The sequence below is a fragment of the Lissotriton helveticus genome, chromosome 9 (assembly GCF_964261635.1).
Source record: "Lissotriton helveticus chromosome 9, aLisHel1.1, whole genome shotgun sequence".
NCBI lineage: Eukaryota > Metazoa > Chordata > Amphibia > Caudata > Salamandridae > Lissotriton > Lissotriton helveticus.
In genome coordinates, this window is record NC_136070.1 from 95,623,235 (window position 1) to 95,695,323 (window position 72,089).

Consider the following 72,089-nt stretch of genomic DNA (forward strand, 5'->3'; position numbering starts at 1 on the left):
CCATTTATTGCAGTATTATACTTGTATTGTGTACTCTGTAACATGCACACGTCACTTTCCCTCTTGTAATGTATCGTTTGCTACCTCTTGTATTTTGTTTGCTTTTGATACATGCACAATTGCCACCATTGCCTCATGTAACGTAACGTTTGTCTTGTGTTTGAGTATCTGCCATTTAGTGCAGTATTATACCTCTATTTGTACTTTGTACGCTTTTGTAACATACACACGTCACTTGTTGTCCTCTTGTAACGTATCGTTTGCTACCTCTTGTATTTTATTTGCTCTTGATGCATGCACAATTGCCACTATTGCCTTATGTAACGTAACGTTTGCTTTTGTAACATGCTCACTTGTAATTTTTCCTCATGTTTCACTACTGTTCCTATTGTGAAGCGCTCTGACACCTTCGGGTAAAGTCCGCGCTATATAAAAACGCATAAAATAAAAATAAATGAAAATACACTCTCCCCACATGCATCGTCAACAGACGTCTCCAGTCAAGTGACCCTGATTATAAAGGAGGAGTCGGGCAAAAGTGCCCTCCCTCCAGCTTACATCCAGCTCGCTGTCTCTGTGTCTGTCCTTTACACCAGTGAGGGCTTAGGGTCTTCCGACACAACACAGCCCTTGACTCCGGTCCAGCCAGATAATTAAATGAAGTCCAGCTGTTATAAATTGAAAAGATAACCTACAGAGGAGATTCAAGCCCGTCAGAACCAAGTGTCAATGTTACACTAGATATGGAAAACAGAGCAGCCATCTTTGAGTTCCCTTTTTCAAATTAACGGGATATTAAAAACAATAAATGTTTGCATGTGTGCTCGAAATTCCTGTCTCTGCGCATGTTTACATTGAATATTTCATACATTTAAAAAAACATACGTTTTTGGTGCCAAATCGAAGAGTATCTGTATCTTATTATCTTTTTAGAAATACATCTCCTTTAACTGAAATTGGTTTGCAAGGTCGTCAGGAACACTAAAATATGTGCACGGCGTTCGTTTTCAGGGTCAATAAGTCCCTTTCTAGCGTCGCATTGAAGGATACGTCATATCCGGCGGGCTACGTCACCGCTAGCTACTGCTATCCTACCCCCTCTCTGTGCAGCAGTCGCCATTTTGTGAGCTGAAAGTGAAGGAAGGAGTTGTTCGAGAAGAGCAGTGCAGCGAGAACTGCCTAAGCGGCGGCCAAGGTGCGGTAAGCGGGGCGTCCGCTACCGATGGGGGGGGGGGGCTCGAAGATGTATGCTCATGCAGGAAAGAAGGGGCGGGGAGCAAGTAGAAGTACGCGGAAATTATAGGTGAACTGTTACCGAGTGCGAGGGTAATGGTAAGATAAGATGGTGGAAACGGTGTTACGTGACTATCATGTAGTAGAGCTGAGAAATAAGGACTCTCGGAGGTTGAGATCGCAGACGTTTGCGAGAAGGCGATGGGTGGAGGTTGACATACGGCCCAGTTAATGTGATTAGTAAGGTGTTGGTTATACTGAAGGCTGACCAGCACAGAAATGCTTCTCATCCTCGGGTAGTTTTTTGGGTGGGGGCGAGCGAATTACCTGGGAAGAAGACAAAGCACATACAGGGGCGGAGGGGAGATATCCGAGGAGACAGATCCAGGGTGGAGGGGCGAAATGAGAGGCCTGAGGATGCAATTTGAGGTGGGGTGGAGGACAAAGAAGGCGAAATGGAGGGGACATGGGAGTGGAAATGGAGGCACTGAGCTAATGATCCAAGGACGTCGAGGGATGGAATAAGGGGTTTATTTAAGGAGTCGAATGTGTAAAGAGGGGATTACCTGGCTACTTTAGGGAGAGAATATGGTTGACTGGGCAAGGGTAATGTTGGAAGGAGGAGAAGGGTGGCATGAGAAGCTTATGATCCCATCTCCCATAGAGTGTGGGGCTAAGATCGCCTGAATCTGTATGTTGAATCGGTTCTTGATCTAGTTTCTGTGGGTCCTCGTAGAATCACTATTGGTATCCTGGGGCACTAGCAGTTTCTTCAGTTTGAACTGGAAAACAAGTATAAAAGTGTACAATTCGTGATCTTTTATTTTTAAAGATGCTACGTTCATATTTTTGCTCTTTATGTCGGCGCATACCATTGCTTTAGTTGAGGCCGCCCTTCGTCCATACTATATTGTTTGCTATTTTTAGCCTTCATGTCAAAAATCTTTACGTTAACACGGTATCTCAAATATTTAAATGCAACATTTGCCTTTATGTATGTATAGTCGGTTAGCCTGATAATTTTATTTAATCGTTTAAACACACAGAACCCCTGAATAGGCGTGGTGGGGCCCCTGGATAAGAACAGCTGGTGCAGTGGAAAGGTGAGGCTGGTTGTTTACGTGCAGCACTATTGCTAATTTTTTACGTGGTTCTTTGCGATGGCTGTGATGCCATATGTTCGGTTGCCCCATGTATCATGCACTCTGTTTATGCGCATGTTTAGGTGTCCTATGTCTCTTACGTACACCTTGCTGTCAGTTTAGTATAAAAATGTTTCACAATTTGCTCAGTAGTATAAAGGTGGGTGTGGAGTAGGTGGTCTGTAAACCCAAAGCTAAAATGTTTAGTTTCTGCGAGTTTACTATTTTCCTTGGTTTGTAACCAGTATCCACATATAAATTGCCTCTGATTCACTCGTTTAACCTATCGCCATAAGTTGCACGCCTTGAACGGCCCACACCCCTTCTGATGCCCCGCCATTGATTAAGGGTAAAACAATTTAAATGTTGCCAAAACGATGATCGTTAATACGCCAGTCTGCTTACCCATTGGTGTGTGAGTGATTGGATTCGTGTATCTTAATATCCTGTTTATGGGTGGGAAATTATCGGGAGGATGCAGATTTTTTCATAGGTTTTATGGCGTAGCTTTTACAACAATATGCAATTAGATCTGTAGACCTTTTGATTACAAAAAAATATTAAACATAGATAACCAATAGTCCTTATTTAACGGGCTTTCGGCCAGTTCTCTTCATCCATTTCATTCTCACTTTGCAGGGGCACCAAAGCACTTCACTTTGAGTGACTGCCTTTTGCTCTTTCACACGGAGCCCACACGCAACCGAGCCAATGTGCCACTTGTTTCCCTTTTGTTTATCCCCCTGTTGCCTTTGTGTTTAGTCTCATTTGACAGCAATGCACTTTATACCAGATGTGAGCAGAGGCCACGTTCCCCACTTTGTCTGTTCCAGTCTCCTGCAAGTGCTGTTGTGACTGCTTCAGCTGGCAATTCTTAACATGTTTATTATGTAATCAATTTCACCAGTGGTTCTTTAATAAACTTTGCCCAGGAAGAAAACCAGGCGTTATCATGTTTAATGTGGAGCTCTTGTAATACTTTGTTATTGCCTTCTTTCCTTATTTTTTTCCCTGTCTTTCTTACTCAAATTACTCTTTACCTTTCATTCCCTCCTTTCCTTTTCATAAAGACAAATACTGGCAGCCAGTGGCACAACCATTGCCGCCTTTGTGTATGTGGTAGAAAAAAATTACTAAAATTGTGTTTGGCATCAGTTACTTACAGGGGTTTTTAGCCACACTTCATCCATTTGTCTGCGGTTGTCGTTCCCCCGTTTCCTCAACCCTCTTGTGGTATATAATACAATTAACGTTGCTACTTTTGTACAATACGGTGAGCAAAAAACTCGTGGGTAAACAGTTAATATAATCCTTGTGTGGGTACAGTTAATATATTTTGAGTGCATTTAGGTGGATTTGTATTGATTTTCTCAGCTTGGAAAGTGTGGATTTGAAAAACTTGTTAGCAACACTAGCGGCATGGGGTGTGGTGTTGGTGCCAACACCTCTGGGTCTCTGGGCCTCCGACATGAAACACATGCAGTGCTACTGAGGCAACGTTTTCCAAAGCAGTTTAGTAGACACCAGTAGATTCATTTTCTCCAGAAGTTGAAGCTTGCAAAATTGTAGAAGTAGTCCTCCTCAGCTCACAGCCAATCCACTCACTGCATTGTCTTTTTCAAAGGACTCTCTGCGCCGCATCTAGTGCTTTCCCTGGAGCATTGTCTAATTGCCTGTACCGGTTTATTGTCCCATGACTGTAGATCTTCAGCTCAAAGTGCTGCCCGCAGATTCAAAGTCCAGTTTTGGAAACATGCCCCGTTTTCATACATTGTATTGGCATCGAGGTAACGGGACACCCCCCAGGTGATCTCCCCGTTCCTGAGCACTTCTGGAAAAAGCCATGTTGTACTCAAGCACATCACCCCAAACAAGTATGAAGAAGCGTGCTTACCAAACTGGCTAGCGCCCAATCCAACTGACCTTATGTACTGTGTGCGCACACGGTAATTAACAAGCCTATCCTGTTTTTTTATTTTTTTTAATTTGTCCTGCCTTGCCCCGGGCGATCCGATGTAGTTTTTTTTTACGCAAACTCTAACTTCCTACTCCGGTGTCAACATTTAAAGGCGTGCTTCTTATGCAACTGTTGTCTACCTGTCTGAGTTTCACTCTAGGTTCTTTTAACACACGTCTTTAACAGACTTTTTTTTTGTCACGCGATTGGTTCGCTAATTTTTTTTAAACCAAACTTCTGAAAATGTCCTTTTGGAATCTAATTTCTTTTGGGAGAAAATGACACATATTTGCAGAATACAGATATCTGGGTTTTTTCTAAGCAAAAATACCAGCTTTGGTAATGTTAGCGCCGCTGCGGAGAGCTTGTTAGAGGCAGAAGATCTCACCCCCGCCCATGCACCTAGGAAACTGAAAACCAGAATGCGCTTTATAACTAGTCTCCCGTGGAACATTTACTTCTTGTTAATGAGCTTGATTTCATAGCCCAACTCCCGCTTATCCATAGACTTGGACTCGGTTCTCCTGCTCTTGACGTCCAGTTTGTTAACAGCTGCGATATTGGACTTTCCTTACTGTCGGTTTTAACTCCCCGGATCCTTGTTTCAGGGATTTAGTGATGTGCGTTAGCAAGATCTTTTTGATTTTACTCCAGCATACAATTACACACACTTATAGGGACTTAACGCCATTGGCGTTTTCTTCTGTCCACTACAGAAAGCAGCGTGGCGAGGTTGGTCAGCCCACATTAGTCATTGGTTCACTTCACTCTGCGAGCATCTAGTTCTTTCAAAAGACACACAACATGCACAGTGCTGTGGACTACAATTTTAACCCAGATGTTGCTTCTAGCCACTTGTGTTTGGTCTAGCGTTACCCAATCCTCTTGACTTTATTAAAATGATATTAAAAAATAACGTAATTAATTAGTTGTACATGCATAGTCACTTGGAAATCAGTCTCTTAAAAAGGCCTTGGCAATATCCTGGACCTCTATCCAGGACTGTGGTGTCCGATACATCACATTTTTCCTCTGTATTTGTCTAGCCAGCTTAAATTCAAAGGATTCCTTTCCAGCAATGCCATTTCCATGTGTATCCAATATTTGAGTATCTCCGTAAACATTACAAGATTATTCTAAATTGAGTAGGTTGTTTAATTTTAGAGATCTGTAAGCCCTATCCTCGATATGAACAGTGGCACCAAGCACTACAGGTCTCCTGATTTCTTAAACTAGCTCAGGAGAGTCCAGGCCGTGTAGGTTTTGCAGTGTAGACAGAATATTTCCAGATAATTAAAATCGCTAAATTTTAAAATGATTTGAAACCATTTTACTATTGTGCACATTATCTTGTTTTGATTTCAAAATATTTTTATTAAATTTTACAGGGAAGTACATTTGCTTTATAGTTACGGGGCACCAGCCAAGCTTGGTTGGTGATGCCTCTTTCCTGAATCTGTCCTAATCTTCTAGCAAGACATTGTAAAGGGATGCAGTCAAACAAGTGCACAGCATTATCAATTTTTTTACTGGGTCTACTTAGCATTGGCAACCTAGGTGATTGGCTTTGCCAATGCTTATTAGCAAATGAGACACTGTAAACATTGGTGGCTCTCTCCCTTGAAAGCATTGGTACTGTAAAAACTACATGGCACTTTAGATCTTAGGGGACTGATAATAGCTATGGAGAATGCTATTCCCACAAGCACTCCCCTCAGTCATTTACCATAGCATTTTCTGGCACCATGGGTTTACTCGCGTCAACGACCCGTAATTTGTTTTGAACATGTTAAAACTAGAAAGTGCCGCTATGGGCCAAGCTCACCTTGTAGTAATGTGTTAAATGGAAAGGGTGTTTAAAAACGTGCATACGTTATGGGGGGTCTTTTACCGTTTCCTATGGTCATTTTGTGCAACGCATTGCAGGTGGAAGAATGTGACATGAAAAGCAGATAAGTGACTTTGGGTCTACATATCGGCACCTTTATATTAATTTGTGATGCTTGTGTTCATGGTGGTCTATTTTGTCGCTTATCCTCGCTGGAGAGTATGGCGGTTACCTTTAACCAGACTCTTGATTTTTAGCTTGCCATATGAAAATTTAAGATGTTGACAAACATCGGAGTGAGATGCTTGTAGCGTCTTTATTTTATTTATTTATTTATTTATTTATTTATTTATATGCTTCTATAGCGCCTGAATAGACCCCCGAAGGGGTATCTCCGCGCTTTGCCATACAAAGGAGACCAGCTACTCTGCCCATAGACATTTATAGTGAGTGGTGGGAGGGGAGTGAATTAGATGCTGGAAAAAAGGTACGTTTTCAGGGTTTTTCGGAAAGACAGGTGATCAGTACTAAGTTTTAATGCGAGGGGCAGGGTGTTCCAAAGAACAGGCCCTGTGTATGCTAAGGCCCTGCCTCCTTGCCGAGTTTTTTTAATTTTTGGAACCTTAAGGAGCTGGAGGTTGCTTGATCGTAATGAACGTCCAGGAACATAAGGGAGGAAGGCTGAGGTGAGAAATTTCGGTCCTTTCCCCATCAGGCACTTGTGAATTGTACACAGGATTTTGAATTTGGTCCGTAGTCGCACTGGCAACCAGTGAAGTTCTGTCAGTAGTGGCCGGGAGGGGGTCCTAGATGGAGCATTCATGACCAACCTCGCGGCCGTATTCTGGACCACCTGAAGTTTGTTAAATTGGCCTTCATTAGCTGACAAAAGAAGGCCATTACAGTAGTCCAGTCTACTAACGATCAGAGCCTGGACCAAGGTCTTTCTGTGGTGATCTGGGAGAAAAGGAAACACCCTTCTCAGCAAAGAAATGACCCCGAAACAGGTGCCAGCAACCTGGTTGACGTGTTCTTTAAAGGTCAGAGACTGATCAAACAGCACTCCCAGATTTCTTATGGTCTGTTTGGGAATAGGGGCAGGTCCTAGTTCAAGCGGCCACCACTCATTGGACCATAGTGTTACTGCTTCCCCATAGAGTACAACCTCTGTTTTGGTCACGTTGCACTGCAAGCAGTTATTTGCCATCCATCTGGAGACTGCCCTCATGCCTTCTGCGAAAGTTCTTTGTAAAGCAGGAGAGAAGGTCTTGAAAGGGAACAGAAGTTGGGTGTCGTCGGCGTAGGACACCGGTATAAACCCAAAGGATCTCACCAAGTCAGCCAGGGGGGCCACGTACACATTAAACAATGTGGGGCTTAGGCATGAGCCCTGTGGCACACCCCTGGTGAGCTCCCTAGCGATGGATTTATGGGAGCCCAATCGGACTTCCTGAGAGCGACCCGAAAGAAAGCTCGCCATCCAGGACAGGGCTGTACCTCCCAGTCCTATCTCTTTCAGCCGACAGAGAAGCAAATCGTGAGACACCGTATCGAAGGCAGCGGATAAGTCCAATAGCACCAGAATCATTGACCCTCCACTATCCAGCGTCATCCTGATGTTATTGGTGACGGCCAGTAGGGCGGATTCGGTGCTATGGTTGGGCCTAAACCCAGATTGTGAGGGGTCTAGGCCGCCCGCTGTCTCGATATAGTTGGAAAGGTGGGTGTTCACGTGCTTCTCTGTTAACTTGCCGATGTAGGGCAGGAGAGAGATAGGTCGGAGGTTCGATAAGTCCGTCCAGGGTAGGGTCGCCTTCTTCCGGATAGGGTTTACTACCGCAGTCTTCCATTCCATGGGGACTTGGCCTTTAGCCAGGGAGGTGTTAATGACTGCCTGGATCGAGGGGCCTAAGATGGAAATCAAAGGGGCCACCATTTTGGCAGGAAGGAGGTCGCTGGGGGAACCAGTTTTCATATGGCCAATAAGTGTTGCCAGATTTAGATCTGTGACGGGGGGGATGACAGACAGGGAATTTGTGACCTGAGTGCCGATTTTAGCTTCAAGAGAGGGTGTAGTAGCCCCACCCTTAGAGGTTAAAATTTTGTTATAAATCAAATTTATTTTTTCCTCAAAAAACTCAGAGATTTCGTCACAGAGTGGTTGAGAAGCATCATCGGTACTTTCAGTGGCTGTGGGTTTAATAAAATTTTTTAAAATTTTAAATAGTTCGCGCGGGCAGTTCCCTGCCTCCTCCAGTTGCGCGGAGAGGTGGACTTTCCTGGCTAGTTTTATATTTTTATAGTATGCTGACTGAGCCACGTGAAAGGCTTCCCTGGCCTCTTCATTTTTTGAAGTTCTCCAGAATTTTTCTAAACGTCTGCATTTTTGCTTTTCTTTCCTAAGATCAGCTGTATACCATTTCTCCTGTTTGGTATGGAGAAATTGTTTATGTAGTTTAAGGGGGGCAATGGTGTCAATAGCAGACTTTAGAGATTGATTAAATTTCTCTAATGCAGACTCAGCAGAGTCTGTCTCTGTGATAGCCGGTTGCACCCAATATTTGTGCAAGTTGGTTGCTGAGATTTTGTGCCATTCTCGACGAAGAATAGGCGGGGGCAAGGCTTTCTGAGGTCGATTGATTGGTCCAGCCAGATGAAATTGTATCAAAAAGTGATCTGACCAAAGGATGTTTTTAGCAGGAAAACAACGTATTTTGGAACAGTTTGAAAATATAAGGTCGAGGGTGTGCCCACCTATATGTGTGGCACCGCTGTTGCTTAAATTGAGCCCCAAGTGGGATAGGTCAGTGGTCAGATGAGTGGCTTCCGGCAATTCTGGGACGTCCATATGTATGTTAAAGTCCCCGAGGAGGATAAAATCCTCCTTGGCTTTTATATGGGGAGCAAGTGTTTCCAGAAGCAGCAGGGCGAAGTCTGGATTGGGAGTGGGTGGACGATACAGAAGGGCTCCTCTCCAGGAAATGTTACCTAATGTGATTTTAAAAATCATAATTTCCAAAAATGGACTACATATTTTGTCTAAAATAGTTGTTTTAAACATGTCTTTACATATAATCGCTAAGCCACCTCCTGTTTTAATAGGCCTATCAGCATGCATGATTCTGTATCCTGAGGGAACACCCAACACAACAGCAGGTGTAGTGTGGGGTTTCATCCACGTCTCAGTAAAGAAACAGAGATCAGGTTGTTCTGCGTGAATGAGGTCCCAAATCTGTAGTTGGTGCTTAGGCATGGAACGCACATTTAGAAGGAGACACTTTAGTTCCAGGGGAGTAGTGGATATGTTATCTTTCTCGCCAAAGCTATTTCCTGTCGAATCTGACTGAAAACGGCATTGGAGGCAAGAAAAGCTTCCTTCAAGCTGTTTATATAGTAACCGAGTATCACACTTCACCCTTGGCTGTAACTGTCGGAGGGTGCGGGGTGAGTAGGAAACAAGGTTAATACCTTCACTGTCGGGGGGCATCATGGAGTCGCCTTATAGCCTCTCTGCCTCTGTTCTGCCTCGTCCTGTCGCGGACGGGCGCAGACGGGCAGCTCTTTGGCTGGTCTTCGGCGTGGCTTCGGCGACGCTGCGCGCGAACGCTGCGCGCTCACAAGGGGCGATGGCTAAATAGGCCCTCCAGATAGGTGCAACTAGAGCGCTAACCGCTCGTGGAGTGTCCCGGCAGGAAGTGACTGGCTCTCCCTGGCCCGCCCTCCGCGCAACGGTACTGGTTACCGCGTCGGAACGGGGCGGGTCAGGAGGAAAGACGAGCACAGGCTTCCTTGGGTGAGTAAATATCGTTCCCCTTCTCCTAGTATTCAAGAAAAGGGCTATGGGGTTTTTAATCTCCCCAGTGTCAAAATATGTGCGAGGTGTAACTGAAATGCGAGTCAAGTGTCAGTGCTCATTTAAAAGACATCGTTAGTGAGTCAACAGATGTGTATTTAAAACGAGTTATTAAAAGACAGGCAATAGCGTTTTACACCCACCACAAAGAGGAAACATACACGGGCACAATTGCGGTAGCTTTGAAAGGCTGAGCGGCGTAGAGACTCTCTTATTTCAACATGTACTGCAGTGATGCAAGATAAATCGATCTTTGTGTGACTTGAGATTCTTTTCAGTTAGCATCACTATGCTGATTGTCATTAATAATTGTCTGACCTTTATTGCAGATGTTTTGTGCGTTGTAAGCATTTATATCTTTGGAAAACGAGACCAGTGTACATCTGTCATTGAGATGAATTGTGTTTATATGAACTATGTAGCATGTAGGTATGGTGAAATCGACTTTTGTGGAAGGTAGTATGTGGTAGAGGGACAGACTCCAAAGTATATATGAAGATTTATTTTTGGGGGCAAGTGTAAACATAGCTAAATGGTTTAATGAAAATATGCTACGCCTCTTCCTCAGCAACTCTGCCTCCCTTTATATTGAGTAATTTGAAAGCATGGGGTTACGTGCGAACACCATGTCTGATTTTAGAGAAGCTCTAGATTGTAGGTGGCTAATGGGGTCAAGCAGTTGATCATAGCATTAAGTAGCTTAGTATCTGTTGGTGTTAACTTGGTTTAATTTGATTGAGTTCGTATTAAACACCTGCAGTGGTTGACAGTTAAAATCTCTTTGAAGGATAGATATTGCGGTGTGAAGTTGTGACACAGACTTATTGCGTGAGGAATGATAGACAAGTCACCAGTAACTCAATTTGGTGGGAGCAGTGTCTGCAGGGGGCGTATTTATGAGTGCATGAGCAAGCATGTGAGCCATTGTGCTGCAACTGCTTGGCAATGCTGTACTTAGTACTGGCAGCAGTTAAAGTGGGCATCATGAGGTGTGTGCAGCGTCAATGGGTGCAGGCAAGATGCATAATGAAGGAAATCAATTTCGTACAAGTTTTTTGTGATATCACACGTGAACAGCTTTAGGTTCATAGTCCATCTAGTGGCAGTTATCTGTGACTGAAATCCTACCTGAAGCTTGTGCCTAAGAGTACTAGACTCCAGATTGGCCGTGAGGTTAATTGTAATTTTGAGAGTTAGACTTGCTTGACAAATGACTGGAGTTTAGAACATTGGTGGCTCCTAATATAAACTGGCTGGGGATTTTCTTCCAAGTTCAGGAAGCTGAGAACCGCTGAAAGTCTTTTGCATCAAGCTAATGTGGTGGTTAAGATGGGGTTAGGAGCTCTGAAGTGGACACAATGCAAGCCCCACTGGAAGAGATTAAAGCAAGTTATTAGAACTAAAAAGAGGACCTACTTAGGTGTTGTGTGAAGATTTTGGAAAGGGCAAAGCTGTACTGAAGTCTGGTTGGTGGTTATATACTTCAACATCACAGAGGCTCTTTTTGTTTTCCTTGTTAATCTCATTGGGGCAGTACCCTCACACATGGAATACAGCGGTGGTCAAACTGCTACTAAAAAAGCCACTTTGGATCCCTCTGAACTAAAAGTTATCTGCCTATCTTTGCTACCAGTACCTGCAAAGATCTTGGGGAAGCATCTAAAGCTCCTATCTGGAGTAACATTGTCTGCTTGATGGCTCCCAGCATGGGTTCAGAAGTGGCCTTAGCCCGGAGACTGCCTTAACTTCTGCTATAAATGACATACGTAATCAAGTAGATGGTGGATACACCTCTTTTAATTCTCCAAGACCTAACTGCGGCTTTTGATACCATATCTCCTACGAGGCTGGTTGGTAGTCTCAAAGAAATTGGGGTCATGGGCTCCGCTTTGATGTCTCTGTCCTCATTTCTTACAGATCAGTCACAAAATTTAAAACTATCACTTCTATCTGACGCCACTCATACCTTTTGTGGAGTCCCACAGGCTTTATCGAGTCCAACCCTGTTTAACATCTTTCGCTCCTCTGGCCAAGGTTATCAGATCTTTTGGGCTGGAGGCACTTTCCTTTGCTGATGACACACATTTTTGTATATTACCAATAGCATTGAGGTGCCTGCTGCAAATTTTAAGAGCTGCATGCAGTCTTTGGCCTCCTGGATGGTAGACCACTACCTGCGACTCAATGGGGACAAAAAAGAAGTCTTGGTATTTGGCAACCAACAATCTATATGGTCCCACTCCTGGTGGCCTGAAATGCTCTGCTCATGCTCCCGTCATTGACAGCTCTTTTTTTAACCCCCAGATCAACAGAACTGTCTCTACCTGTTTTGGTGGTATCAGGATTCTGAGGAATATCTCTCCCTGTCTCTCATTTTCCTCCCGAAAGCAGGCAGTGGTGGCCATGATTTTGTCCAGATTGGTTTATTGTAATGCCCTTTACCTGAACATCAATGAGGGTTTCACCACACATTACAGCTTGTACAGAATGCAGCGACCCGACTTGTAATGGATCTTCCCGAATTCCACCCAGTCTCTGCTTCCCTTAGAAAAGAGAATTCAGTTCAATACCATATGCCTTGTCCATAAGTCTCTGCCCAAACACTGGCCCGAAAGCATTAAACGACTCTACCAACGGTATGCTCCTACCAAACCTCTGCAATCGGCCATCAAAAACTGGTTGGTAGTTCGTACGTTCAGGAGAGCCAGGCTGCGGGGTGGGGAGGGGAGGGGAGCTTTTCTGTTGCTGCCTCCAAACTCTTGAATTTTCTCCCCCTACCAATCTCTGGGCAAAACTCTCGCCCTCTGTTTCGCAAGGTATTGAAAACATGGCTTTAAACTGCTAGACCCTTTTCTGTGCTTTCCCCGACCTCCTGCTCTATCTGTAGCGCCTTGACACGCTTGGGCAAAGTTCGCACTTTATAAGACTAATCATTAATTGTTGATAACATTTACATTTAAAATTACAGTGCAATAAGCATTGTGGATGAGGTTTTAGGGTATTGGTGCAATTTGAGCAAAGCTAAATCATAACGGCCTATATGCACAGCAGCAAAATGGCACTGTGCTAATGCTTATCAAAGAACGTTGGCTTACCTAGAGTTTGCTTCTATAATAGATTGTTTAGATGCGTACTTTATGTGAAACGTAGCCCTGAATTTGTTTTCCAGTCAAACTTCATACTGCTGGCACGTTAGTGTAGTGACTATTTTTTTCAGTGCTGTGGAGTTATCATATTTTTGTATACCCTTATCTGCCCAGTGCTAATACAAGTTTTCTCTCAGACCAACAGTTATGGGTATAGTTCATTGTACTTTAATGTTTGTCGTATTGAATGTGACCTACTGTACTCTACACTAACCAGTAAACTGTTTTTACAGGTTCTTCTAGGACAAAATGAGTGGCTGCCGTGTCTTTGTTGGGCGCCTGAGTCCTCATGCCCGGGAGCGGGATGTGGAGAAATTCTTCAAGGGATATGGACGCATCAGAGAGATTAATCTTAAAAACGGTTTCGGTTTTGTGGTAAGCTGTTTGACCAATCTGAATTTTGTTTTGTGAACTATCCTGAAATTCATAGAGAAAATTCATAGAGAAAATGCAAGAACAGTCTCCTTTTGCCACAGGAGGTGCATGAACCGAGCAGATAATGACATGCTGGAGTGTCACTAGATGACCATCCAACTTATAAAATGTGACCGTTGACTTGGAGAACCACAGCCGTGTATTAAAGCCCCAAAACGAGTACAGAGCCCCTGCTGCTACTAAAAAACATAATTACTATCCTACTGAAGTGGTGCGTCTCCTTTGCCTATTTCCTGTTGGTGTCCCAGATTGTCTTGTTTGTCTCTCCTATGGAGCACTGCCTATTTACAGTTTATTTGACTGGCATATCGGCTTCTGCCTCCTGCTATTTGAACACTATTTTGTTTTTGTGAAGCAGTCCATTAGTGTGTGTTAAAGCCACCTCACAGGAGTACTTCTCTCCCTATGCACTCGTGTTGCTCGATTTCTTCTCCCCACTCCCTTCCTCTTGTTCTCGCCCGTGTGCTTCTCCAACCCCTGTGCTGCTTTCACTCACACCTTTGCTTTGGCATCCTCTCCCCCACACTGTTGTAGCTCCCCTCCTGCTTTCTTTAACATTCCCCATGCTGCTTCGCTTCCCCACCCAAATGTCGTCTCTGCCTGATGAAGAAAAAAAAGGTACAATTTTTTTTTTCAACTTTTATCCTTAACTAAAGGGAACACACCCATGTCATTTTGTAGGAAAGTGCATGTGTCATCTGCCAAACGTTCATAGCATTCCTCTAGAGCAATATTGGTTTTAAGAGAACCATTCTGTATAAACTGCTGCTTGGTTCTCTGACTATTGCCAGGACGTCCTTTGCAGTTGGAGGACAAGCTAACTGTTGCTGCTTTGTCTAGTTCTGGACTGCTTTTGACCGGGTGGACTAGAACTTTCTTTTGGGAAAAGTTATTTTACTTTAAAGCAACAGTAAATGCAAGTATAAAATATTAAAGGTATGATTTTATTTATTTTTCCCTATTCTATGGGGATGAAAAACCACTTTTTGTTTCTCTCGAATATCCTTTGAGTAAGTACTCTCGTAAATACTTTGGCATCTCTTGGCCAAGGCATATTACAACAGGAGATATTGTCCATTTTGAGTAACTTAAAAAAAGTATTCCATGCAAAAATAGCTGTCGTTAACGAACGCGAAGACAGAACGCTTCTTTACTTAAAAAAAAAAATCTGTTGCACACTCTTCTGACATGGGTCTGCAGAGTCATTCCTATACATGTCAAAACACTCTCTGAAATGGTGCTAACCAGCCTATTAATTTTACTTTCACAGAACTGGGGGAGGGGTATTGGTGGCCGGACTGGGTGGAGGATCATTCGAAGAGCCATGTTTTGAGTGGTCAACAACTAAATTGACCAACAAATTGGGTCAGCAACGCGGATTGCCCGAGGTGCAGGGTGTTCCAGGTCTTGGCTACGAGGTAGAACTTCCTTCCTCCAGTTCTGGTCTTGTGGATTCTGGAGGCAAGTTAGGAGGATCGTAGTTGTCTGGCAGGTGAGTGGAATGTGAGGCAGAGGTTCAAGTATGCTGGTTCGTCGTTTAGAGCTTTGTAGGCGTGAGGAGCTGGAAAGTGACTCTTGTTATCTGGGAGCCAGTGGAGTTGTCTGAGGTGTTGCATGATGTGGCTGCAGCGGGAGATGTTGAGGACCAGTTTGGCTGCAACGTTTCGCAGTTTTTTGAGCAGTTTCTGGGTGACGCTAGCGGAGTGCGTTGCCATAGTAGTCTGCTGGTGATGAGTGCGTGGGTGACAATCTTTCTGTGTTCTGTGGATATCCATCTGAATGTCTTTCGAAGTAGGCTGAGGAAACTGCGTTTATTTGGTGGCTCATTGTGAGCGTGGAGTCCAGTATGGTGCAGAGGTTGCATGTGTTGTCTGAGTGGAGGAGATCCCAGAGCAGCTTTCCACCAGGAGTCATCCCAGGCTGAAGGGGTGTGTCCGAGGATGAGTACTTCAGTCTTGTCCGCGTTGAGCTTGAGGCAGCTGTCTTTCATCCAGGTAGCAACGGGCTTCATTACACTGTCATTTTGAGTCTTGGCTTCTGATGATGGCTGCGAGGGGGGACATGGGGCTCAAGGATGAACCCTGGGGTACCCCATAGCTGATCTCCATGGGTTCTGAGAGGAACAGTGGTAGCCTGACTCACTGGGTCTGGCCAGTGAGTAAGGAGCGGATCCAGCCCAAAGCAATGTTGCTGATGCCGGCGTCATGGAGTCTTGTGACTAGGGTGCGGTGGGAGACTGTGTCGAAGCCGGCCGAGGAGTCTAGTAGGGTGAGGGCTGTGGTCTCGTCCCAGTTGAGGAAGGAGCAGGTGTCATCTGTGGTTGCGAGGAGTGCAGTCTGTTCTGTAGCTGCTTCAGATGCAGGATTTGAGGGTGTTAAGGATGTGGTTCACTTTGATGAACTCAGAGTTGGGCGTTGATGGCTTTCTCTGACCTTGGCTAGGAAGGGGAGGAGTGAGGTCAGTCTGAAGTTCTTGAGGTCTATTGAGTCTGAGGATAGCTTCAGCAGGGTGTTGATCTCTGCTTCCAGTCATCTGGGAAGGAGGCAGTATCGATGAAGCGGTTGATGGTGTGGCGAACCTGGGGTGCGATGGCAGCAGCTGCTCTTTGTAAGTTGTGGACGGGCAGGGATCGGTCGTGGTACCTGAGTGGATGGATGTTCTCCAATGTCTTGAGCATGTTCCCTGTTAGTGGGGTCCAGCAGAGCACGGTTTAGTTGTGTGTGTGTGTGTGTGATGGTGTTGGCTGGGGTCTAAGCTGATGCAGCTCTTATAGATCTTCCTGATGTGGTGGAAGAAGGTGCCGAGTTTGTGGCAAAGGTCTTAGGAGGGGATGGCACGTCTGTCGGGCTTGGTGAAATCCTTGACATCGGTGAAGAGTTCTTTTCTGTTGGTATGGATTCTGTTTTGGAGGGCCGTATTCTTAGTGGTTTTCAGGAGCAGGTGGTAAGCAGATTTGAAGGTGGCATGAGTTTCTGGGGTTTGTTGTGCATCTTTTCTTGAGACGTCTGCAGGTGCGTCTAGACTCTTGGAGAGTGGGAGTGAACCAGCTGGCCTTCTTAAAGTGTTTGCCTGGTCTTTTCTGGTGGGGTGCCACTGTGTTGGCGCAGTTGACGATACTTCGGTGGAGGTTGTGTGTTGCAGAGTTGGTGTCAGTAGTCTCTAACTGGTAATTAAGGCCAAGATAGTTTTGTAGATGGCTTTTAATATGCAACATGCGGTCTTCTACGTTTGTCTCAGCTTAGTTGTTTGGAGAGCAAGAGTTTTTAAAGTATTAAGTTATTTATGAAACCTTATTGCACATCTCATTGCGAATGAGCAAAAAATACTTGGTCTGTTTTATAGTCTGTTTAATTGTGTACCTTCTGCAATGTATAATGTGCATTGACTACATTGAAAGGTTTGTTTTAAATGTGCATCTTTTCTGTTTAAGCTGTATTTTGAGACGTTTGCATGAACTTTATTTCCATAAGACTATCTTAAAAATTAATGAGTGACCCAGAAGTGAGCTTGCAACAGTGAAAGCTATGCATAGTTGTCCATGTAGAATCCTATTTAGACTGACTAACGTCTGAATTTTAAGTTGAGTGAATATATTTTGTCTGACTTAATAACAAAAAGTTAATAGTGTTTCATGATAGTCACCTGGATTCACCCTGGACAACGATCAGAACTCTCTCGCCTTAAAGTGAAGTCATTTGTTTCAAGAAAACTGTTTAAGCATTCCTGCTCTGGTAACTGAACAATGGTAATGTCATGCACAATGATGTCCCAGACTCCACACCATCGTCTACTTAAGGGCATCCTACGTGGTTCAACATGACTCGGTTACGTCCTGAAAAAGAATGGCCACACCACCACCACCCTGATGGAACTCCACTAGATCCCCTTACTGGCCTGCACTATCTGCTTCATCTACAAAGCCATTTTGGTTAGGCACACACTACTCCTTTGGCTGATATGTTTACTGAAGCTAGTGACTTGTAACACCTGCAGCAAGCACACCATGAGTAGAACAGTATCTCTTATCAATTAGTAATGTCCCAAACCTCCCGTTTATGAAAAATGCAAGACTCCTCTTTAAAGAACACCACATTATGATGCAGCAACAGTCGACAACTAGCTAGCCCTCCTATCATGATGACTGTTTCTTTGCCTTTGAACCTGTACAACGTTTCTCTGCTTTTCAAAGAAGTAGGTGAGGGTCCATAGGTCCTAGAACTGGATATTGATTCCTATTTTATTGGAGAAACTGCACAAGGCTCTGGCCTTTTCCAGCCTAGTATTAAGTGAAGGTGGGGGCGTGAGCATATGTTTCTCTCTTCCACGTAATCAAATTCAGCCAAAAGGATAATTCCTTTTTTGTAACACCGGATAATCAAGAACAGTTTGAATAGAAGTAGGGGTTTATTGGCATCAGCCACTTTGTCATTTCATTGTGCAAGAACGTCACTTTTTTTTTTTAAAGAAAAAAGGAACCATCGACACGTGCTTCGCCCTTCGTGACAAATTAAGCCACTGTATTGAATTGGTAGAAAGAGAACCCAGAGAGGAACCACCAAGTCGTGCTCTAAGAGGAACAGTAAAAAAGTATTTAAAATGTTATTTAGTTAAAAAAGCAAAAAATGCTACAGTGATGCGTATGTGGTGGGGGATGAATAGGATAGTCCAGAGAAAAGTTCATAGACCATATATTGGAAAAGAAAAAGAGAAATTAGACCATGGCAGGAAAACCATAGAAAAGCCAGAAAAACACAAGAGTGATGCTGGCAAAGGCTTGTCTCCAACAAGATTAACTTAATATACTACAGAAGCATGTGGACGTCAGGTCTATAGACAGGCATATGAGTTAAATGAGGACTCTTTTTGTTAGCCACGTTAGTTTTTTAAGTGGATTCATGCAGAATGTCTTGCAACATGAAGAGTTGATCCTTAAGTGGTGATGAATTCTAGTACCTAGTTATTGTATTCAGCAGTCATAGGGTACAGATATGCATTCCTATTTGCTTCAAAAGACAAATGTCCACATCCAAGGCCTAAAGAAAGAATGAAGCGGATTGATCTATCCGCTTCATTCTTTTTCTTTAGGCCTTGGATGTTGACATTTGTCTTTTGAAGCAAATAGGAATGCATATCTGTACCATATGACTGCTGAATACAATAACTAGGTACTGCAATTCATCACTACTTAAGGATAAACTCTTCATGTTTCACGACATTATTCTGCATCAATCCACTTAAATTACATTTGAATCACGCCTGATCAACACAAAATCAAAACAACTCTAATGTGACAGCATGAGTCCTCATTTAACTCAATAATATGCCTGTCTAGAGACCTATGTCGCCCACATGCATCTGTGGTATATTAAATTAATCTTGTTGGAGACAAGCCTTTGCAAGCACCTTGTTCTGTTTTTTTTTTCTCCTTTTCCTACCTTTATCTCATTTCTCTTCTTTTCTTACATAACCTATTGTCTATGTACTTTTCTCTGGACTATCCTATTCATCACCCACCATATACGCATCCCTGTAGCATTTTTTGCTTAACTTAATAATAAAAAAAATGTTCCTCTCTTCGAGCACGACTTGATGGTTCCTCTCTGGGTTCTTTCTACCGTTTTGATACACTTTATACTTGCAATTTTTCTTTTACAGTCTTGTGAGAGCCCTGGCTTAATTTGTCACAAAGGGCGAAACGCGTGTTGGCCGTTTATTTTTCCTAAAAAAAAATGTATCATTCTAGTGCAATGAAATGACAGTGGCTGATGCCAATAAAACAACTTCTTCTATTCAAACTGTTCTTGATTTATTGTCGTGTTACAAAAAAAATTATCCTATTGGCTGAATCTGATAACGTGGAAGAGAGAAACCTATGCTCACACCCCCACCATAACAATGTGCCTCTGCCTTTCGGCTAGGTTTGTGCTATATAAATACCACAAACCTATTCAGAGATGACATGTTGATTCATCAGAATTTTATAAGTGAACTACACATGCCTTATTTGTAGGCTTATTCTATTAATATTCGAAAATATAAAAAAATGATTTGTCGATTGTCCACCAGCAGACGTGGAATAACTAACGTGATCTGTCACACATTGCTGGACAATTTGGAGGACTTTAATCTAGTCCACCACTGTGTCCAACATATCTTCTATACACTGATCGGGTCTTTATCTCACATCGACACTCGGATAATGGGACGATGTGGGGAAAAATGCCCTACCCACCAGATCTGATGACTTCTCTCCCCCACCCAGCTCCATAACTAAACACAAAACACAGTGCGTTAACCAGCTAAACAGGTTGTAATCATAAATACTATGAAGGGACTTGAAGAGCGGTTCAAAGCTGCCATCACACATAAAACCATACTACTGTCTCCTACCTAATCACCCACCACATAGTTAGCAAGTGTTATGGAAATGTTACAATACAGTTCAATGAACGTACTAAACGCCCAGTCTGTGGCTCGTGACCTGACGCAAGACCAGTGATGTCACAAATTACAGTTTGATCTTCACTGGTTTGCTGCCATTAAAAAGAGCCTTTCTTCGCGTAATCTCAGTAGGTATTTAGTGCTGCATGACTACTGCCTTACTGCTGCATTTGTGTTTATCATACATAAGTGGAAATGCAGCAGCTTTTTTCTCCAATCTATAAAAGTACTCCAAATTGCAGACAACCTCTCCAGTCGTCATCACTGAAATTTGTAATCTGTTCATCTAACCTACTACAAAAATGTTCTGGGCGCAGATGCATGGTGTAATGTATCAGTTGACCATGTGTATCGGCACACTTTTGTAGGAGGCAGCTAATTGTGCTTTGTTTTAATTTCTGCTTCGTTTTTCCTGTTGTCTTTTAGGAATTTGAAGATCACAGAGATGCAGAAGATGCAGTCTACGAACTTAATGGCAAAGAGCTATGCAGCGAAAGGTAAATTGTTCTTCTCTTGTACCACACTGATTTCCATGTTTGCCACCATCTGTTTTGTTCCTTTCCTTTTTTTTACTGTGAAACCATGGTTGTGCGGAAGTAAAAATATATTCTTACTGCAGTTTTGGGTGACGTGTCACCTTGGATCTCGTAAGATGAAGCTTACATTTCTTTTTCTTCATGATCAGGGCTCATGGATTTTTTTATCCTTTAAGTATCCTCTAACATGTATTGCCATGTGTATGGCCGATCGTTGAAAAATAAGTCTGCACTGCAGTGTATATTTGACCACCGCTTAAGTGAACGTTTTGTTTAACATTTCAGCGTAGGGTGATCTCCAAACTCAGAAATTGAAACCCTTAGAGCATCTGGGTGGATGTGAATTGCATACAGATGAAGGGCAGTGGATGGGAGTAGGGGTGCTAAGGGGGGGGGGGCACAGCAATTAAAGTTAACCCTGAAGGGACTTAAGCAAATTTCAAATAGAAATCCTCTTTGCTGTGGGACACATGTAAAGTACTGATAGAAGTACTCAAGAAAACTGTTTGCTAATACATTGAATTTGAAATATTCGTACGATTGCACTAGGAAACTGCTTAGGGGGACTAAATACGGATTTGAGGTTTAGGTGATGCTTCAGATTAGATTGGTTTTGTTTTTAGAAGATCAGCTGCATAGGAATTTATCCAATATTGAAATGGTGGGTGGGCTTTGGTGTGCAAGGAAATATGGACGAAATGTCCGCATATGAGTGCAGAGCAAACAAAGAAAATGTCCCTTTTTCATGAAGGTGATATCCATGTTGACTCATGGAAAGACTTTGCCTCTGATCTGTTAAAACTGGGCAGTGCCCTTGATTCCTCTAGCAAACGTTTCTGCTGCCTGTATGGTTTACTCATGTCGCGGTTTTATACTAAACACATTTTATGGATAACTTTTTGTATTTTTTGTTAGGGTAACGATTGAGCATGCCAGGAATCGTAGAGGGAGAGGTGGCTTCGGTGGTGGTGGAGGAGGAGGAGGTGGTGGTGGTGGCGGCGGCGGCGGTGGTGGAGGAATGGGTGGCAGGTTTCCATCAAGATTCGGCTATCGTCAGTCACGCAGTAATGCTCCCAGGTAATCTTTGTTTTCCTTTTCAATCTAAATATGGTGCAGGCATACTCTAAGCTTCAATTTTTGTTTAAACTTCAGTAGAATTGGTTCAATTAAATATTACGTAAATGTGTACAGTTAAAAGGATCTTGTCTACTCCATTTAATCTGAATGACCCTATTAAGTGCTTGCAGTGCTCCTAGAGTGGTCTCCTATTTTAGTGGCGAAAAATAGAACACTGTTGCTTTATACCCTAAGTCAGCTACGGTCTCCAAGTCTGGAAACATTCACATGAACATCGGCACTCGACAGTATCACCTCCCGCCCACAAATAGCCCATCGTCAATCAACCCACCCTCCTTATTTTAAACTTTAGCCCACCAAAACTTGCGGATCAGTGCTCAATCCAGTCATTCTGCTTTCCCCGGTTTTCACTTGCACAATTTCGCACGTAAGTCTGGTTGCTGTCATTTGCACCATTGCCACAGTTCTCCTTTAGCAGCTTTAATCCGAGTCTACTATCAAGACTCTAAACTTGGGCATGCTATGCGCGACTAAATCTCACCCACCACTTTATGGATTTAGCCTTATTCCTGTGCTCCTTTCAATCATCTCCAAGTTGAATAGGCAGACCTCCCCCACCCCTTCTTATATCAGTCATCAAACCCAGAAGACAACTCTTGGTGTCTAAATTTCATTGGACTCCTCACCCATGAACAGTGCACTCGACCAAACCCATCGCCTTGCTTGGACTGCAATGGCCATTTTGCTTTCCTCTGCAGACTTTGCAAACTAGTTCTTCTTTAACCCACAGATGTCCGTCCTTCAAATCTGCCTAACTTTTAAATCTTACTGCATGATCGGCAAAGCATTGTGGTAAAGAGATCCGTGATTTGTTAGTCATGCTGTCCTGCTCCATCTGTTTCTATAATAGAAACCTCTCAACTCAAGCAAGCCCCCCTCCATTTATGCTCCCAAACTCTGTACTCAGTCACCCCCACCACCTTTTTCAAACCACACCTATTCATTACCCTGCACTCGTCTTTGGTCTTAGTCATCCACTCTGTCAGCTTGTTCTTCCATTGCTTCTTGCTTCCTCACCCGTGCTCTACATGCCTCCCTTACTGTACCGTACTCTGATCACTGTTAAAGCAGCTTGAGCAACGTTCCAGTATCTCTGAAACTCTTGTAAGACTGAGGCCCATGAGTGGCTTTGCCTCGCCTGTTCCTTTCAGGGTGGAGAGACTCAAACGCATCCAGAACGCCTCCGCACGACTCATCCTGGACATCCCCGTCACAACCACATCTCCGGACACCTGAAAGACCTGCACTGGCTCCCTGTCGGCAAAAGAATCGCGTTCCGCCGCCTCACCCACGCACACAAAGCCCTCCACGACTTAGACCCTAGGTACCTCAACAGCCGTCTGACCTTCAACACTCCCACCCGCCAAGTACGATCGACCAGCCACGGCCTCGCCGTCGTTCCACGCATTCGAAGAGCCACCGTGGGAGGAAGATCCTTCTCCAACCTGGCAGCCAAGACCTGGAATTCCCTCCCCATCCACCTCCGTCTTACCCAAGACCACCTCTCCTTCAGGAAGCAACTCAAGACCTGGCTGTTTGAGCAGTAGCGGACCCCACCCCCCAGCGCCTTGAGACCCTCCGGGTGAGTAGCGCGCTATACAAATTTCTTGATTGATTGACTGCACAGCACTTGCAGGTGACCACGGGAGCTTGCTGGCTGTGCAGCACTAAGGATTGAGTCACAAGGGAGCCACCATTTGCGTTCCTGTGGTTGGCATTGCTGATAACGTTCACTCCAGCAGTTCCATATTGGTCTTCCTCCAGATGTGTCCCTTTTATTCCTTTCCTCCGCTCTGACTCACTCGAAGTTTTGAACACACTGCTTTCTTGCATGCACGATTTTTTTCTGTCCACCCCTATGCCACGATCTTGCTTTTCCTATTTCTTTTTTTTTTCTCCACTAGTTTTCCCCAATATTCCTTTGCTCATTTTAGTATTGCCCACCTAGCCAGTGAATTCAGCAGCAGGGTGAGACCGGAGACACCTGCGAGGTGTAGGCAGAGTTAGTTTGGCCATCTGCTGCCTCGTCAAAGTTGGTGCATTACACTCTCCCACCTCAGACGCTGTCAGCTTGTACAGATTCAGTCACAAACTAATTGTGCCAGTTTGTGAAATGTCAAGAACTGCGCACGGTACATATTTCAAAATTGTTCTCGCTCTCATGAACTTTAACATTTCTTTTTATGAATTGAACGATCTGATAGTGTTACTACAGCCAATCACTAAAATATATCTGTTTATTTAATCATGCAAATATTGAGACTGGACTCCTCATGATGGTTCTTTGCCATGGTTGTTGGCATGCTAGCTTAGAAAGCAGGTAGCACAGGGGTGGGAGCTAATTTGAGGGGAACTCACAGCAGATTACCACCTTCCACACAATTGTTCACTTGTGTGGCACATTTATTACATTGATTTTTATGTTTTCTCTCAGATATGGACCTCCAGTTCGTACAGAACACAGGATTATTGTGGAAAATCTTTCTTCTCGTGTTAGTTGGCAGGTGAGCGTTTAATCTTAGTCCTCTTGTATGACCGTATTTGCTACAGGTTCATTTACATTTGTATAAATTGCACCACTATGTATAATGCTTTGACTGAATGTGTGTGGTTTTTATAATGTTCCCTTTCCCCAAGGAAGATCATGGCGAGAGACACTGCTTTATGGGAAATACAATAACTGGAATTTTGAGTACAAATGTCGCCCAGGAGATGGCATGTAAATGTATTTCCCTGGACATCTGGCGTGCTTCCTTGAGCAGTGACCCATACACTACATACGTTGGTTTTTCAGTATTTCTATGCTTATCTTCAAGTGGGAGTTTAGAGGCAGAAAATCGTTGGGGCACATTACAACTGATTTTACCTTGCGGCCCCTTGATGTTCAATTAGTCGGTTTATATGAAGTATGTGTGACATCAGACTGCCCGATTTGTACTACTTGCTGCTCGATTTTTTTGAAGCAGGTTTTATCCTGCCTTAATATTTAAATTGTAGTGCCCAGTTTCATGTAGCAGTCTTTTTTTTGATTGACCTAATTTGCACAATTTAAATTTGCAGCTTTTGAGATTAGTGTTTTATCGCACAGTCTTTTCGTGCATTGCTTTTTGTTAAACAAAAAAAGGAAATGCAGGTAATGTCCTTGAGCAGTGGTATATTCCATTTGTGTTTTTTTTTATTTATTTTTTTGACTTTCAATGCGGTGGCATTGTGGTATTCCATAACTTACTATTTTCTGACACGTTTTGCTTTCCAGTTTGCGCTGACGTGACTGTTTCCAGCAGTACCGTTTTCATGACACCCTCAACCACCAACATCCTCAAACGTACTGGCCTAGAGCTTGTGGCTAGGGGAGAAATAGAAAGACCCTCTTGCAGTTGAACACTTCCTAGTTTAGTTCTAGGCAGTTGAGCGTGAACTGGCTCTGTAGTTAGTCCATAGATTAATTTGGTCATCTTAATCGGTACTATGCTACTTTTGACCACTGCTGTGGTAGATAAATGGGTTTCTTTGGTATTTGTTTCACCAAGATCGATCCTGGTATGTTCTCTCACATCCACTTTTAAAATTTAAATATTAACTTCAATGAATGGAAGTGTGAATAGGTGAAAGCTGTTCGATATTGTGTCAAATGTTTGAATGTACACTTTATCTGCAATTACTTCGTTCATGCAAAATGACCGAGAAACTCAAAAGAACTTGACTAGGTCTTGGAGTTTTGGACTGTAAAATAGCGGGTGTGAGGCTGTTGTCTGGTGGCTTAGAACTCTGGTTGCAGAAACTTCTGCTGCCTCGCTCCCTAACCTTTCAGTTTCAACACTACCTGGGTTATCAATTTGCTAATTTTCTGCAGTTTTTGTCATCTGCTTAGCAGGTGTCAACAGGTTAACCGATGTGTTGCATGCCCTTTCCAGAACAGCATAGCTAGCTCTTTGATTACAACTTCTGTGATTCAATTTGAAGGTAAATTGTGTCAAGTCTCTCCATAAGATTGGAAAATCTTATCGCCTGTCGAGTTGAGTCAGTGAAGCGATGTAGAGAAAAGTTTAACACCACCGTCTTTCCAGAGTTTGTGGGTCACCGTAGCATTCGCATACTCGAATGTACCACTTCAAAGTGCCCATCTAGAACTCTATATGATGGGGGTCAGTGAATGGTTGTTTAGACATGCATTAGGTAAACCTTTTGTGTATGTTTTAATTTGTTTTTAAAATAATAACGGTATTGTCATGATATTTTGCACAATTGCGGAGGATCACACCTGTTTTGATTAATGATGGATTCTCAAAGAATAAAAAAACTTGCCATTCAAATACAGTGCTAACAAAATTCAATGTGATTTTAAAACATTTTATATAATGTGAATACTCTAGTACATTTATGCATTTTCATCCTGGTGATCCTCGGCATATTGATATTGTTAAGGATGGCTCAGTTAATTAGTCTTGGTACTGGTCTGGTCCACAGAAAACAAACTCCAGTTGGGCTTTAATTTAATAATAAAAAAACCTTTCCGGAGTTTGCCTGCTCTGGGTCAAACTTTTGCTCCCAAATATTTTGTTTCCGATTTCAGAAGTAATTATCTGTGGTTTTCTTAATTTCCTATCAAATTACTTTTCTTTAAATACTTTTTATCACATTCGAGCATTTGAAACTTTACATAACGGTCTTCAATTCTTACATCATTGCACCAAAAATGTAATTAAACCAGATTATTGAAGCTGTTAATTAGAATTTGAAGTTAATCTTGCAGAAAAGTTGTCGAATGTATTTATATGTACATTTGTAAACCCGGTTTCAAAACGTTGTACATTTTAAGATGTTGATAGTGCTTGAATGCAGTGAATTTAGACATTAGTGAACTTGAGCCATCCTTTGTAGTAAATGCCTAGAAAATTTATTTTGTTTGTATTTTTTTTCCCTCAACCATATATCTAACCAAGTGCATTTTGAACCTCTTTTAACAGCCTTTCTTTGGGTTAACCCTCATTTCTCTTGTGTGGAGGAGCGCCAAGAGTATTGGGTTTCCTATTGGCTGCAATTCTAGGGCTGGGCCTGTTCTGAAGTTTCCTTTTGGTTCCTATGATCCTCCCGTTTTGGCGTTCTGTATCTTGGTTGGCCCAGGTGTGAGCAAGATTGGCTAGCACAGGTCATCCTCAGGTTCTGTAGCCACTTCCGGAGCTTGAATCACGTGGTTTCAGGGTTCCCCTCAGGCTTATACTGGGGATCTGGCACATCCCCCCTGCAGCATGTTGGTATGATTCATTCTTCTACTGTTCTCATGTAAGTGGGAATTTCTGTAAAGGAAGTGCTATTTGACCAGCTAGTATTTGGACAGGCGGCTCTTTGCGCAAGGTACCTTAAACCATCTGATCATGACGGTATCTTGCTGTAAATAGCTTGGGGCTCGTAACTGCTACAAATATGGTACATTTAAAAAATGTATATTCTAAACTAAAATTGACAGCTAATGTTTTTTTCAGCATTTATCAGTCCGTAATGAAATTCTATTTGCATATTTAACGTTGGGGCATGTTACTGGTGTGCATTCTTACTTTTTTCTAGAATATTGTCAGTCCAACATCAGTGGGTTGTCTGGAACAGCATGGTCTTCTGTTCTCCTGCTGTCACTTAAAACATTTGCTCACGCTACACCTTCCAGTTAATGAATTGCTCATGGGTTGTAATCAGTTGGGCATTCACTATGGAAACGTATCCATAAATAAAACTTCCGGTTTCAGCTTAGCTACACGAGCCCACTGTCTGTCAGTTGTAGTTTATCACGAGAGGTTGAGCTTTTAAAAGTCAATCTCAGTTTAGTTTACAATTTTTTTATCTATAATTAGGATGATGTGCTTTGTTTTTTACCGTTTTATCTAACTGTTTCCATTTTAATGCAGGACTTGAAGGATTTCATGAGAAAAGCAGGAGAAGTGACTTACGTGGATGCGCACAGGAATAACCGCAATGAAGGGTTTGTTTCAGTTTTATTTCCCCCACTGCTCTAAACTGTTGGTCTAGCTAAGGAGAGTTGGCCATTGTTGGAAGAGGACTAGATTCGATATATTTAATGTACTTTAGATCAAATGTATATAAATGCATCCCATGTAGACTTAACCGTTGATAAAGTGGTGAACCTAAAATCTATCATGATTTAACCTTCTTGGCTCATTTGAAATACGGAAAAACTTTGGTAGCGCTGCTGTTCTGCAGACAAACAAAAGTTAAACTGCGTTTTATTGTGCTGGGGACCCCTCTCCTGGAATCACCCCCGTTAGCACGCACCACCGCCGGCGGGAAAAGGAAGAACAGGACCATAACGAGTAACTGGAGTTATTTCAAGTAACTGGATTCAAAAGTAACTGGATTACTGCCGAAATACACGTACCTGCAGCAGAGAAGGTTGGACCCTCTGCAGCCTCGGCGAAACACAGGACGGGAGCCGAGCTGAGAACGCGACCGGAATATTGCTTTCTGAGGAGCTTCCAGACAGAAAACGTCATCTCAGTGCCCTCTTGACAGCGGAGCTACCCTGCTGGCCCGTGAACACCGCCGGCAACTGATCTGGGTCACTGGAGCCGCCGGGACGAGTGACAGGCGGACGGGACGGGAGCTGGCGGTGACGGCTCTGGCTGACAGATCCCAATTCATTCGGCACCCAGAGCTGCTCAGACGTGCCCCCGCAGGAGTGCTTGGGTCAGCGTCTTTTGTCTGCCAATGTATGGCGGTCTTGGAACCGTGAGTAGACGGTTGCTGCCGAAGTGACGGGGGATAGCGGCAAGAACTGGTAATATCTGACCGGCGGGAAGCGGGAGGCAAGCGGGGGGCGTGATGCGCCGCTTCAGGACCGGCAGCTGAAGTAGTGGAACCCAGAGGTCGGGAAGGATCCGGAGAAACGTTCGATCCACGACTTGAGCCTGCACCGCATGTGACTGGAGCGGGCGGCGACCGGAGCTGGGACACCACCACACAAGGAGCAACTTGAGTGGAGCCTGAAGCGAGCGGGACTCTGGGGCACAATGGACAACTAGCAAGGTGGTGACCGGAGATTGCAGCGCTGCACGGCGGAGGTGCCTGAGCCCCGAGATGGTTGGGGAAACAATTCATATCAAAACACACGACAACACGACGCTACACAGGGGATCCACAGGGAAGGAGTGGAGAAACAGGCAATCTAGTCTCATCTGGTCTCATGTTTATTATAAAAAGCGACGACTATCGGATGTGAAAGGGCTGCAACACAGCTGATCCAGGCTTGCACGCACTTCAACCTGCCAGCAAGCGCAGCACATTTTTAGCTTCGTTCCAGGTGTTATCATTGTCTACACTTCCAATAAATGCTGCACCTTTGCGCCACTTTACTGGCAACATCATAATACAGGCTGAGAAGTTCTACAAGAAGGTATTGTACACTTTTTCCTTCCTCCCTTTGTTCAAAATGGCTGGGGCCATAAAGCTGTAGTAATAAATCTCCCTCCTTTACCTTCGACGCCCACAAGGCTCCCCAGCTTGACTCCTCCACACAAGACCATCAAAAAAAACAGAGATAAGACTCCCTCCCAACAAGTCAGAGCTGGGCTTGCTCAAATAGAAACTGAAATAGCCCTTCCTTGGTCTTAAAGCAACAACAACTGACAGAGGACTATCGGATATATCCCCCCTATTTGGCGGCCATATTTGACTAATATTTCACCTTCTTCGGCGGCCTTCATGGACTAGTCACTCTCACTGCTTGCCCAGCCCCTAAGAACTGACTATTTTCATAGCTCTGTATCTAAACACTGTAATTAAGTATCTGCTTTGTATTGCAGTATTGTATTTTTATTTTTATTTTATTTTGCTATTTTTGTTTTTCTACTCTATTATACACATTTATTGTACTTATATTTGTATTCTGTGCACTGCTGGACCCTGTACCCACGTCACTTTATCCTCACCTGTAATTCACCGATTACTACCTCATATGTATGTGATTAAGTATCTGCCTCTTATCGCAGTACTGTACTCCTACCTGTACCTATCTGCACGGACACTCTGTTAGTATTATATTTAGTATTTGTATTGTATATGTATCTTGTGTGATTAGGTGACCGCCCTATATTGCAGTTTTATACCTCTACGAGTATTCTATACATTCTGCGCAGATTGCTCCCATTTCACTTTTTCCCATCATTCAATGTTCGCTACCCATTTATTTGGTTCTTCGATATCAGCTACGTCGCGATGTTGCATTGAGTACTTCTACCTCATTCTCTTCGTCTACTCAAGTAAGCTGCACCTAGCCACTTTCTAAATCTACACCTAGACTACACCGCTGCTACCTCGTACACTCTGATGGGTAAAGGTGATTCCACCTATCCGGTTCTACCTCCCATCTCTTGTACATAGTGTAAGCTGACTGCTACCTCGCATATAGGATACATTTTGTAAGTTGCACCTTCGCACTGTTTGTTCCTGTATGCACTGACTTCTACCTCATATACTTTTGGTCACTCACTAGTGTCACTCCTCTGCCAACGGCTGACAGTTGTTATTGTCGTTACATCTCCCACATCCAACATCACAGCCCTTCCAATATGGAACCCAACGGCAAGCACATGTTTAGAATTAACTACCCCTCCACCCTCACCAAAAAAGCCACTAAACGTTTTAAACATAACTTCCTGAGGTCGCACCCTGACACACCCTTTGCCGACACCTACTTCTCACAGGGCAGTGGAGCCCTGAATACTTATTTCATCTTCCACACCTCACGCAGAGCCCAATGGAGAAAAGTGTTCCTAACCCTACTCGCCGTCTCCTCCACCAGGAAAACAACTCATGGCCTAACTCTCTCTATCACACCTTCCCACCTCTTCCCTAGCATGGCTACCATTACTATCTACAATAACGGGATTGTCCTAATTCAATCCACGGACAAAAACCTGGAACTACTAGACCACCTGTTCCCCAAGTTCAAAGAGCAACTCTCCAAGGTGCGGACCCACACCCAGATCTCCACCAGCACTATCACCCCTGACGTCGCAGCCCCCACCTACAACACCTCTACCCCCAACACCCCAGTAAATGGCCCACCTGCTGTTAACGCCCCACACTCTCCAAGAAGAACAGTCTCTAATGTCTCCACCTCCTTTACTAGCCGCCCCACTATCTTGACCCCCTCTACCCCCACTCACACCCCCCCCACCCCTCCCTCCCTTGTCATATCAACCCCCACCCACAACACGCCACCATCTGAACATACCACTGCTCGGAGTTCATCCACCCCCCTCCCATCCCCCCCACAGTGGACACCTCTCCCTCCCCAGCCCCCTCCCCACTCCCACCCTTGACACTCTCACCCTCCCTACAAAACATACAGAACATACCGTCGTCTCTACCTTAGCATCCCCCTCTCTCCTATCTCCTATTCTCAGCCCTCACTACCCTCCTGTCTCCCCCACTGTACTCAGCCTTCACTCACTCTTCTACTCACCAGCACCGTCTCTCACCGATGGCACTACCTATGCCTCCCACCCACCGCCTTCACCGCCTACGTCACCCACAACCCTCGCCCACAAACACGCCCACACATTGAATGCCATCCCACTCATTGAATGCCATCCCACTCATTAGCACCGCAGAACCTCCCAACAACGATAGCATATCCCCCCCCTCGATACCCTGCCCGCTCTTCAGCTCACTACTCAACCAGTCACCAATGGCTCTCACCACCAACCCCATCCCCAATTCACCTCCTGACCTGACTTTATCCACCCTTCAACAAGTCAAAGAAGATATTCTACAAATCAAAAAAGATGTCCACTCAATTAAAAACCTTCTCTCCTCACAGCCCAGTCTGCCTCCCACCTGCCCTCTACCCTACAAACGACGCACCCTCCCTACATACCATCGCCTCCAACGTCACCCGCGTTGGCCGACTATCCCCGCTCGCAATAACTCCCAGCGCCCCCGACGTGTTCTCACCTCACTGTCGGACCGCGACATATGCGCTCTCCTACGCTCTTATGGCCCAGGCCCGGTAAAACAAAGATCCAACACACACAGCCCCATACCCACAATTCTTACATACCCTCTGAGGCTCCCAACACACAACAGAGGTTCCGTCCCTGACAACCTCAGAAAAGTTCCACTCACCCTAGAAAGCTCGACCACCCTTCTCTCTCCCAAACTCAAATGCATCCTACTCCATTTCAGATCGTCCCAGAGACACTCCTCCGACATCGCTGATCTCGTTTCAGCTAGGGATCTGGACCTAGCCATTCTAACGGAAACGTGGCTTACTGAAGCCTCTACCCCGATTATGGACATACTAGGCCCCCCTAATTATCACATCATTAGGCTAGACAGGTCCCCTGGTAAAACGGGCGGGGGAATTGCATGCATCTTTAGGAGCAACCTTTCCGTTACTAAAGTCCACTCCCCCTCCCTTTCCTCCTGTGAACTCCTATGCCTCGACATCACCAGCGAGGGCAAACAAGTTTGTGCTCTACATCTCATCTATCACCCGCCTGGGGACCACCTCACATTCACCCAACAACTCATGGACATGATCACTTCCAATGCCGGTCGGCAGACCACCCAAGTCTACCTGGGCGACTTCAATCTTCATTGGAACGATCCGAAAGACACAGTGGTGAATAGCCTCAACTTTCCTGAATGCGCTTGACCTCAACCAAATATGCGATAGACCAACACACGACAAAGGCTCGATACTTGATCTCATCATCGCCAAAGAACTCTACACAACTGGAGGCGATACAACCGTGCGACTGGTCAGATCACCACATTATCACCTTCTTTATCAACGAAAAAGTTAAACCTAACCCAGCTCAACCAATCCAATCCAAAACATGGAAAAGGGACATGAAGAATCATAACCCCTCTTCTCTGCCTCCACACATCGGCAATCTCCTCCTCACCCCCCCCCCCCCCCCCCCCCCCCCCCCTCAGGTGCCTCGGATGTTCAATTACTGACCGACCACTACCTTGACTCTATGTATACAATAGTCAATGAAGTCGCCCCACTGCAACTGAAGAGAGTCTCCACCAAAATCTCTAACCCCTGGTATGACGAGAGACTCAATGACGACAGGCGTACTATGCGAATGGCAGAGCGCACCTGGAGAGCTGACCCCTCATCACTGCATCTCGAAAAGCTTAAGAACAAGAGAAAGGCCTACTTCAGGAAAATAAAGCGCACAAAGTCAGACTTCTTTAGCCGCCAGTTGGACCTAGCAAAAAACAGGCCAAGAAAGTTGTTCGAACTAATCAAGACTCAAACAAAGCCACAACCCTTACAATCAAACGGCACAACTAGCGAAACCCCACACTGTGAAGCCTTCTCTGCTTTCTTTAAGCTAAAGACTGACAACATAAGAAATGATCTCATCATGGATGTAAGCCGATTCACCAACCACACCCGGATGTCCAACACTCAACCTAAAAACAAGGCTTCTTGGCTACACTTCGATACTTATTCGGAAGAAGCAATACACAAACTGCTCTGCACCTTGAAGCCCTCTAATCACCCTTCCTGCTAATGCTGTAAAAGACTTCATCCCATTGCTCCTCCCTCTCTGGACCAAAATCATCAACAGCTCCCTTCAACAAGGTCTCATTCCAGACTCCCTCAAGGTGGGGCAAGTCACGCCTATACTCAAGAAACCTACAGCTGATCCGTCTGACCTAAACAATTACCGACCCATCACCAATATCCCCACCCTGGCCAAACTGCTGGAGAAATGTGTCCAACTCCAACTAACTAAACACATTGATCAATTTGACCTCCTCAACGCTCATCAATCAGGCTTCCGAGCGAAACATAGCACGGAAACAGCTATGACGCACATAATTGATGACGCCCTCCAAATACTTGATCGCAATGAGTCCTGCCTCCTCATCCTTCTTGACCTCTCTTCAGCATTTGACACGGTCAAACATGAGAACTTGCTGGAGCTGCTAAGCACTAGAATGGGTCTATCGGGAACTGTTCTCAAATGGTTTTCTTCCTTCCTCCATAACCGGTCGCAGAAGTTAAAGATCGATAATATGCTATCTACACCTGTGTCTGCAGATCTAGGTGTTCCACAAGGATCCTCCCTCTCCCCCACACTGTTCAACCTCGTCATGGAACCGCTCGCCACCTTGCTCCAAGCTTCCAATGTCCAATTCCATATGTACGCCGACGACACACAACTTTACCTAAAGTTACAGTCCCCGGAAGATATCAAACATCTGAATTCCACACTTATTAACACTCTATCTTGGCTGGCCGATAATCACCTCAAACTAAATGCTCTGAAAACTGAGTTCCTACTCATCTCACCCCCGGCGAAAATTTCCACCGCCCAAACCTGGCTCAATAACCTAACAGCACTCAATGTCCAACCTACCATCGTGGACTCGGCGAAATCCCTAGGCATCACACGACACCAAGCTCAACATGCAGCAGCACATTAGCAAAGCCACAAAAGGAGCTAACTTCCAAATCAACACACTGAGGAAAATTAAACCCTTCCTCCCTGCCGAAGACTTCCAAACTGCTGTACAAGCCTTAGTCATCCCGCGAATAGACTACGGAATTGTGGCCCTCAGCGGACTCCCGCTATCCACAACGGCACCCCTAAGAGCCTCTCTGAACGCTGCTGCGAGACTCATTACTGGCTCAAGAAAACACTCGCATATATCCCCAGATTTAAAGTCTCTAAAATGGCTACCTTTTGAAGCCAGAATACAGCTAAAAATTGCAGTTATGACACACGCGGCCTTGCACCACAAGGCACCCAACTACCTCGCTCAAAAGTTGTCTATATCAGGAGGTTCGAGATCCAATAGAAGTACAAAAAACCTACTCCTGAAACCTCGTAGATTCCGGAAAGAGAAAACATACAAGCGCTCCTTCTCAGGAATGGCACCCAAAATCTGGAATGCGCTCCCTCCTGAAACCAGGCTCATCTCCTCCACTGCACTCTTCAAGAAAGAGGTAAAAACCATCCTTCTGGCCAAGATCTCCTGAACTTTATAGGTGCTGGATCAGAGACTCTGCATCGCTGTGTACCACTGCTCACCTTGTCCATTGGCACTATACTTCTACTTGATGAGGACACTACTACGCCACCTCTTACTCTTACTACCGACCAACATATGATACACTTTGGTCCACTGAACCACCCTCCCGATGCCCCACTCAGTGTTCTCTCTAGCCTAAGAACTTGGTATAAGCCATTCACACATCCTAGGTTTACCTGAAAACATCTGCAGTGAGATAAATGACTTGTGCCGTCTTATATTACTTGTCTACTTGATTGTATATTGATATGTTTTCTGTACGTTATTATCCTACTATGTTGGTGACTATTGTACTGCTCCCATTATCCCTCTTCTTTCCTGCTGCCCCTACCCATGTCTCTGTGAAGCGCTCTATCTGTAAGGATCTTGTTCGCGCTATACATAATTGTCTTGTAAGCCAAACATTTCCTTTTCAACACCCCAGGAGAACAAGAACTCACTTAATGACGTTAACCTTTTCAACTAACATAAAGCAAACCTAAATTGTAAAAGGCCCTCGTGTGAAACTTAATTTCTTGCGCAGTATCACTCAAGTCCCCACAAAGCGGAAGTACTTGCTCTCCAGCATGGGATCATTCCATGCTTAAATCCTTCCCTGTTTGTTTAGTAGCACACCCACCTCTTTTGAAACCATATGAACTGAGCTGGAAGAGCTAAGCTCCCCTACTCCCTTTAGAAGCCACCATTGTTCAGATTTGTACTGCACATTGTGAGCCCCAAGAAGTGCACTGCTTTAACCTCTCAGCGACATATCCCTTTTTTCTTCGGGTCTTGTGTGGATCTGTATTGTAATCATCCCAAGGATCTGTATAATGTGGGATGGTATGTGCGTCCTCCTTAACTGGATCTCTGTTCCCATTCCCATCAGTATAATCTTCTTCATCCTGTGGGTGAGGTGAAAATGTATGTTGTGGGGAGTGTGCTGTCGAAATTAACAAATTGGGATCAGCTGGAGAAGGAGAGAGGGTTGAAGTATTAGTACCTATTTCCTTCTGTTTAATGGGTATTCCAGAGTCCTCTGAAGTGTCCAATTTCCTCTTTTTAGGAGGCTTGGGGACAAGGTGACTAGTTTCTGGGTCAATGTGTAGTGTTTTTTACTTTGGATCCAAAAAATCCGGCACAGACTTGTTTTTGGTACAGTGTCCTTTCGCGGTGCCGAAGGCTTGGGGTCAAAGTTCTTTTACCTTTGTTTCTGAAGCTTTCTAAGGGGTCTTGGACTCTGTAGCTTTCGGTAGGTAGTTTGTGACTCCGAGGCTGTCTTTGGTGCCGACCAAGGGCGTGCACATCTTTAGTTTTGGCCTTCGGTGCCGAAGGTGACTTGTCGGCACCGGGACGTAATTGGCTCAAGCCAGAATACTTTTTTCTTTCGGTTTCATAACTAGGGCGGGCGTCTGAAATGTGTTGCCAATGTCGACCTGAGCCCAAGGGCTAAGGTGTTACCGGAGCCTTTTGTTTGAGGTTGGTTAGGAGAGGGGTATCGGTACTACTGCCTCGTCTTCGATGTCGGAGTTTGAGAACGTCACCGACCTGGAGCGCAGGAAATAAACTCCAAACCCGATGGCGGCAGAAAAAAAACAATCTGGAGATGGAGTTGATGCCCATGCGCACTATCACCATAAGGAGGAGTCACCTATCTTGTGACGACAAAGACCTCTTCGAAGACAAAAACAAAGTGCAATTCTATCACCCCAGGTGGCTTTTTTAGGTCTCGCTTGAGACTGCACAGAATTTGAGAATGCTGTCTCTTCGAAACATTTAGTTAGTGGCTTTTCAAAGTGCTACCACAATCTTTTCCTGGCTTCAATATTGCGTTCACGAGCGTGTACGCATGCAGCCGCCATGTGGCTTTCAAGGCTCATTAAGCCTTGCTCTCCCAAGCGCCTCGCTCGGCCCCTCCCCCACCAAAATGAAGAGTGAGAACATGTAGGGAGGCGCTTTGTTTTGGGGAAAAACTTGTCTGTTTTTATGCCAATGCTAGAGCAAATCATTCAAACAATGCATCAATTATTTTCCTTTCCGCAGGCTTCATGTCGTGCATTACGTTTTTCAAGAAATCTCATTAGGACCATGGCAACTATGCAAATGATTTTCGTTTTTTAAGTTAATAGAAGCTGAGCCTCACGTGCTGTACACAGATTTTTTTTAATGAAACGTCATTGTGGCTGAGCTGAAGAAATGGCAGGATATTCTCCTGAGTTCAGCTGGTCTGTATTCATTGGCAGAGCGCTCACTTCTTGAGCTCCCGCAGCCCATGCTTTCATTGGCCTTGCCGCTGGCATGCTTTTTCTCAGCATAACACAGCACAAGAGGCCCGTGTATATTCCAAGCAGAAGGGTTGAGATCGGCTAGCACTCCAGCTGCCTCCCACTACAGGGCCGGCTACAGCCAAGGGTGGAGTCCGACACACACAAACCTTTCCAAGTCCTACATGCAGTCTGCTGTTCGGTGTTGTAGCACCTTAAAGCCACCTCTCTCCCTGAGGCACTGAACACTGTAGCATCTCTGAGAATACTCCTAATTCTGCGGTCCAACATCCCTGAATCATTTTGTCCACCATAAGCGTGGAAGGGTATACTCAGATGTGAGTCCCTTGCTCATTGCACCATCAGGATTCAAGCAAGCCGGGCCGACGACGCCTGAAATGGCAGAAACCGGTACCCGGAAGCTTGTTTCCTTCCCAGTATAAGAATTGGCTTGGTAGTTTGGTTTGCCCTGTTCCCATCATGCACTGGGACAGGAACAGACTAATTTGCATATAGCCAAGTTCTGAGCTGGGATGGTGCAGTGAGCTAAAAAACGGTGATGGATCAAGCCCTGATCTTTGGACTGGGTAAGAGTGGTCTGCTTAATTCAGGCACTCTGTTCATCACCACCCCCTTTTCTGAATCGACATCCCTGACCGGCAGCACATTTTTGTGCACCTTATGCATCAGGGGTCCCCACTATCTGATCACTGCATTTATGAATTAATTTTAGGAGAGAGATATGGCATTCGTGATAATGCACCATTAAACTTGCAACATGAAAAGAGAAGGAATAATTAAAAAAACAAGGCACACGTGGCAGATCGTGTTAAAAATAGACAATACAACCCCAATCCAAAAAGAACGATTGAACATACAACACCATGCACAGAGGTCTACAAAACACCACCGGCTGCGCAGATGGGACAGAGGTGACCTGCTCTGCAAAGCACGTCTGGGGACAGGAGCAACAAGCTCAAGGCCCCAGGCTCGAAAAACAACCGTATAAATGGTTGGTCTGATTATTAAGAATGAATTGTTCTGTTATTAGATAGCAGAGCCGTGTTTAATACTTTTGTTTATAGACCACAATTCAACTAGTGGCGTCAGTCCATGGAAGTGAGCAGATATACCTATACAGGGATACCTTTCTCACAGCATGGCCTGTGAGCTTGGTATTGGGCCGAAGACAGTTTTTTTTCCCCCCATGAACTCTGCTCACTGAAAATAGCAGTACTGTATACATGGAAATTTCTGGTTACGTGGGGCAAATGTCATCTTAAAAGATGTTCAAAATATCATCTTAGAGGATAGTAGGGGCGGGCATAACTGCATAATTTTGCACATACAAAAAACCCAGCATTGGCATAGCCAATAGGTCTCGCTTTTGGGACCTTATAAGTATTTAGTTATGCAGCACAATATCCTTGTGTTAACTGATGCATGGTTAAACGCTTATAAGGTCCCAAAGGCGAGAACTATTGGCTATGCCAATGCTTGTTTACCCTAGGGACAGTTACGAATCTTGCATTTGAAGACCGCAGTGTTCTTTGAGGTGTATACCAGCAAAATCGCAGTTGTAAAAATTCTGGTCCGGTTCCCTGAAGGGCTTTAAAAACCAGACGGACTTAAATTGAGTACGCTTCCTAACCGGCAGCCAGTGAAGTTTTCAATTTTGGCTGAAATTAATCGAACTTAAATGTGCCTGTAAGAAGTCTACCTGCTGCATTCTGCAGAATCTGAAGTTTATTCAATGACCCTTCCTGGATTTAAAGAAATCGACTGTTACAGTAACCCAATCTGGACATCATTAATGCAGTAACAACTGTTTGCGCATCTTTGGGTAGTAGTGGCATTATTTTTTCAGGGTCTAAGCATATATGCAGTTGATGAGGCCACTGTGTTCACCTGGTCTCTGAAACTGTCTATTCAAGCTCCCAAATTCTTCACTTTCCTTATAGGAGTGGGGAGTGAAACTGATGCCTCGGGCCAACAATCAGGGATCCAGAAGTTTGGGTTGTTGCCAAACACTACCTTTGTGTTGCTGGAGTTTAGTTTCAAGCAGTTTTGTGCCATCCACCTACCCACGGTGTTCATGCAGTCCTGTAGTCTCGACGCAGGAATTATTCTGGTTGAATGGACACCTCGTTGTCTGTCATCCGCATAGGACGTCAAGGCGAAGCCAAAGGATTCAATTAGGGGTGCCAATGAGGACACATAATGGTGTTCGGCTTAATGACAACCTCTGCGGCACACCACAAGGTAGGGGAAATGATGCATTCTATCGGAAAGAAAGGATCGGAGAAGTTTCAAAGCTGTGCCCCTGACTCCCATCTCATCCATTCGGTCCATCGGCAAAGCATGATGGACCGTGTCGAATGCTGCAGATCGGTCCAGCATGATCAATGCAGCCTTTCCTCCCTGGTCCAGAATGGTCCTAATCTTCTCTGTGGACTTGAGGTGCACTTTCCTTACTGTGGCCCTCTGAAACCATACGGAGTTGGGTTCAGCACCTGAGTCGAGCAGAAATGTGTTGAGTTGCGCTTTCATATTTCTTTCAATGATTTTTGCTGGCAGTGACAGTCTGTATATAGGTCTAAAATTATTTAGCTCATTAGCGTCCAAACTAGGTTTCTTTAGTAGGGGCAAGATTGATGCATGTTTCCCTACTCTGGGAAAATATCCTTCTGTTAACATTATGTTAAAACTGGAGGTCCGTTTTCGTGAGACTGGTTCTGCCGCTAGTTGTACTACCGAACTCTAGCCGGGATCATACGGGGAGCCTGATTTTATCTTCGCCAAAAGATTGATGGTGACTGATTCCTTTAGAAAGGCAAAGCTGTCTAAGCTTGGGGCGTTATCTTTAGAATTAATTTGATCGGTTGCCAAATCACTGCTAGCCCGAACTGCCAAGCCAAGTCCTCCCTGGACTGAAAACAAGCATCCTTGGACCGGTTTTGGGGTTTCACCTCTCTTCAGGCATGATAGCTTGATTCCAGTGGCATGGAGAGCACCGGACCCACGTCTGATCATACCCGTCACACTCGGGGTGACGAATGCAAAAGCAGTTGGGACAGAATGCAGAACAATGTCATACATTTGGTTTTGCTTTGTTTGCCCTTAGTTGGCAGGGTATGCCCAGACATGGGTCCCTTGCTCACTTCCACCGGATTCAAGCTAGCCTGGCTGATGACGGCAGATTAGCCAGAAACCGGTACTTGGATGCTTGATTCCGGTCCAGGGAAGACATGGCTTGGCAATTCGGGCTGGACTGTTTCCATGAGGTACAGGGTCAGACTGATTTGCATATGGCTGTCTGAACTGGGGTGGCGGAGTGAGCTGAAGAATGATGATGGATTAAACCCAGATCAGTTGACTGGGGGTGAGTGCTTGCAATGTTCCACACTCCGTCCATCATCCCCATTAATTTTTCTCCTGTCCTGAAGGAGGCATGGGCCAGGTATTAGAGAGAGATGCAGCACAACAGACTCGCTAGGCAGAGCAGTTTCATCAATACTGGCTAATCTGGGGGGGGGGGGCACCCCTCTCTTCCCTCCCCCTTACAACCGATTGACAGAGTGGTCATTTGACCCTGCTCATCAAGGAAGTCATGGCTCTTTGCCGTCGGTCATAGAGAGGATTCCGGGGACACATCGTAGACCGGTTGTTCCTGGTGCTGTCTGGTCCCCAAAAAGGCCATTAGTCCTAACCTAGACCATGGTGCCCTCCACCTCTGTCCTAGATCTAGAAGACTGGAGGGTAGCTGTGGACTTGCAGGATGCTTCTTTCCATATCCTCGTCCTGACTGTCCGCTGGTGTTCTCTGCAGCTCATGGTAGGCCACAAGCACTTTCAGTTCACTGTGCTACCTTTTGGCCTTACCATCTGCTCTGCGGAGATCCAAGGGACCTGAAGTTCAGTGGACGCAGCATTGGGGGGAAATCTCTCCATCTAGTCCAGATTTAAGGGGACTGCAAAGGATCTGCAGTGGTGGATAATGAACGGTGATTAGGTAAGAGGCAGACCCTTCTCCCTTCCCCCAACCAGATCTCACAGTAGTGACCAATGCCACTCTTGGAATGTGGCAGCTGTCTGGGAGAGGGAAAGATCCGAGGTTTCTGGTCTCCAGTGGAATCTGGAATCCGGACTCCACTGTAGCGTGTTTGAGCTCAGAGCGATCAGATAGGATTTAAAAGCCTTTCTAACCTCCAAGGGAAGGCTTGTACAAGTGTTCACGGACAGCACTCCTGCCATGTGGTACTGCGACAAACTGGGTGGGGTGGTATTGTAGACCATCTGTCAAGAGGAGCTGCGTCTCGGGACATGGCTGGAATAGCAGGGCATTTTCCAGGTGGTTCAACACTGGGCAGCTTCCCTGAATGCCAGGTCGGATGAATTCTGCTGCCGATGCCAGCAGATCACGAATGGCGTCTCCAACCGGAGGTTGTGCATGGTTTCTGCAGCGGGTAGAGCCTTGATTTGATCTGTCCACCACTGAACACACAATGTCGGCAGTTTTGCCTACTGGAGTTTTCAATGTGGCTCTCACTCTGACACTTTTTGTCTTGAGCGGAGCACAGGCTTCTTGTACGCCTTTGATTTGATTTTGGATTTGTAAAGCGCGTAGCTACCCAAGGGCGTCCCAGCGCTGTCATGTCAGCTTGAAATGTTCCTGAGGGGCGAGTTATTGGGGAAGAGCCAGGTCTTTAGTAGCCTGCGGAATGGCAGCAGGTTAGTTTCTTTACGGATGCTGAGGGCAAGGCTATTCCAGAGCTTTGGGGCGTTGTATGCGAAGCGACGTCCACCCGTACGCGCTCTTTTTATTCTAGGGATGCTGGCAAGGAAGAGGGAGTCTGACCTAAGCTGTCTGGTGGGTTTGATAAGTGGTTTTAGTATGGAGGGGCCTTTGCCCTGGAGGATTTTATGAGATGCACTGGGTTTTAAAGGCGATGCGCTCCTGAATGGGGAGCCAGTGGAGAGCTTTGAGGGAGAGTTTAGCAGAGCATCTGGATTTCGTCCCCGTGAGGAGTCTTGCTGCGGCATTCTGAACGTGCTGGAGTTTTTTGATGACAGCTGCTGGGGCGCCCAGGTACAGGGCGTTCCCGTAATCCAATCTAGAGATGAGGCCCTGGATAAGAATTTTTCTAGACTGAGGGGGGATAAGAGGGAGGATCTTCCGGGCAGTTTGCATGAGACCAAAGCATGTGCCGGCTGTCTTTCTCGCTTGGGATCTGAAGTTAAGGTCCTGGTCAAGCCAGATGCCTAGGCTCTTGATTTCATTTTTTGGTATAGGGGGGCGCCCATGCTGGGTGGCCAGGCGAGAGACTTGGAGAGTTTGTGCGGGTCACCTAGGAGCATGATCTCCGACTTCTCGCCGTTGAGTTTGAGGCGGGAGTCGACCATCCATTTAGATATGCTCTGCAGGCAGAAGATCAGATTCCCCATGGATTGGTCGGACTGATTGATGGAAACGACTAGTTGGGTGTCGTCGGCGTACATGCCCACCTTTATGCCGAATGGTGAGGCTATGTCTTCTAAAGGGGCCATGTAAACATTAGAGCGTGGGGCTCCGGGACGATCCCTGGGGAACCCCATACTGAAGGTGAAGGGCTTGGAATGACCGTGACTATCGGCCACTTTGAAGGTCCTATGATCTAAGAACAATTTTAACCAGGCCAGGGCGGTCCCAGTGATTCGTGTTTTGTGAAGACTGAGGAGGATGGTATGGTCCACCGTGTCAAAGGCGGCGCTCAGGTCCTTTCTGCCCAAACTACTCCTGCACATAGTTCTCAAGTCCATGCTAAAGTCATCCATGTGTCTCCAGACTGGGCATGGATAGTCAGGTATCCCGAGCTACTGAGCATGGCCATCAATCCTCCGATCAGGCTTCCCTTTGGGAGGATCTTCTGTTGCAGCAGCAGGGGAGGGTCCTCTTAACTGAACCTGTCCACCTTCTTGTGTGGCGATGGAGCGGCGGCAGTTGATAGCTTTCGACCTTCCTTGCAATGTTATTCTTGCAGCCAGGCATTGTGTATCATATTGTACAGAAAATTCCATTGACCAATTTCTGCCGCCCTTTCTGATGTGCTTTTTATTCTTACCCTTACCCTTGCCCAGCAGGGCTCTGTTTTAGGCATTCTGAAGGGTTCTTTCTGCTCTCTGCCTTCTTGCTGCTGCCTGACCAACCCTTTGTCCCCTTTTGGTAATAGATTTTTGACGGACCATATACATGTACCTTCATCTCTATTTATTATTCCTCAGCGGGACCTTAATTTGGTCCTCGCATTCTTGATATTTGCTCCTTTAAAGCCTCTTCACAAGAGGCTTTCTCATCCATTCATTAGGGTCTCTTTTATTGCCAAAAGTAGTCACACCACAGCATGTGGGCCAATCTGTAACCATGCCCACTTTATGCTCCTCCACAATCTTCCAAAGAAAAGGAACACTTCACTGTCTGGACCCAAAAAGAGCATTGTTATATGCTGGCTGCACACAAGTTCCGGGTGGAAAAGCAACTCTTTGGGTATGTTGGCACAAAGAATGGTCAGGTGGTGCAGAGCACACCCTCTCTCGATGGGTCATACTCTGCATAAAGATCTGCTCCGCATTGGCAAAGAAGCAGATTCCTTACTGAGCCACCCATCCTCCCTGCTTTGTGGACTTTTTTATGGTCCGGGCATATCACCTTCAGAGCTTTCACTTAGAGCGGCAAGGAGAGTTAGAGAGATTCAACCATTTAATGTGAAAGACCCCTTTCTCCACTTTACCAGAGACTATCCTCTTACGGCCCAATGCTAAATTCCTGCCTGAAGTTACTAATTTCCATCTGAATTAACTAGTCCTGCTACACTCATTCATCCATATTTCCACAACAGCAGAAAGATCATTGTACCCACTAGATGTATGCAGATACATTCTGTTTTCTATGTACAAGACAGACTGTGCATTCACCAGGCCAGTGATGCTCCCAAGTATGGCCCGCTGGCTGCTAATGGCCCTCCTGACCTTTACATGAGGCCCCCAGCTGAACAACTGCATTGGGCCTCTGTGTACTTAAGAATGCACTAAATTCCAGAGTAGCAAATGCACGGGCCAGCAAAGCCCCACTCCTGGCATAAATGTGGCCCTCTGGCACACCACAGACCATATTTTGTGGCTCCATGGATAATGTTCGAGTACTCTTGCACCAGACCAACCATTTTTCTGGCCAGCCAGAAAGGGACCAACATCGGAGGATAGCATGTATGCGATCAATCTGCCTCCATCACCTTCTGCCACCGTAAAGCATCTGCACCAAGGGAAAGTGAGGGTACATTCCAACAGAAGCATGGCGAATGCTGCTGCGTTGTACGCTGCTATGCCATTAAGAGACCTCTGCAATGCAGGTACATGGAAAAGCAGGCACATGTTCACAAGCCACTACTGCCTGGTTGTAAGCTTAGCAGTGTTTCAATGAAGGTGAGCCACCATCCGGCTTTATTTTTATGTGCTGATTCCTATACAGATTTAAGCATGTGGCTATTGAATTATACCAATGCTGTAGAACTGGAGTGACGGCTATGTAACATTTTAATTAAATAATCCTTTTCACATATTTCAGAAGGCAAATCTCAACCAAATGGCTTTGCAAAGGATGAGGCTCCACCACACCTCATACAATTTACCCCTCATCCTTCCATGCCATTTAATCCTCTTATCCTTACAATCCAGTATCTCTGCCATAAATCCGTCCAGTCTCAGTGGCTTAAACTCAGCTTTTTAAATAATGCCTCATTATGAACTTATTACGTGCAAAAGACTTCTTGGCTTTCCCAGTATTTGCTGATCGGTCATTTTGTTTGAATGCAGAAAACCATCCATAACTAGCACTTGCTAAGCCTAGAGGATGGTTAAAATCCTTCAGAGGCAAGACTTATTAGCCTTTGGTTGTTTTTAAGGTGAGAACTGACTTAACTAGTAATAAGAGCTAAAGCTATTTTTGCAGGAACCATTCTAATTGAGTAGTTATTTATAACTAATCCCTCTTACTTTTCTGAACTTGTTTCGGAGATCAATGACCATCTTTCTTTGACTGCAGTAAAAAAATCCATCTGGAAGTTTTTTGCATACAGATGGTGACAATTTAACTGCATACGACTTTCACATTTATGCACGCATATCAACATAGCACTTGTACAACATGAATAAACTTGATGTTTCTAATCTAGATCTAAATTCATTACTGGGTGTTGATTTGTGGGGGATAAAGCCTGGCTCATTATTGCTTTGACCAGCAACATAATGGCTTTTCTTTCGCTGAACTGTCCTTTTCTAAAGCTTCTGTTCTGCTACCTTTTACAGAGTTGTCGAATTTGCTTCCTATACTGATATGAAGTCTGCAATTGACAAGCTGGATGGGACCGATCTGAATGGGCGCAAAATTAAATTGGTGGAAGATCGTAAGAAGCACAGGTATGTAAAAACATAATAGATCCACAAAAATGAAGGGAAGAGATTGAGCCTTCGTCATTCTCCCACCAACTATGCCATTCACTCCACGAGAAGGACCTGTAGATGGGGATAATAACACAAGAAATGTTTATGTATTACTCTGTAGGGTGTGGGCCAGCCAGTCCATCCTAGTTTAGAAATTCTTTGCCCTAAGATTTAAAGAAAAGCCAAATTCTCCTAGACTTGTGAAAGAGGAAAGAAGTGAAAAATCCTGACCCAATTTGGGAATCCCAAAGGGGTGCAAATACTTCCCTCACACACTCAGCGGTGGCATACATCATCATAGGGCTGCTGCGGCTCCCTGGTGCAGACCAACGTCCTGAGAGCTGAGAAACAAAGAATATAGAGAAAGAAAAATCTTAGATGTTAGAATGACATGATCCTAACTCTGGGACAGAGTGGGAACCCCAACCTATAGTCATACATCAAGGTACGGGAGTCTTCTAATTGGCCACTCTTATCCCTCCAGCATTGACTTCCGAGGTCTGTGTAGTTCATCACAATCACGCCCATCTTTAGAAATGGAGAACACACTTAAAAGCTACACTCTACAATAACAGCTCCCACTCCTTTGTAGGAAAAAAAAATCTACCATTCGGTACAAACCATACATAGCATGACAACATCTTGTCCAAATGATTTCATTATTTTTATTTTGGTCTTTGTGTTTTCTCTAGATCTGTGAGATACTTTGGTCTGTGTAAACCCTTTCCCTTTGAGGTTGTAAAAAAAGCAAGGCAGGCAGTGGTCCCACTGACCTTTGCCTACTCTTAAACCAGCCTTGGCATAGCCAATAGGTCTTGCCTTTGGGACCTTATAAGTGTTTAGCTATCCAGCACACTATCCTTGGTGCAGCAACATAGTGTTGCATGGCTAAACACTTATAAGGTCCCAAAGTCGAGACCTATTGGCTATGCCAATGCTTGTTTTCACAGGATGGGGTTCTGTATGAGTATTCTTTTTGTTATTGCACATCATTTTTAGAAGAGTGAAGATTCTGGGAATCGATGTCTTGGACCTGTGTTCTATATTACTACTCGAGCACCCGTTTATTATTTCAAACATGTTGAGAATTTTATATCCCAGTTTAGCTTAAAGTGTAATTCGTATAATATATCTTTGTGGAACAACACCTTAAAGACCGTAAGCAACCAACCCTGCAAGTAAAAGTTTGAACTTTGTTTTTAGGTCACCTTTTCTTTAGCATGCAAAGCTTCTGACCGTTTTTCTTAGTACTCCTGCGGTAATAATTAACCATCGGAAAAAAGTGATAGTAATGAAAAGTTGCTAGGGTTTCTTATTGGAAAACTAGGACTATGGATTTTGCGAACATGTGATCTTGTTGTCTTCTCCTATTACTCAGTATTACTGTTAGCTGTTGTTCTACGGTTACTGACAGCCAAGCGCTTACTGGTGCTTTTAAGTCTCGTCCGTGGTATGACGCGCTATACAAATGCACCCACACGTAATACATTTCCACGGGCCGTTCGTAGAGGCCCATATTAATCTGTCACTGGGGTGTCCCTTGCGGGGGGTAGAGTCTGAGTGGCAGGAGCATAAGTCCCTCGATTGAACCACTGTGCTTCAAAGCCTGAACAGCGTGACAGCCCTCGAGGCGCAGCGTTATCCAGTCAGTAGTCATCTGACCGTGGGTGGCATTAGATAGGCCCACGGGAGGGAGGGGGGCGATCAGTGTACCCCTGGTTTGTAACCAGCAACTGAAACAGTAACATGAGGACACAGATAAATTACTTTATCATGCCATGCCTAAACGTTTTTCTTTATTTTACTTATGCAATTTATAGAGTGCGCAAATACCCTTACATATAATACTCCTGCCACTCTAAGACTCTACCCCCTGCCAATAAGGCCAATCCTCAATATCCCCCCACCCCCACACCGCCCCCCTCCTCCCTCCTCCCAACTGACCCAGAGTCTACATCCAGGGCCAGCTCTCACCTGACTTTTTACTGGTAGCTGCTGCATGAAAAAGGGCCAACTCAAATCACTGGTGATGCACCTCCACCAGATAAAGCATAAGCTAATAGATGCTGCAGCCACAAGAGTAACTTTGCAATCTGCCAATCATTGGCACATTGCCAGTTCCATTTGGTTACTTTCTTAAATTTAGTGTCTTTCTACATAGGCATGCATGGCTCCACGTCTCTGGTTACAAACGAGAAGCTTAACAAAACTCCCTTAATCTACCTTTCAGTGAAACTTTTTTGGGCCCTGGGTAGATACTTTATTCGAGAAATAAAACAGGACAATGAAACAGTGAAAGCAATGGGTCCATACAAACCCCTTAAGACCACTGCCCCGACCCCAACAATTCAAAAGGCAGATGTAAAGTTGGGTTCCCCCCCAAAGGTTCTGCCACCACCAATGAGCCCTGACTTACCTCTCATTCACCTGATCACATAATACCAGTCGTGGGTCGTCTCCAAGGGTTTTCTCGCTTCGTGGAAAGTCCCCTCTGACCAGGGTATTTTTGATATTATCCAGCCTGGTTATTGTCTGGAGCTCACATCCACACCATCCGACATTCCAACTCTCAAACCCAAACATTTCACACCACAGAGGTTACTTGGGGGAAGATGTCCAAGCACTCCTTCAGAAAGGAGCCATAGAACCGTTCCTCACCATCAACAGTGTGCAGGAGTTTACTCTCTATACTTCCTTATCCACAAAAGGGAAGGGTCCCTCAGACCAATTTTAGATCTCAAGCCACTAAAGAAATGCATTCTCTCAGAGCACTTTCACATGGTCACTCCTTTCTCCAACCTCTTCAAACTACGGTCAAATACCAATTCGGAGATGGGCCTAGGCTAACCTAACCAAGTGCTGCCACAATACAATCCTTTCAGGCACTCCTTCCTCTAATTCAACCAAATCAACTAGTTAGTCAAAACGGTATTCTGTAAAATAATGCCATAAAAGTACATTGATAGAAAAATAGATCTGTATACACAGCTTAGTAATACATTTAAAAGGCACATAAAGACAGTACAGATAAACTACATATTTAAAATACCACTAAAGCTGTTCATTGAAATGACAGATATTTGTGTACTTCTAAAACAGTCTATTTAAGAATATATTTTCTTAATACCAAATGCACAGCAAATAAACTTAAGGACTGCACATCTACTGAATCTAACAGTTGTTGATACCAGAAGTCCAATTTATATAAATGAAATGTATAGGCCATAAGACTGTCAGAACAGTTGTATGCTTCCTAGGCATAATGGCCTTGTGCAGGTCTAGTGTAGGTCAGCCTTCTAACGTGCCACTCTGCTATGGTGGAACACCAACAACTTGTTAAAAGGCCAACCATTCCTAGACCTAGTTCTGCAATATCTGATGCCTCCCTTACGTTGTGGGGAGCACATTCACAGAATTTGTCAGCCCAGCGTCCGGGGAAGCCCAGTCAACGACTTATCTCATAATTCACATAGAACTACTAGCTATTCACCTTGTGTTGGAAGCTTTTCTTCCTCACCTAATTGACTAGGTAGTCCTGATCAAGACTGGCAACATGCCAGCCATGTATTACCTTCAGAAACAAGCGTGAGACCAGATCCCCTCCTAATTCTCTTACCTAGCCCTGAACATTTTTGTAAATGGGCTCTCTATCACAAGATCCACCTCTTGTGGAAAACTTGCTGGAAGTGGACAACATCGTTGCTGACCTCTTTAGTAGGATGCAGCAACAAGTTCACAAGTGGGAATTCCACACAAGTCCTCCACAAGTATTGGCATTGGGTACTACCAGAAATGAACCTCTTTGCAGCTTCAGAATGCCAAAACTTCGCCACCAGGTTTCCACACCCGCAGTCCAAGTGCAATTCACTATTGATGAGTTGGTATGGGATATTTGTTTATGCATTTTCTCCTCTCCTTTTGTAGTTTGTGGTTCAAAAACTTCGACTAACATCACTCACCCTCATCCTGGTGGCTCCCACATGGGAATGACAGCCATGGTTAACTACCCTGCTCGAACACTTGCCAACAGACAGGACCTTCTCACGCAGAGCCAATGAGATCAGTCACCTGGATCCAAGGTCTCACAACTGTGTGATCTGGCACATGAAGTCCTAAAATTTGGATACCTTAATCTCCCACTAGAATACATGAACATACTCCGAGGCATGCATGCCTACTACTTGTACCTGTTGCTATGCTAAATGGAAGATATTTGTTCATTGTCATTCCAAATGTATTGTTTCCTTGGCAGACAAGCTACAAGACTGTCTTGCTACTGCTTTCACATACAAACTTCTGGGTTATCTTTCACAACCATAAGACACCTAGCAGCTGTAGCCGCTTAGCTTTAGAAAAGGCAACCCATTTCCCTATTCCAAATTCCTGCCACTATAGCCTTCATGGAAGATCTTAAGTCATTCTGCCTCTGGTCTCATCAGCACTAATATGGAATCTTATATAGTAATAACTAGATTAATGGGCCCTCCATTTGAGCTCCTGCCCCCTGCAGTTTCTATCCTGAAAGGTAACATTTTTGGTCACTATCACTTCCCACTGCCACACTAGATGGCATGTGAATCTACAGCACTACATGCCACAAATTATGCTTACTAGGTTGGTAACATTTCCCTACTGAGTGAAACCTGTTTAGTTGACCACAACAGCAAAGGCCCTGGGGCTTTTTCACTTGCTGTTCCCAGATTCTGGCGAGCTCCTGTCACTCTGCTACTGGACTTCCTGCAGAACTTTAGGAAGAAGTTAAACACTTTTTTAAGTAAAATCTCAAAATAGAGGTTCTATGAATTCTACATCCCACAGCATGTCCAGCACATTATGTCAACAATCTGCAGGCTGGCATTGCAGGTTTCAGTCATTTAGACTAAAAGGATGTACACCTAAATAGGATGTGGCATTGGGCTAAACAGACTACATGCACTGCCTGTCTTCTGCTAGTCCGAGGTACCTTTTTTGAAGTAGTTTGTTCTTCTGGGTGGTTTTGGGGGTTATGCCTGATGGTTCATTTGATTACGCATGTGGGGTAGCTTTCTCCCTTCCTTGAATAATAGCCAAGCATTGGAATTGTGTTTTGCTGTAATTTTATGTTTGGTAGGTAGGTCTCCACATGACATGCTGTAAAGCTACCACTTCATAGAAAACAACCATTTTGCATGCTTTACTAATCTTACTTGTTCTTCCCCAACAGCAGGTCACGTTCAAGAAGTTATTCAAGATCTCGCAGCAAGTCAAAATCTCCAAACTCCTCACGTTCACGCTCCCGATCTAGATCTGCCCGTTCTCCTCGATCTCCTCGTTCTCCCCGTTCTCGGTCTCCTCGACCTGCACGATCTCCTCGACCTGCACGATCTCCCAGCCGTTCTCGTTCTCGCAGTCGCACACCTGAAAAGAAATCATTGCAGAAAAATAGCCACTCTGATCCCCCTGCTTCATCCCCATCTCCTCGTCCGTCTAAAAGACGATCTCGCTCCAGGTCAAGTTCAGCAGATAGCCGTAATTAAATGTTTTTGTAGCAATGGATGAGCGTTTTAATTTCTGAATCCCATTTTTGATAGTTTTGAGAAGCTGGGGAGGCTCTGGATCGGGGGCAGGGGGTCAACTGATTGTTAAGAACTGATTAGTGAATGATCCAAACCTTTTCACATTACCAAAGTGCCTGTATTCAGTTAGTATTAAAGTAAGTCGCATGAGTCCAGTGGTTGAGCCCTGCTACCTTTTCTTCATATCACCCTAGTCTACAAGTAGATGGACCCAGAACTTCAGCACCAAAACATTAGTTCATTTCTTGCATAAGAAAGCCACAAGCCAAATTACTATTTGTTCCTACCACCACTTTTGGGAGAATTGTCAGTTTTCTTGCAAAGAACTAAAAGTTTTTTTTTTTTTTGGGGTGAACTGGCTCCCAAAAAAATCCAATTCCAAAGAAGGGCCCCAGGCTGTTCATAGGGCAGTGGTTGATAGGTGCATACAGACCACGTTACATGGCCCATCCTAGTTCTAGGATGACCATCTGATACATTCCTGAATTGGCAAATTGGACAAATTATATATATTTCTTTCGGTTTCTTTTTTGTTTTATATTCTGTAAAAGCACTTGTAGTCCAGGAGGGTAAAAATTGTGGCTTTGCTTCCACTAGATCTGTTACAAGTAAAACCTACACTGGGACACTGTTCTCAAAAGGCAATGGATACATTGGTGTAGTGCAGTTTTTAAAATGCACGGACTACATTTTGGTAATGTCTAAGGGTTAGTGAGGCAGTTTTGTTGTAACGTGCTGAATGTGCGATTATTTGTTCACTATGTATTTCTACTGCAAATATTTGCTGTCTTTGCAAGCATAGTTCATTGTGATTGGTAATATGTTTCCTTTTTTATTCTGATTTTGTGGGTGGGATGGGTGGAAAGCTGTTGAAGTAGTTTGTAAAACAGAGACCTATTTATGTAAAAAAGTAGAAATCTTAGTGAAATAAATAAATCCCCCTGCTTAGGCCTATTTTATCACAGTGTTGCATTTATTTATTGCACTACATTTGAGTGTGTATAAAGAAGTGTAATTATTTGGAAAATGTGGGCCTCACTCACACAGGTAAGTGATGCGTCTCTGACATTATTTGGTAATGCCCAAAAGCATCCTGAAAGTTTTTTCTGTTTGTCTGGCTCACTCGAGTTCTGTGCCATTGCTAAAGTTCCACTGGACAGAGCCAGAGGACAAGTCTGCAAAGGCCCGACTTTCTCTTTCATTCGTCCACCCACCTTATTCCTAAACATGTATCATTTTGAAAGCAAGCAATCTAAATTGATCTTTTATTTAACAATGTACGGTTTGTTTTAAGCTTATTCAGTCTGATATTGGGGAATATTATTTTTGCCATTCTGCTCATGGTGGAATGTTACTTTTGTGACCAGTCCAGTTTTAAGCGCACAGCTGATGTTTGCCCTGGGTTCAAGTTCATGCTGTCTGCTCAGTTTACCATAAATGTAAGCCTACATGTTGCAAGTACCCTTAAAACGCTGTTGTGCAATGGCTCACCCTGTTTCAAGTCTGTGAATCACCAGACTCCAAAAAGGAGATTGGGATATGCTCCTTGAAAGTGCACCAGAACTGTCGTTCTCCTAGCATGGAGGTTGTAATGAACATGCATCTGTTAAAAAGTTTGACTGTTTTTTAGCAGGATACTGTATACCAAGACATGTTAACACTAATGTCCTTGGCTCTAAATACCAGTGATGGCTAGTCTAGCAGTCTAAAATAAAGAGGGAGTTACCCCTTTTACCGGAAAAGGAATGAGCTACAATCTCAAAAACAGATTTTCCTTTTCCACAATTTTATCAAGGATAATAATCCTAGCAGGTCATTAGATACTAAAGCGCCCTTCCCTAAAAATGAGTAAATCCGGCACGACGTCCTCCCTTGACAGCTTCCTTTCATGCAGAAAGGAAGCTGTCAAGGGAGGACGTCGTGCCGGATTTACTCATTCACTATTTGGAACAGTTTAAAAAAATTCCAACTCAGTGGGTCTTGATACAACAATATAAGAAGAACTAATAGAGAAGCATCAAGAAACCTTGTACAATATAGCCAAGATCCACACTCAGGAAGCTTGGACCCTTTAAACAAAAAAGACGTCCCCCTTGCCCCCAAAGAGGAGGAAAAACTATTAGCCGAAACTACATCGCTTGTCCTTGAAGTCCCTCTTCGTTCCGGTTGGATTTACTGTGTTGGTTTACAGTCTGGGCACAACCAGCCTTGGCTGCTGCAAGGGGTCCAGTACCCCAGAGATTGGTACTGTGTGGCTCCAGTCTGTCCTGGCGTCCCCACACTTGGAGGGAGCTCCACTGTAGGAGCACTGCTACTTCTTTTTGGGTAATTGCTGCGTTGGTAGACCCTGTAGGCGGCAGGTCAGAGTAACGAGCCTAGCTTCTTTGCCTGTGGCTTCGGGTGTAGCTCCTCTACTCCAAGGGAGTTTCTCTGGTAGTTGTGGAAGCATAGCCCTCTGGGTGTCTTGGAGTCTGCGCAGCAGCAGGAAGAGTCAGAAGCTCCATGAGGGTCTGGCGCGGCAAGCAGGGTTTGCATCAAATTTGTTGTGCTTCTTGGGTCAGGAGTCTTTAGTCTACTTTTGTGTCAGTCAATTTAAAGATCTGATATTGGGGAACCACTAAATACTCAGTATATAGGGTGATGGATAGTAGCCAATGGGCTACTTACCTCAGTGGTCACTACACCCCCTAGATGACACTTCCTTTTTGGTGTGGGCATCATCATGTCCCAGAACTCCTAATTCCACCACAGACGATACAGTTTAAGTTCGAGGCATGTGGGCTGCTAAATTCATATCTTAGCATTAGATCGCCGCCTAGTGTTGGGCTCGGATGATTGCACATTGTTGTCCTGGAAGAGTCTTCGAAGTATCCTGAGATAGGTGGCTCCTCCCCTGGACTACAGTGCGCATGGGCATCGGCTCCATCCCCAGATTGTTTTTTTCCGCCATTGGGTTCGGATGTGGTCTCGACGTCTTACTGTCGGAACCAAGTAAAACTAACTTTTAGCGGCCAAAAGGCCTCGATTTCATTGCGTCGGTATTGTCTGCGCACGGTCTCGAGTCTTCCGTCTCTTGGAGCCGGAATAAGCGGAGTTTTCTTCGCTCTCTGAACTTTGAGGCCTTCTCGTCGCGACACGACTGCAAGCCTTTTCGGACATGGAGCGGAGCCCGTTTAAGTACTGCCCGCTCTGTGGGTCCAAGTACCCACACATCGATCTACACCCCGTCTGTAACAAGTGCCTTTCGCCTGACCACGACGACGGAAAGTGCAAATTGTGTGCGCAGTTCCGCTCCAAGAAAACTCTCAAGCTTCGGCGCGCGGTGCGCTTGGAAGCTAAGCAAGCGGCCCCGGATCCGGAGAACATCTTCGGCGACCAGGACGAAGAGGTCCAGGGTCACCATCTACAAATTTCCCCACCAGAGACGGAGGTCGAGGCGGATCCGGGAGACGACGACGGAGTCGCGGGTCAAGGCCTTGAATACGTCGAAGAGGTAGGAGACGACGAGATTTATGGGGCCGCGGCAGACAGCTCGGGGGACGAGCTCTGCCCCGAAGGTTACGAAGATACCGACCGGGACACGGGATCGCCTGTCGGCCTTACCCAAGACCCGTTGCCGCAAGCCACAGCCCCGCCTTCGGGCCCGGCTACGGACTCACTTGCTGAGCAGACTGTTTCGAAAACGAAACTGAAACCATCGGGATCGACGACACCTAAAATGGCCGACCCGAAACCGAAACTTAAGGACTCGAGTGTCCCTAAGATGGCGGCCGTGCAGGTGAAAAAGACGGTGCCCGCTACCCCATCGGCTCCGTCGACCTCCGGTCCGCAGAAGCCGAAGAAGTCCGTCGATTCCGATGCTGCAAAATCGAAACCGACGGCTGAGGAGGGGTCCTCCAAGAAAGATGGTCGGCACGGGTCAGCGGCTACGACGCCGTCCAAGCCTGCCAAAGTCGGCTCCAAGGAGGCTACGCACAAGAAGTCTGCGCCCCGGACTCAGGAATCGGAGGCGGTGAAGACGGGTTCCGTGCCCAAAGCGCACAAGGCCCACAAGGACGTCGGATCCGAGGGACCGATCAGACCATCCTCGTCAGCGACGAAACCCACTGTGAGTGAGACGTCCCTCATCGCAGACTCACTGCAAAGAATCAGGGAGAAAGCCTTTGCCCCGTCGGCTCCGATACCATCGCCGCAGCCGCAAAAGGACACTCCAGCAAAGCCTTCTGGGAAACTTCTCTTTCTTTTGCCACCTAAGGAGGCGCCGAAAGCGTTTTCAACCAAACCGGCTCCGAAACAAGTTTCTTCGCCGGCTGGCCCGCTTCCACGTCGGGTACTCGAATCAGAAGACGATTCAGAGCATTTCATCGACGCTGACACAGGCAAGCTGACCCTCTATAAGAGGAAAATCACTTCGGAGCCAGTGGACTCCTATGTCATCCCACTGAAAAAGAAGAGGGTGCCCCTTGACGCCTCAGGCCTCACGGAGCCAATCCAGCCTCCTCCAAGACGGAGCCCTACTCCCTCCCCAGAACACTCTGCGGGTGAGGGGTATGATGAGGACGAGCAGTACAATTTCCCTATCGATGAACCTGATGCACAACCGGATTCATACGATGACACTGGTGACCAGAACACCCAGGGTGTGGGGCAGGACCCGCAGCTCTTTAATGCACGTGCATCCCCGACTGAGGACTCAGCAGGCTTTCATGCACTACTTGAAAGGGCGGCAGCCAATCATGATGTGGACATGCATGCCGACCCGGTTGAGGAAGACTTCCTTTTCGACACCTTTTCAGTCTCTGAAAGGACAGTAAAGACACTTCCTATGCTAAAAGGAGTCCTCAAACATGCTGGGGACATTTTTAAGGAGCCTACAAGAGCGAGAGTGGTCAACCCTCGCATTGAAAAGAAGTACAGGCCTGCACCTGCGGACCCCGCCTACATCCGGGGACAATTGCCACTGGACTCTCTTGTGGTCGCCAATGCCAGGAAGCGTGCCAACTCCCAGACAACGGGTGAAGCTCCTCCCCCGGATAAGGAGTCCAAAGTGCTAGAGGCAGGGGGCAAAAGAGTAGCTGCACAGGCATCAAACTTTTGGCGCATCGCCAATACACAGGCGCTCTTGGCGCGTTACGATAGGGCACACTACGACACCCTAGAACAGGTTGTACAACACCTGCCTCCACAGTTCCAAGAAGCTACACAACTGCTCATTAACGAAGGGAAGCTAATCTCAAACGCAGCCATCAAGTGTGCGCTTGACGCTGCAGATACAGCTGCTAGGGCTGTCAACACTAGCGTTATGCTGAGACGACAGGCGTGGCTACGCATCTCAGGCTTTAAACCGGATATTCAGACAACAATTCTTAATCAACCGGTCAATCCTGATAGTCTGTTTGGTCCAGATGTTGACACCACCCTAGAGAAAATAAAAAAGGACACGGAAACTGCTAAATCCATGGGGGCCCTGCAGTCTCAACAGTTTCGTGGCAGCAATTTTCGTCGCTCAGGTGCACGTGGGGTCACCAGAGGACAAATGGGTCAACAATCCCAGTTCTCAAAAGGTGGAGCGCAATCCTCGTTCACGAAACAGAACAAGGGAGGTTACAGGAATAACGGCAACAGAGGTCGCGGCAGAGGAAACAACAACCCCCGCTCCTCTACTCCAAGCAAACAGTGACTCTCTGTCACTGCCCCCCGACCACCTAACACCTGTCGGGGGGAGACTGCCGCAGTTCCTGCCCGTCTGGAAAAACATCACCACAGACAGGTGGGTGAGACAACTAGTCCAGTATGGTTATTGCCTAGAATTGAGGTCCACTCCACCCAACATCCCGCCAAGGCAAAGGCCTATGTCCGCAGAGCACTTGCTCTTATTGCAGCAGGAGGTAGTGGTGATGCTGCAAAAGGGAGCAATCGAGCAAGTGCCGGTGGGAGAGGAAGGCACAGGGGTATATTCCCTGTACTTCCTTATTCCAAAGAAGGACGGATCTCTCAGACCCATTCTAGATCTACGCCCCCTCAACCTGTACATACTATCGGAACATTTCCACATGCTTACACTGCAACAGATTCTTCCCTTGCTAAACCAAGGAGATTTCTTAGCAACCTTAGATCTCAAGGATGCGTATTTCCACATTCCACTACACCCGTCACACAGGAAATACCTCAGGTTCACTATTCAAGGCAGGCACTACCAGTTCAAGGTCCTACCCTTCGGAGTCACAACAGCCCCGAGGGTGTTCACCAAGTGTCTGGCGACAGTAGCGGCGCACCTCAGGAGGCAGAACATCCATGTCTACCCCTACCTAGACGACTGGCTCGTACAAGCCAAGTCAGAGCAGCAGTGCGCCGCGGACATGTCAACTACAATTCACCTTCTTCACGATCTGGGTTTCTCCCTAAACTACCCAAAATCGCATCTTCAGCCGGCACATGTCCGGCAGTTCCTAGGTGCAACGATCAACACCCTGACGGCCATGGCTCAGCCAAACCAAGTCAGGATAGACAGCATGCAGGCCCTGATCCAAAGGTTCAGGCCACAACACTCGCTTCCAGCGAGAGTGTTCATGCAGTTGATAGGCATGATGGCCTCCTGCATCTTCATAGTCCCTCACGCACGGCTACACATGCGCCCGCTCCAGGAGTGCTTAGCGAATCAGTGGACACAGGCTCGTGGACAATTGACAGACCTAGTGTTGGTTACCAGTCAGGCATACGACTCTCTGCATTGGTGGACTCCACACAACCTTTGCAAGGGCCGACTGTTCCAAGAGCCTGTGCCGCAGATTGTCCTGACAACGGACGCATCTCTCCAGGGATGGGGAGCTCATGTGCTCACTTACACAGTGCAGGGACTATGGTCAACGCAGCAACAGAAGATGCACATCAACTATCTGGAACTGATGGCGATCTTCATGGCGCTCAAGTCCTTCATTGTACATCTGTGCAACAAGGTCGTGCTAGTCCGGACGGACAACATGACCGCGATGTACTACATTCAAAAGCAGGGAGGCACCCACTCGCCACAGCTGTCTCATCTGGCTCAGAGCATGTGGAAGTGGGCCATTCAGAGGAACATTTTCCTCATGGCAGAACACCTCCCAGGAAAGGACAATCAGATGGCGGATCTGCTCAGCAGGTACAGCCATCCAATGCACGAGTGGGAGTTACACCCATCTGTCCTCCACCCGTACTTCCAGCAGTGGGGTCATCCGGAGATAGACCTGTTTGCCACAAAAGAGAACGCAAAATGCCAACACTTTGCCGCCAGGTTCCCTCACCCACAGTCGCAGGGGAATGCGATATGGATGAACTGGTCAGGCAAATTTGCGTACGCTTTTCCGCCAGCCCCTCTAATACCGCTGGTCGCAAGAAAGCTAAGGCAGCACGAGATGACTCTCATCCTAGTTGCTCCAACGTGGGCGCGCCAAGCATGGTACACCACGTTCCTCGAACTCTCAGTGGTGCCGCATCAAAGACTGCGTCTCACGCCCAGTCTTTTGACGCAGAACCATGGAGAAATTCAGCATCCAGATCCGCAACAGCTCAACCTGGCGATCTGGCTCCTGAGGTCCTAGAGTTTGGGTACCTTAACCTGCCTCCAGAATGCATGAGCATCATCAAGGAGGCGAGGAAACCAACTACTAGAGCATGCTATGCTGCGAAGTGGAAGCGTTTTGTCATCTACTGTACGGCCAATGACATCAACCCGCTTGATGCATCTATCCCCAACATCATCTGCTATCTGTTGCATCTTTACAAGTGCAATCTGGCGTACACTTCCATTCGGATACATCTATCCGCCATAGCGGCTTATCTTCAGAACAGGCAGCACCTCTCTGTCTTCAGAGTGCCCGCCATTAAAGCCTTCCTTGAAGGTCTGAAAAGAGTCATTCCCCCAAGGACACCGCCAGCTCCAGTGTGGAACCTCAATGTCGTCCTCACCAGACTGATGGGACCACCATTTGAGCCACTGCACTCGTGTGAACTCCAGTTCCTTACGTGGAAAGTAGCTTTCCTTATAGCTATTACGTCTCTGAGGCGTGTCAGTGAGCTGCAGGCGCTCACAATCCAAGAGCCATTCATTCAAATTCATCCAAATAGGGTAGTGCTACGCACTAACCCCAAATTCCTTCCGAAGGTGGTGTCACAGTTTCATCTAAACCAAACTATTGACTTACCAGCATTCTTTCAAAACCCGCAAACGGTGGCGGAAAGAATGCTCCATACCTTAGATGTACGGAGGGCGTTGATGTACTACATAGACAGAACACAACCCTTTAGAAAGACAAAACAACTTTGTTGCCTTCGCACCACAACACAAAGGCAACCCAATTTCCAAAGCAGGGATAGCCAGGTGGATTGTTAAGTGCATCCAGATATGTTATCAAAAAGCCAAACGCACTTTAACAATACCCCCCAGAGCGCACTCCACACGCAAACTGGGGGCATCCATGGCTTTCCTAGGGAACATTCCTTTAGAGGATATTTGCAGAGCAGCCACGTGGGTCACACCACATACCTTCACAAAACACTACTGTGTTGATGTGCATTCCAAGCAGCTGTAGGACAGGCTGTTCTCAAGACACTTTTTCAGGTTTCTGCAGCTGGCATGGGCAACCGCCGCTGATGGAGGGACTGCTATGTATTCTATGCTAAGATATGAATTTAGCAGCCCACATGCCTCGAACTGAATATGCTACTTACCAGTATGCATCTGTTCTTGGCATGTAGGGCTGCTAACATTCATATCGCCCACCCTCCTCCCCGGTGCCTGTCGCAGCTGCAGATATACTATTGTATTTATTCATTAGCATGGACATCCTTTACACTTTTCACTCCATCTTCTGCCACAATGGCGAAAAACAATCTGGGGATGGAGCCGATGCCCATGCGCACTGTAGTCCAGGGGAGGAGCCACCTATCTCAGGATACTTCGAAGACTCTTCCAGGACAACAATGTGCAATCATCCGAGCCCAACACTAGGCGGCGATCTAATGCTAAGATATGAATGTTAGCAGCCCTACATGCCATGAACAGATGCATACTGGTAAGTAGCATATTCATTCCTTAAGTTATGTTTACTTTCAGCTGGTCACCTTAAGTGTTTTATGCCTGGCCGTGCAACACTGCTCCTGCATAGGTAATTTCATGCCTCTCCAGGTGCCAAAGGGCTCCTGTGAGGGGAGGCCAGATTTGCATACCAAAGGGGTTGGGTTCTTTAAAGCTCTCCCGCTTTGAAATGTTAATCTGCAGGTTATCCTATGAGAGAGGTGTGTAAACACCCTATGCCTGACCAGGCTTTTCTGGCCTCCTGACAGCAGGTCCTCACCCTTTGGGCAGTAAAACTTGACTGGTGGCAGGCTTGTGAAAAACAGCACATCATCCAATCGAGATGGGGGAAGAAGGGCTCCCCTGATCTCTGCTGATGAGCTGCAACCACCGCCATCACCTGGTGAACATCCGAGGGGCGCTGGTGAGGCCAAAGAGGAGCATAACAAACTGAAAATGGTTGTGAATGCCAGGAAGTGCCTACGGGCAGAAAGGATGGGAATGTGAAAATGGCATCCTGCGAGTCCAATGCTAACATCCTGGGTCCAAAGCAGACAATACCTAAGCCAGAGTGGCCATCTTGAATTTCTCTGGTGGGATCCTTGACTGGTAAACACAAGTCTGCCACCACAAGACATGTTTTTGGACCCCTGGGGTGAGAGTCTTCGCTCCCTTGCCCCAGAAGCAAAGCATTTCCTGGGTGAAGGTGTTCAAGAACCATCTATGGCAGGGCAGCTTCAAAGGCCTTGCTGCCTTTGTAACACGACCCCCAGCCTCTCCTGCTATCCGGAGTAGGCCCCCTTCTTGTCTCACCCCGTTTTCGGCGGCACGACACGTGGAAAACCAGAAGGTGTCCACCTCTGCCAACCCCACACCTCCGGTGGGGATGCATGGTGAAGCCCACTCTTCAGTGATCACCATCTTGCAGATGGCAGGCAGTCTCTAATCAGGATTAGGGATTATGCGCACTCCCCCATGTGGGGGAGCACTCCAAGGGTGTGGTAATCCTAGGGTCCGTAGCTCACTGGCTACTGACCTTGCGACCTAAATACAGTATTTAGGGGCAGGCCAGAACCAAGAAGGCTGATTCATGCAACCCTCGAAAGACACCCAGCAGAGAAGAACTGACTTGGCCCCAGCTCTACTTTCCTGTCTGCAGTTTTCGGAGATCCTGAAAAATTACCTTGTCTTGCGGCCAGCAAACATCCAGAACCTCTGGGAAGAAGACTGCCATCAACAAAGACCGGGTATCTTGTGAACAGCTCAAAAGAATTTCCAAAAAATTACCCTGAGCTTGCTGAGGACAAAAAAAACGGACCCCTGGAACCACCACTGCATCCAACACCAACGGTTGGAGTGGCCCACTGGTCCCGGCATTGTCATTCAGCACTTCCGAGTCCAATGTAGGTCGCCCCCCCCCTTCCTGGACTCCCCAACGTCAACTGCAGCCTCTGAGTGTGTACAATAAATGCTTAACCCCACTCTCACTGCTCGCCCACACTATCACAAATAGAGTACGCGGTATTATCTACTTTTACCTCTAAGCCTTGGGGATCCACTGGACTCTGTGCACACTATACCCTGCTTGTGTATAATATACACAGAGCCAGCTTCCTACAGTGGTCAGACTAAGAGTTCTGAGACTGGCTGCAGGGGAAATGGTGGACTGACCAGACTCCTGGCCACCCCACCCACATGACTGATGGGAACCATGTCCACACCGAAGCTGGGTAGCTTGTGTTCTGCAGTGGCTGGATGGCTAAAGATGCAGTTTTGCAGCGTGAATCTTTCTGGATTCACTATGCTGTGCATTATTCCGCGGTCTTGTGGTTGGGTCCGGATTCGTAGTCTTTTCTTTGTGTTTTTCTTAGCCCAGGTGGGCGTCGGCGTCACACCCTCTTGGGTGTATTTCCGGTGACGTCGGCATGCTTCCTGCGGAAGCTCCCACTCTTGGGCGCCATCTTCAGATTCATTTTTTTCCGCGGTCTGGTCTGGATCGTTCCCGTTTGGGCTCCAGACATTTTTGGAGAAAGAAGAAAGAAAATACAGAAAAGACTAGGAGAAGTCATCTGAAGACTTGAGGGGACTTCATCGACAAAGTCAGCAAGGAGAAGGCGTTTTTCATTCGAGATCCTCGACGACCGTCGACGAACACACGACCAGGGGGGCCCTGTACGCTCGATGATGGACAACACGGCGTTCAAGTTCTGCCGTAACTGCCACCACAAGTACGCACAGAAGGACCAGCACCCGGTATGCAACCTTTGCCTACCGGTGAACCACGAAAGCAGAGACTGCAACGCCTGTTCCGCCTTCGCTCCGAAGACCCTTCGTGTGAGAGAGGCAGAGGGTAGCACACGCCACCCTGCAGGGGAAGGCCCCGACTCCGTCCCTCTACGAGCTGGGGATGTCCTCCGAGGAAGAAGTCAACGCTGCTGCCGAAGACGACAGCTACACGGTCGTAGAGACTGATTACACGAAGACTTCTGACAAGGTAGGAGACTCTTCGGCCCCCAAGAACCCGAGAGACTGAGTCTAGAAAAATCGAGGGCAAGACCCCGAAAGCGCCGACGCCAAAAAAGGCGGCGTCCGCGACTACTCCCAGGCCCAGCGGATCCTCCGAGAAGGAGTCCCCAGCGCCGAGAGCTGCTGATCAGCAGAAAACGTCGAAAATCGTCCCCGAAAAGGATCGATCGACGCCGAGGGAGAAAGACCCAAAACTGACGACCAGAGACCCAAGATCCGGGTCGACGTCAAACTTCGACACCGAAAGGCACGGCGACGAGCCATCCGCCGAAAAGAACGGCCGACGCGGAACACGCGGCCGAGATGGAGAAGAAGCGAAGGCGCCTCAAGGCCGAAATGGAGAACATCATGCAGCGGAAGAAAGATTTCGACGCAAAGATGAAAGCCTTCACGATCCCTCACAAGACCAAGCCACCGGTGGTGGAGGCGGTCGAGGAGGAAGATGAGATCGCCGAAGTCGCCGAGGAACAAGACCAGGACGTCGAGGTGATCGACCAGGAGGAGTACGAGAATCCCTACGATAGTTACAACTATGGGGAGGAAGAGGAAAGCAGGTCGGCACCCTCTGACCTACAGGAGGTAGATTACATAGATGTTGACACCGACAGCCCGGAGGAGACCGACAGCCCGGAGAAGGTGGTCGACACTTACCCCTCGAGGCCCTTGCCGCCGGACGACATCGGGGCCTACAACTCGGTGATACAATCTGCCGCAGCAGCTTTCAAGCTCGACGAAGAGAAGCAGAAAGCAGACTTCCTTCTAGAAACATTGCTCCCAACACAAACGAGGAACCAGTTCCTTCCAATGCTCGAAAGCGTCCTGGCTCAGGGGAAGGAAGCATTCAGGGAGCCCGCAACATGCAAGGCAGTAACTCCCAGAACTGAGAAGTACAAGCATTCCACAAAGGACCCGGCCTACATTCAGGGCACGGTCTCCGCAGACTCCATTATCACGGCCACAGCAAGGAGGGCTAACGTACCCACTACCTCGGGCCCACCACCGGATAAGGAGAGCAAAAGGATGGATCTGGTGGGCAGAAGGATCGAACGGAATGCCGCGACCCACTGGCGCATGGCTAATTCCAACGCCCTGATAAACAGGCACATGTACCAGATCATGGAGGGGCTGGGGCAGTTGGTGAAGGACCTGCCCCAGGATGCCAGGCAGAAGGCCGAAAAGCTGGTTGAAGAGGGGAAAAACGCGGCAAATTCTTGCCTTAAGACGGCCCTGGATGGGGCAGACACCGCCAGCAGGCTCATGATGATGGGCGTCACGAAAAGGAGGCACGCCTGGCTCAGGATCTCAGGTTTCAAACCGGAGGTGCAACACAGCATTCTGAACACGCTTTTCGGAACAGTTGATGAAACGCTCAGTCAACTGAAAAAAGATAACAAAACAGCAAGATCCATGGGAGCATTGCAGTTCAGAGGGAACAAGAGGGGCACCCCGTCACGGAGGCCCGGCGGGAGAGGCGGAAACCAGCCAGGTACATCACACCAGGCTTTCCAGCAAACTCACCAGGCAGACTCGCAGGCTCAGCATGGTCAACAGAAGCAGTCCTGGCAGTACCAACAAAGAGGCCAGTCCTTTCGAGGGAGAAATGGACGGGGACAAAATAGAAGAGGGGGGCAGCAGCCCACCTCTAAGTGACTTCAAAAAACTCCGTGTGCCCGCCCACAAAAAAGATTCCAGGGGGCAGCACGTACAGATGGGTCAAGACAAACTAGACACCTACGACCACATGACACCAGTGGGAGGAAGATTAAGATTTTACCTCCGAGTGGAGAGAAATCACATCAGACAAATTGATCCTCAACATTATCCAATTCGGATACTGCATAGAGTTGGAGGGGAGGCCAACAAGCAGAAAAACACTAGCAAGCAAGCAGCTGCAGTGTCTTCAGGAGGAGGCAAAGGAACTCCTGCGGAAGCAGGCCATAGAACAGGTACCCTTCAAGTAAAGAAACACAGGAATATACTCAACGTACTTCCTGGTACCAAAGGTAGACGAGACAATGAGACCCATTCTGGACTTACGGTTCCTGAACAAATTCATAAGAACGCAAAAATTCAAAATGACCTCCCTGCAAGAGGTGCTCCCACAATTGCAGACCGGGGACTTCATGGTCACAATAGACCTCAAAGACGCCTACCTGCACATCCCAATGAACAGAAAGCACAAACACATGCTCAGGTTCACCATTGGAGAAAGCCACTACCAGTTCATGACACTGGCCTTCGGACTAAAATCAGCACCAAGAGTTTTCACAAAGTGCCTCGCAGCGCACCTACGAAGGCAAGGAATACACGTATACCCTTACCTGGACGACTGGCTGGTGAAAGCAAACTCATACCAGAAATGCAAACAGCACGCACATACAGTGACGAGCACGCTCATAAGCCTGGGGTTGTCCATCCATTGGAAGAAATCATCAATGGAGCCGGAACAGGTCAAGATCTTCCTGGGAGCACAGATCAACACCTTAAAGGGCAAGGTGTTCCCCAGCGAGAAGAGGGCGAGGGCGCTGGTGAAGGAAACTCGCCTCTACCGGAAGGGACAAGCTCGGACAGTGAGGACTGCGAGCAAGATCATGGGCATGATGGCATCATGCATCCACCTGAGACCCATTCAAGAATGGCTACAGGAGCAATGGTCACAAGCTACAGGCGGTTGGGAGGATCTAGTGGTTGTAACGCACGCAGTGCAGAAGGAGATGGCATGGTGGACCATGGGTAACATAACAAGGGGAAAGCCTTTAACGCCCCCAACGCCAACAGTGACCATCGCCACAGACGCATCCCTGAAGGGAATGGGGTGCTCACATGGAGGAGCTCAAGGTGAGGGGACTGTGGACGCCAACAGATGCGGCAAAGCACATCAATTACCTAGAACTGAAGACCATCTTCCTTGCACTGAAAGCCTTTCAAACAAGACTGTACAAACACAAGGTGTTGATACAGACAACACCACTGCGATGTTCTACATCAACAAGCAGGGGGCACACAGTCAGCCCCGCTTTCAACGCTGGCGCAGGAGATATGGAGATGGGCCATCCCTCTCAAGATAGACCTGCTAGCCATACACCTACCAGGGAAGGACAACATACAAGCCGATTGGCTCAGCAGGCAGACATCGGCATCCCACGAGTGGGAGCTCAATGCTCAGGAGACAAGGTACCTGTTCGACAGATTGGGGACACCATCGGTGGACCTGTTTGCCACACGCCAGAATGCAAAATGCCAAAACTTCGCATCCAGGCAGCCCGAGGAGGGGTCACTGGGGAATGCCCTATGGATAGATTGGTCAAGGACATTTGCTTACGCCTTTCCCCCGATACCACTGATGCACAGAGTGCTGAGCAAGTGCAGAGCGAGCAACATGACACTGATACTGGTTGCACCACAGTGGGCGAGGCAGACATGGTACTCGCAGATCATGGAGATGACACAGTGTGCACCCCACAGATTCAGCAGGAGGAAAGACCTACTCTCCATGCAGAACGGAGAGGTGCTACATCCAGAGCCAGAGAGCATGAGCCTAGTAGCGTGGCTCCTGAGGACATAGAGTTTGCACATTTGAGACTACCAGAAAGCACCCTGAGGGTACTTCGGGAGGCACGAAGGCCCAGCACTCGGAAGTGCTACGTTGCGAAATGGAAAAGATTCACAATCTGGTGCAGACAGGAAAGACTCCACAATAAAATGAAGAGGGACTCCACGGTGCTAAGGTACCTGACGCACTTACTGGAGAGGAACCTTAGCTCATCCTCTTTAAGCGTTCACTTGGCAGCGATAGTCGCCTGCACAAGGGGAGAAACGTGCAGGAGCTTCTTCACATCACAGGTGGTGAAGAGATTCCTAGAAGGAGAAAAAAGGATCGCACCACCCAAGCGGGTGCTGCCACCTGCATGGAACTTGAACACAGTCCTAACGGAACTCATGAAAGAGCCCTTTGAACCACTTCACAAGGCCTCCCTAAAGATGCTAACTATGAAAATGGCCTTCCTGGTTGCAATAACGTCCTTACGCAGAGTAAGCGAGCTTCAAGCGCTGACGCTACAAGAACCCTACATACAAATACACAATGATAGAGTTGTGATGAGGACTGACCCACACTTCATGCCGAAGGTGGTATCCAAATTTCACATGAACCAGTCTATACAGATACCAAGATCTGAAAGACACGTTAGTATTAGATTCCTTACCTTAGAATATCCCCAGGCGTCAGACTGGATCCGGAAAATTTTGCGTAGCAGTACCCTTGTGCGTCGTCTGCGGCTCCGCGTCCGTCGTGGGTGCCGTGGTGACGTTGTCGGAGTACTTAGACGCCGCCTTCGCGTGCTGACGTCAGTTCTTTTTTTCCGCGCCAGCAAGCGCAGATCTGGAAAAAGCAGTAACCCTAGTCAATTTTTGACTAACTTTTTTGATCCTGGTTCGAAGTCTCTCGACTCCGATTCGGTGCCTTAGGGATGCCCGGATTCAAGCCTTGTGACGATTGCGACCGGCTGATGTCGGTCACGGATTCTCACCGCGTCTGTTTGTCGTGTCTGGGCGTCGACCACGACGACAAGGCCTGCTCCGACTGTCGGGCCCTTTCTTCGAAAGCCAGGTGGGAGCGGTCCCGTAGGCGCCTCGAACTCCGACAGTTGGTCCCGCGCCGTGAGGTCCTGATCCCACGGGAGGTCGAGGGACAGGTCGCGGGCCCGGAGCCACCACAGCTCCGAGAGTAGGCCTCACTCTTCCGGGTCGAAGGCGTCGTCAGGTAAGAGGCACAAGAAGTCCAAGCGGTGTCATCGCTCGTTGGACTCACCCCCCCCCCCCCCCCCCCCCCGCGATGCGGCCGGGGGTTCGGGTGACACCGCCCACGCGGCTCCGTCGGGGCCGCGGGTGTCGCGTCCGGCTCCATACCCTCCGGTCCCTGGGCTGAACGCGTCGCCGGAGGAGATCGAGCGCTTCCTCATGGCCATGAGGACACTCTCCTCCGACGGGTTCCGCGACGCCTCCGGGCCCAGCGGACCCGTCTGGGAGTTCTAGCGGGTTGGCGGCTCCGGTCCCGACGCCGTCGGGTGCTTCGGTCCTGCCGGCGCCTTCGGGCCGGCGCCGCAGCTCCCTGTTATCCCGACGCCGAGGGGTCCAGCTCTTCCGGCGCCGCAGGATGTCGCTGGCCCCCCTTCGGGATCTGGTTCGTCGCCGGTGGATCTGACGACCTCCCTGGCGTCGGACCCTCAGGTGTCACCTCCGGCTCCGGGCGGCGCTGACCCCGGTCCTGCCCCATTCCTGCTCAGCCATCGGGACGGCCCCGATGGGCTCCGCTCCAGACGTCGTATGGTGATTTTCACTTTTATGAGCAGGCCCCATTGATTGAGGACCCTGAATCTCAGGAGATGGGTGAGGAGGACTGGGAGGGGTCTGAGGACCCTCTGACCAGGGAGTGTCAGTCTCACGTGGACTGGTCAGGAGACCTTGGGGATGCCAGTGGTCTGGACACTTCTCCAGACACTGGTTTTGTCTCCCCTCCTACCGTGGCTTCGGAGGAGGGGGCAACTTATAGTGTGGTGCTGATGAGGGCTGCCAAGGCCTTGGGCCTTGAGCTCCCTGTCGCGGCCGTGAGGACTAACCTCCTCACTGAGGTCCTTAAACCGCAGTCAAGCTCAGCCGAGCCTCTGCTGCCCTTTAATGAGGCCTTAACGGACGTTCTTTTGGGCACTTGGTCCAGGCCCGCTATGGGTTCGCCTGTAGATAGGAACGTGGCCAGGCGCCACCGCCCAGCCCCGGGCGACCCATGTTTCCTGTCCACCCACCCCACCCCTGAGAGCTTGGTCATCCAGGCCTCCAATTCCCAGACCGCATTCCCGTCGGCCCCGCCGGATCGGGAATCCAAGATGTATGACCAGTATGGGAAGATCTTCTCATCCCTGAGCCTCGGCCTGCGGTCTTCCAACACCGCCTGCCTCTTGGGACGTTACACCCACTCGGTGTGGGATAAGGTCGCAGAAGTGCTGCCAGAGTGTCCGTTGGAGGTACGGGTCAAACTCGGCCAAGCCCTTGTGGAGGGCCGGGACGCAGCAAAATACTCCATTGTGTGTGGGCTGGATACCACCGACTCGCTGGGCAGAGCGATGGCAACGATGGTGGCGGTCAGACGCCATGCCTGGCTGAGGTCCGCCAACTTCTCGGCAGATGTCCAGAACACGCTCATGGACATGCCGTTCGATGGCCGTCGCCTCTTTGGCGACAAGGCAGACCATGCGCTTGAGCGTTTTAAGGACTCCAGGGCTACGGTCAAGTCCTTAGGCCTTTCGGGCCAACGCCAGCAACCGGCTGCCTATCACTCCTTTTGTGGCCACGGAAGGGGTGCGCCCACACGCGCCGCCAGCCACGCACCGCAGGGCAATACCCAACGCGGTAGCGGCCGTGGGAACCGCCGTCCGGGCTGTCGGGGGCAACGGCGAGGTCAGTCCACACCTACCCCCGCAGCATCCGCCTCAAAACCCTCCTAGTCCGTGCTTTCAGGCCCATGTGACGCCAGTTGGCGGCAGGGTTCGCCATCACCACCTCCACTGGCGCACCGTCACTTCGGACAGGTGGGTGCTGCAAATCGTCCGAAGGGGCTACTCCCTCCCCTTCGAGACGACTCCTCCAGCCATGCCACCGCAGAACCACCGTGTATCGGGGGATCACTTGCGACTTCTGCAGGAGGAAGTTACGGCCCTCTTGGCCAAGGGGGCCATCGAGCGCGTTCCTGGGCCAGAAGTAGGGTGTGGTTGCTACTCCCACTACTTCCTGGTACCCAAGAAGGGCAAAGGGGGCCTACGCCCCATCTTGGACCTACGGAACGTCAACTGCTTCCTCCGGAAGGAGAAGTTCAAGATGCTGACACTGGCTCAGGTCCTTGCTGCCCTGGACCCAGGAGACTGGATGGTAGCGTTGGACTTGCAGGATGCTTATTTTCATATCCCCGTCCTGCCTGCCCACCGGCGCTACCTGCGGTTCATGGTGGGCCACGAGCACTTTCAGTTTACCGTGCTCCCCTTCGGCCTTACCAGCGGCCCACGGGTGTTCACGAAAGTGATGGCGAAGGTCGCAGCTCATCTGCGCCGGTTAGGGGTTTCAGTCTTCCCCTACCTCGACGACTGGTTGTTGAAGGCAGGCTCGCCCCAGACAGTCGTCTGCCACCTCCAGACGACGGCAGACCTCCTGCACCTGCTGGAGTTTTCCATCAATGTGCCGAAGTCGCACCTGTGTCCCTCTCAGAAGCTCCTCTTCATCGGAGCGGTTCTGGACTCGGTGCGCTTTCGGGTTTATCCGCCCGAACAGCGGGTCCGGGATATTCAGGCTCTGATTACCATCTTTCAGCTGTTATCCTGGGTCTCGGTCAGGTTGATGCTGCGGCTTCTGGGGCTGATGGCCTCCTGCATCCTACTGGTGCATCACGCCAGATGGCGGATGCGGGCTCTGCAGTGGGACCTGAAGTTTCAGTGGGCCCAGCATCAGGGCAACCTATCCGACCACGTCCTGATCTCGGAGGGCACTGCGAGACAGCTGCAGTGGTGGCTTTCGGACCGCGATTGGGTCAGCGGCAGATCCCTCTCCCTACCCCAACCGGAGCACGTAGTTGTGACTGATGTGTCCCTCCAGGGCTGGGGAGGCCACATGGGAGAGGCGGCGATCAGAGGCCTCTGGTCTCCGGCGGAGGCCCGGCTGCACATCAACCTGTTGGAGCTCAGGGCGATTCGTCTGGCACTGAAGGCATTCCTCCCCTCTGTCTGGGGGAGTGTAGTGCAGGTGTTCACGGACAACACCACCGCCATGTGGTACTGCAACAAACAGGGCGGTGTGGGTTCGTGGATCCTTTGTCAAGAGGCTCTTCGCCTTTGGCAATGGCTGGAACGCCAGGGCGTGACCCTGGTGGCTCAACACCTGGCAGGTTCTCTGAACGCCAGGGCGGACGAGCTCAGCTGTCGGTGCATAATGGATCACGAATGGCGTCTGAACTCGGACGTGGCGCAAGGCCTCTTTCAGCGATGGGGAGAGCCTTGGTTAGATCTATTCGCCACCGAAGAGAATGCGCAATGTCATCAGTTCTGCGCGTTGGAATTTCCAAGGCGGCACTCGCTCGGAGACGCTTTTCGTCGCGTGTGGAGCTGTGGTCTGTTGTACGCCTATACCACTTCTGCCCAGAGTGCTGAAGAAGATCAAGCGCGACCGGGCCCAAGTCATCCTTGTGGCTCCGGACTGGGCTTGAAGGTACTGGTATCCAGAGCTACTCAGTCTGTCAGTCGATCCCCCGGTTCGTCTGCCTCTTCAGGAGGACCTTCTGTCGCAGCAGCAGGGGACGGTCCTCCACCTGAACCTGTCCAGTCTCCACCTCCATGCTTGGAGATTGAGCGGCGACAGTTGAGGCCATTTGACTTGCCTCCTGAAGTCTGTAACATCATTCTGGCAGCCAGGCGTCCCTCCACAAAGTCGGTATACGCCTGCAGGTGGAACAGATTTGTGGCATGGTGCACAGCAAAGGCTGTGGATCCTCTTTCTGCCCCTCTTTCTGAGGTTCTTCTCTTCTTTCTCTTGCCCAGCAGGGCTCTGCTCTGGGCACTATTAAGGGCTACCTTTCTGCCCTTTCAGCCTTTCTCAGGCTACCTGATCAGCCTTCTTTGTTCAAGTCCCCTATTGTTAACAGGTTTCTTAAGGGCATCACTCACACGTTTCCTCCTGTTCCGTTTGTGATGCCTCAGTGGGACTTGAACCTGGTCTTAACGTTCCTGATGTGCGCTCCCTTTGAGCCACTTCACAACTGTCCTCTTCGCCTTCTGACTTTGAAGACTGCATTCCTGGTTGCCATCACCTCTGCCAGGAGAGTGAGTGAGCTCCAGGCTCTTATCTTCTAAACCGCCTTTCCTCTCTGTCCATCCGGACAAAGTTGTTCTGAGGACTCGTCCTTCTTTCCTGCCCAAGGTTGTCACGGCCTTCCACATCGGGCAGTCTATCACTTTGCCAACCTTCTTTCCGCCACTGCATCCCTCTAAAGAGGAAGAGCGGCTCCATCGTCTGGACCCAAAACGTGCGCTCTCCTTCTATTTGGATCGCACACGCCAGTTCCGGGTGGATGACCAACTCTTTGTTGGTTACGTGGGCGCTAAGAAGGGGAAAGCGGTACACAAGAGGACCATCTCCCGGTGGAGCATGCTACTCCTTGGCTAGGAAGGAGCCGCCTGCTGGATTGCGGGCTCATTCCACCCGAGTCACGGCTACTACCACTGCCCTGGGCAGGGGTGTGCCCTTACAAGACATCTGTCAGGCAGCTACGTGGGCCTCGCTGCACACGTTTGCAAGACACTACTGCCTGGACAGCCAAGTCCGGAGGGATGGCTTCTTTGGCCGTTCCGTCCTCCAGGACTTTCTGGTGTGAGTATTGGTTCGCAGACCCACCACCGGGGTTGGTATTGCTGGGGTATCT

The 72,089-nt window shown here is 47.3% G+C and overlaps 1 protein-coding gene across 3 annotated transcripts; it reads left to right on the forward strand.

Moving 5' to 3' along the window:
- Window positions 1-530: 530 nt before the first annotated feature.
- LOC144780966 (serine/arginine-rich splicing factor 5-like) lies at window positions 531-52,010 on the forward strand. Of its 3 annotated transcripts, XM_078659548.1 has the most exons (9): window positions 531-1,195; window positions 2,280-2,336; window positions 13,393-13,534; window positions 20,462-20,532; window positions 21,487-21,648; window positions 24,143-24,212; window positions 27,609-27,682; window positions 45,362-45,472; window positions 50,700-52,010. In XM_078659548.1, the coding sequence occupies exons 3-9, from the start codon at window positions 13,409-13,411 to the stop codon at window positions 51,010-51,012; spliced, it is 927 nt and encodes a 308-aa protein (XP_078515674.1). In that variant the 5' UTR covers window positions 531-1,195; window positions 2,280-2,336; window positions 13,393-13,408; the 3' UTR covers window positions 51,013-52,010. The 3 variants fall into 3 exon arrangements, with proteins under 3 accessions (XP_078515674.1, XP_078515676.1, XP_078515675.1); XM_078659550.1 differs by lacking the exon at window positions 21,487-21,648 and having other exon boundaries at window positions 1,084-1,195; XM_078659549.1 differs by lacking the exon at window positions 2,280-2,336 and having other exon boundaries at window positions 1,095-1,195.
- The last annotated feature ends 20,079 nt before the right edge of the window (window positions 52,011-72,089 follow it).

Bases quoted from the DNA above. Each gene is read 5' to 3' on its own strand.
- LOC144780966 (XM_078659548.1), top strand. From the start codon at position 13,409: ATGAGTGGCTGCCGTGTCTTTGTTGGGCGCCTGAGTCCTCATGCCCGG. The intron at 13,535-20,461 runs GTAAGCTGTTTG...GTTGTCTTTTAG, and splicing joins AAAACGGTTTCGGTTTTGTG to GAATTTGAAGATCACAGAGA. The intron at 45,473-50,699 runs GTATGTAAAAAC...CTTCCCCAACAG, and splicing joins GAAGATCGTAAGAAGCACAG to CAGGTCACGTTCAAGAAGTT.